Source organism: Cupressus sempervirens, chromosome 8, assembly GCF_028749045.1.
Source record: "Cupressus sempervirens isolate cs-2001-9-10 chromosome 8, ASM2874904v1, whole genome shotgun sequence".
Classification (NCBI taxonomy): Eukaryota; Viridiplantae; Streptophyta; class Pinopsida; order Cupressales; family Cupressaceae; genus Cupressus; species Cupressus sempervirens.
In genome coordinates, this window is record NC_143125.1 from 527,539,509 (window position 1) to 527,606,712 (window position 67,204).

At 33.6% G+C, this 67,204-nt stretch overlaps 1 protein-coding gene and 1 pseudogene across 1 annotated transcript; both read left to right on the forward strand.

Annotated features, from left to right (window-relative positions):
- Positions 1-36,341: 36,341 nt before the first annotated feature.
- LOC149543514 (wax ester synthase/diacylglycerol acyltransferase 11-like) lies at positions 36,342-46,337 on the forward strand (annotated as a pseudogene).
- Positions 46,338-55,262: 8,925 nt separating this feature from the next.
- Positions 55,263-60,042, forward strand: LOC149543515 (wax ester synthase/diacylglycerol acyltransferase 11-like). Its single transcript, XM_089796297.1, has 7 exons — positions 55,263-55,494; positions 56,044-56,646; positions 56,736-56,805; positions 57,011-57,084; positions 58,773-58,982; positions 59,128-59,265; positions 59,640-60,042. The coding sequence occupies exons 1-7, from the start codon at positions 55,291-55,293 to the stop codon at positions 59,769-59,771; spliced, it is 1,431 nt and encodes a 476-aa protein (XP_089652423.1). The 5' UTR covers positions 55,263-55,290; the 3' UTR covers positions 59,772-60,042.
- The last annotated feature ends 7,162 nt before the right edge of the window (positions 60,043-67,204 follow it).

Genomic DNA, 67,204 nt, shown 5'->3' on the forward strand with positions numbered 1-67,204 from the left:
CTTTAATCTTTAACATATAGGCTAGTTATGGGGGAACATGCCAATGGATTGTCATGATGTCTCACTCATAAAAAAATAGATGACTCTGAAACTTTAATCTTTCCCTCTGTAATCCCAAATTTTGCATAGTCAACTCACTCATGTCAAAGATTTTTCCCTACAAACATAATTGAAACCATTCTTGTTCTTCAAATCTAGCCAAGATCTTCCATTCATATAACCTAAAGAGCTGGGTAATTTGAGGCATATGTATCGTAGTAGTTAACTTGCATCAAGAGAGGCAACCAGGGTGTAGTATACAAAGTCGAACTAGCATAGATGGACATTGCTATCCTCCCTACAAACTGTACAATTAACCAATTTTAAAAACATCAAAAACATCATGGATTTTTCCAAAAAAATTAGCATTTGATCTTCATGATCTATATAGTTTGTAATCGAAAACAACAAAAAATTTGAAAAAAAAAAACACAGTTTTGTAAATCTAGAAAAGAAAAGTTTGACTTTATTTTATCTTTTGTGTACTTTTTTTGGAGATTAGCCTATCCCAACGTAGATGGTGCTTCCACATGCCAACCAAAAGGATCTGCTACCAGAATGCAGAGGTCAATGTGGATTTCTTGGAGGAGCTGCACACGTCAAGAGGTTTGAGCCATCTGAACTCAGTACCTTTCTTGGAGTGCTAGCTATGTAGCAACCAAAGAATATTCATGTACAATGTACAAACTCATCTAGAATGGGAGATTAAAAAATCCACAGAGTGCTCCTCCATTATCATCTTGAGAAAAATTAAGCCATCAAGGTTCTCTTAGATGGTGGGTTTAATGCCTTCATGACAGACTTCAACCTAGTGAGATACTAGAGCAGGCACATGACATACACCAGCACTCTCATTGTAGGCACATTGGGGTATGTATTCCTTGAGTACTCTAGGCTACCACCAAAGGTGATGTGTAGAACTTGGGACTAGTGCTAATGCAACTTGTAACTGGACTAAGTGTCATCAGCATGGATAATGGGCTAGAAGATGGGCTCCTTGTGTGGGTCAATTACAATCTCACTATATGAAACAACTTGGAGAAAAATCAGTAGATGTTTAAATGTTCTTTTGGTCTCTTACACTGATGGTCTTGTAGACATCATTAAAACCTTTCATTTCAATCTTCATTAGAGGAACCTAAATATAGTTGATCCATGTGTCATGGAAAGTGACACCTATAATGAGGAGTCAAGGGTGAAAGCTTGCATTCTTCTTTTCCAGTTGCATGCCCACTAACAACCACTATTATTCTTAGCTCCATTGAATGCTCTCATCCCACTTTTATCTTTTCCCTTCGGTACCACTACTCAGTTCGACTTACTAATTGCATTTGGAAGTCCACTTGCAGTAAGAAGACTCACTTTTTAAATTTGATTTTAATCAATAGTCTAGTCAATAAATTATGGTTTTTGAAAGAAATTACAAAATTTTAGAGTTCAATAATATTTTTATATTTATAATATACAAGATTTCTTATTTGAAAGAGATGGGTTAAAATTCCTATTCAATTGCAGGAAATCATGCATATTGAATGACTACCATCAAACTAATCTTAATTGTTCATTGTAGTGTGGTTTGATTGGAAGGAATATAGTTGGGTTGTCTAATGAATTGAATATGAGTTATTTATCTTGTTACTAGTTATTAATGAGGCGATGTGATAGGAGATCAAACCACTAATATAAATTTTTGGGAGACCTATGAAACTCAAATTTGAGCAAATACAAATTCTTAATCATATTGGTTTTTTTCTGTGGCCTCCTTGAAACAATTAATGACAGAGACAACTTCATAAGTGTGTGTGACCATTCAACCAATCTAAGTCATTTGTTTGTGTTGTGGCATGGATTCCTTTTACCACAAATATTTTTTTATCAACAGTGTAATGTGTCATTACCAAAAGTAGTGGCACTTATTTTTTTGAGTTGAATACATGCTTTGTCAAACACCATGCCTCCTCTCAAATTTTTTTTTGGAGATATAGTTTGGGTAAAATGTATATAATTTAAAACTAGAATAATTAGGGATGAAACAAATCAAAGGCATGAAGATGACCTGCATATCACATAATTAAATCCCTACCACATCCACCTTTTCTCATATTTTCTTTTCAAACGTAATCTTCTCATAGGCTTCTAAGGGGGATAAAATTTTCACCTATATTTATAAAAAAATAGTACAAATTATAAAATATTTTTAAGTCAAAAGGTAAAGAAAAATGAAATTCCCACTTTTAATTGTATAATTTGCACACACACGCACACTTATATTTAATTATTAAATTATTTAAATAAATAAATGATTGAAAATGAAAACAATAATTCAAATTAATAAATAATTTTAATATATTTTTTGGTTTAATATGTGAAATTGTATTTATGATTAAATATAATAAATTTTCTATAGATATGTTCATGTCATGAAATCACTATATATATGAATGTTCTATACTTTGGATCAATAAAGATTTTCCTAAATTTATATTATTCTATCTATTGAAACAAGTTAAAAATATGGAAATAAAATATAAAATATCAAGAATTCATTGACTTGTGTGTGTGTGTGTGTGTGTGTGTGTGTGTGTGTGTGAGAGAGAGAGAGAGAGAGAGAGAGAGAGAGAGAGAGAGAGAGAGAGAGAGAGAGAGAGAGAGAGAGAGAGAGAGAGAGAGAGAGAGTGTGTGTGTGTGTGTGTGTGTGAGAGAGAGAGAGAGAGATGGGCGAGGGGAGGGGAGGGGTAGTGGGAGAGGGAGATGCTCAACATTTACATCAATATAACCATTTGTAATAAATTTAAATAAATTGCAGACCTTTTCTAGAATGGGTAATATCAATTTATTAATAATATATTTAAAAAAAATCTACATTCATTTGGAAGTGTCAATAAGGCATAATTTTCTTATCTTCTTGGTTCAACAAATATTATATCTAGGTGAAAGAACACATCTATGTCACCTTTCAAGCTAACTTTCAAGATCTGGTGGGACTGAATTCGGTCAAACACCTTTTGGCTCGAACAATTCTGGTTGAATCCAAGTGGTGCTAAGTACGTCTGCCACATGGCATGTACACCTTTGCAAGGTTCTGCCTGAAATAATCAGTTTGCACTAGGTCCATCAGATCAATTTTGGCTGGAACATGAATAATTATATAATCTACAAAAAATCCAATTAGTTGCTCATTTGCATGAAAGGAGTTTGCTGGAATTGTGGAGCGAGAAGGGCTATAGGAGTAATTCAGCCAGATCATGTATGTCAACAATTTTTTCCAATATTTTATATGTTTTAAGATTTATCTTATGTTTCCTTAAGTAAAAATATGGTTTTTAATGTGTTTTTATAAATCTTTACAGTTTTAAATAGTTCAAATATTTTTTATTATTATACATCTATATTTTTAAGTAATGTATTAATTTTTAAAAAGTGTAATATTAGATAACTTAGAAAAAATATTGAAATTTAGTAAAGTGTAGACATTATTAGAAAAATTAGATTAATTGTAAAACATTATTTAGAGAAATTAGTAGAAAGTTATATAAAAAAATTAGAAACTATTAAAATAGTTAGAAAGTTTAGAAAATAGTAGAATTTTTTTATTAAATATAGAAAATTATTTAGAGAGAATATTAGAGAATTTGAACATTTTTATTTTTTTTTGTTAGAAATCATTAGAAATTGTTAGGTAAAATTTTAGAAACTACTATTTGAAATATTTGATAAAAATCAAAAAAATTAGAAAATAGTACAAAAGTTTTTCTAGCATAAGTAAAACTCTGTCATTCAAGTGCATGAATTGGTACAACTAAAAGCATTAGATTGAACTAAATTAGACACTATCTCTCACAGTGAACCTACTAATATTCTAATTGAAACCTTAACATTGAGCCTTATATATTATAGGTAGGAGCAGAACTTAACATTGAATATAATTAAACCACAACATTAAACCCAATCAAACTTACATTAACTAAAACTCTCACATTGGATCAAATCAGACTCTAACTCCTATATTGAACCTTAAATCCAAATATGTTAATCTAAACCCTAAACTTCTAACCCTTTGTCTCTCTCTAACTCCTAAAGCCTATATCTCTAAACCCTAAATCTCTCTTTAACCCCATAATCCCCAAACTTAACTTTTTTATTACTACAAATGCAAATATCATTAAATATAACAATTAAAAAAATAAAACTTAACCTTTAAAATAAAATACGTATTTTATTGTTTAAACTAGATAAAACTTTTAGGCTGCCACATGTGACCTTGTGTGGGTGACTTTTGGATCGTACTGTTCCGACCAGATCAAATTTGGCTAGATCGAATCTAGCTGAAACTATCTATGTGTCATTTCATGTGGCACTTTCTTTCATTTTTTTACAGTTCTAAAGAACTTCACACTTCATAGGCCAATTTTATTATCAAAATTAGGGTTTCAAAACAAAAAGAATATCACTGGATAGAGCTTGTAGTCAGAATTTGTTAAAAATGCTTTAGAATAATTGAGAGGAGGGGTAAATCAGTTATTTAAGGTCTAAATGTCCAAATAAAACTTTTTCATCAAGTAAAGTGTGCCCATCAAACTGTTCATTCATCCAAGCTTAAACAATCCTACTTAGCAAGTTACTGTAAATCAACATGCAAGCATAACACATAAAAGATCAACACATAACACAATGATTTACATGGAAACTCAATTTGGGAAAACCACCAGTAACATGCTACTCAATTCTCACTCTTCTAATGTGATGCCCTATGAAAGGGTAAAAGCACAAACCTGTGTCACCTTTTATGAAGAAACATGATATCAGAATGTGATAGTTCAACATTAATGACAAAAAAAATGGTATTTGTGTTTAGAATTTGAAAATGATGTAAACTGATGAAATGTGTAGAATTGGATGAAATTTATGCCTATCATTTTTTTAAAAAAAATTTGAGTAAGAATTTATTCATTTTTTTTATTTTGAAGTCCCTTTTTTAACTATTAAAAATATAGGGTGTAGTTCCCATCAAAAAATAAAATGCAAATCATCTTTTTTTGTTTTGATTTAAAAATATCTTATAGATGACATGTATATCTAGTGCACAAAAAAAGAAATAATTATTTTTTATTTATATTTTCTTTGTTATAAGTACTCAAGCTCAACCTTCTCAGAAGCCAACAGTTTTTTCCTCCCGTCAAAACTTCCCAATCAAATCTATACCTTCTTGAGAAAAAATTACATATTCATGAAGAGGACTCTCTCCTCTAGAGATAAATATAGTTTTTTTGTTTTTTTGGTACAATTTACTATTTTTTTCCCTTTTTTAAGTGAGCATCTTCTGAAATGTTGAAATATCGACTTATAATATTTTGAAATTCTAACATATTATAACTAATCAAAACACTCAAAAATTTATATAATGATGATATTGAATCTAAGATATATAAAAGGGTGTTTTTAGTTTTTGAATAAAATTGAGTTTTGATAGAGAAATGAAATTTGACCAAAACAAGTTTTGATATCACAAACGGTGACATAGATCTGTGCTTTTACCCGAAAGGCCTGCCCTGTTAAAGGCTACAACACACTGTTAAATGTGACCTAGTTAAAGGATTTAACCACCTTGTTAGAAGTGGGCCTAGTTAGAGGATTTTAAAACATTCACTTGGAATGTCACCTTGTTAAAGAATTTACAAATGGCTATTAAACCAACCTAAGTCCATAGGATTTTACCCTAAATGATACAATTTCTAGAGAGTAATAATAAGGGCTTTTGACCTGATTACAATTCATAACTTATCTTGCAAATTTCAAATCACTTTTTAGCTCTTCACAATTTGTCTAGCTTTCAGTCTTTGTAGCTCTAACAGCTTGTCCTTCTTTCAAGCTTTGTCTCCTTCAGTCTTCATGCTCGTTATACTAGTGCAATCCTCTCTTTTTTACCACTTATCGAACCAGAGTCTCTGTGCTCTGTTCTTCCTTCTCCTTGATGCCTTCCTCTTGACACCCTTCAATCACTTCACAATTTTTGCACACCAACAACTCTTTCTTCTTGGCCTATGACTCCTTAAATAGAAATCTAGAATCCTCTTTCCTGCTCGATTCTTTCCTCTTTTAATTTTGGTTCGAATGAATTAGGTAGGATTCATTGAATCCAACCCAGATTTTGTTCCTTCTAGAAACATCTTGAAGAATCCTCTTGAATTCACTAAAAAATGGTTTATCTAAAATTCTATGCCTCTAGCTCATCATCCTTATCCTCTATCTAGTTCACAAAATTTAAGTTAACAAGCTTATCGGCTAAGATATGGTGAATCTTTGAATTTTCCAATAATGCAACAGCTCAGCACTATTGAAATTCTGGTGCTAGGTACATACTATGTTACTCGACGTCAACTACATTTTACTGATACTCAACACTTACTATGGATTCACTTAGCATCCACTAAGTTTTTTGTTTGCTTAGCTCCTATATCACATAATACTTGAACTTCACTTGGCACTTGAAGTTCACTCAGCATCTAAACACACTCAGCTCCTCCTGTATCACTTGGCACACACTAGATTTTGCATTTTCTCAACACTAACTGAAAATCTGCTTGGCTCAAACTAGCTTGCTCAGGACTCACTGATGAACTTAGTTAAGCTTTACAATCAGCCTTGTTACAACTTATTCTTCCAATGTTTCTAAGTGTGACCAACCTCTGTATCTTAAAGTATACAATAAATACCACATTTTATCATTATCTTAATTGATCCTTGTACTTTATTACAAAACTATAACTCAACCTTTTCCTTAGGTACTTTTGCTACATCTTATTGATCAAATCCTCTTCATCAATCAACTAAGTGATAGTACTTGGGTCTTATAAATAGTTGTCATTCAAGCAAATAATAGGTTTGACATCAATGACAAAACAATGATTGAAAATATTCTCTCTCAACAATCTTCCTCTTTGCAATCAATTTTCTACTTACAATGATCTTTTCAATTAGATTTCCAATAGAATTATGCAAATATAAAAATTTTTATAGGTGACACAATATCGATTACAATAATGCAAGTAGGTATTTCAACATTGAAGATGATGCACATTCAGAAAAATATAAAAATTAGTAGATGGTACCAAAAAATTCTAAAATGATGAATTATTCTAGAGGAGAGAGTGATATTCAATAAAATATAATATTTTTAATGAGTAACATGGATTTGCTAGAGAAAAGATGGTGAGAACAAAAAACTATTAAATTATGAAAAGTTCAACTTAAAATAGCTATAACAGACAAAATATACAATATTTTTGAAAATTTCTTTTTGATAGTTCTAGGTACATATGTCGTCAACAACATATTTAAAATTTAGATCGAAAAACATTTATTTGTAGTTATATTTGTGGTGGTAACTATAACCCCTAATTTGCTAGATTTTTAACACTGCCAAAAAAGGTCATTAAAAATTATAAAAACATAGTTTTTTAATTTTTAATTTTAAAAAAATAAAATAAAAGACATAAAATTCATTCTTTTATATATGTTAGTAAACATATTGTTCTTTATGATTTTAACTCTTAGACTCCCTAATTCATGAACAATAACTAATTACAATTGTTGGAAAGGTTCTTCTGAAAAGACTAACTTCCCTCTAAATTATTAGATACAACTCCCTATTATAGATTTACAATAAATTTTGTTTATTTCTAAATCTAAATAGGGTATGTTCTTAACTGGAGAGCATGAGAGGTAAACCAAGCTAAACCTATACAAGGTACAACTCAGGCTAGAAATGATTTAGAAAGTTAATTAAGTTTTATGGATTCACACATCTTATGAACTCGTAAAATTTAATTATTCAATGGTGCATGCCAACTGATGCTAAACTTAACTAATTAGAAACAAAAAATGCAAAGAAACTAAGCTTAACTTGAAGGAAAAACACTTAAAGGATCTCTTTGAACCTAAGGTGACAATACTTATCATGTTTAGCTCGTTGTCTTGAAATAGGGGAATGAAGCTCTATTCACTCCTTGTTTTAATCTAGATAAAAGAGAAAGCTGACAATTAATTACTAACAAAATGGAATAGAAAATAATTGACACTGCAACATCAAGTACTTCACACCCAAAATAAGCTGACCTTTTATTAATCTTTCATTTCAATACATATAGGATTCTAAGATGACCGTTACAATGGAAGTTTAATCAGCTCATCTCCTCAAAAGAATGATAAACGACAAGGAATCAGTTTGTCATATCACAATGATTATATCAAAATGTGAATGAGGCCGAATATGAATCACTTTACCTTCTTTCCTTCTTTTTCTTTTGCTCTATAGGCCTTAGCAGCAACGATAATTGGAATTAATTCTTCATGACTTTGTACATGTACATTAGTATATCTCAAGAGCCATCTAGAATGTTCTCTAGCAAAATCTTTGATGACATTTAATCTATCTTGCAATTCCTCCATGTCCATGTGTATGCATCCACCAAATTTTTGGAGTTTGAAAACTCTATTCTAGTGCCCTAAAGATATGCTTTTCAGACTATCTATAAAATTAGAAAAAATTATCTACGTGACAGTTATCCCAATTATTCCTTTTCATTGCCTTCTATTTTGTGAATTTGTATGCAGTCCCTTGAAGAATTTGTAATCTCTATATTCATCTTTCTTTACCTTATCTTCAGTCTCCTTTAGGCCTTTTCTGCCACCAAGATCATTTTAGACTTGAACTGCATTCTTTGTAGCCACTCGAAAAAAGGCTCATCTCCTTTGGGAAGAATTTTAGCTTCAACAACCTCCTTTGGTTTCATGTGGATGATCATCTTCAATAGAGATACACAATCATCACTCTTAGTTCTCTCTTCTACTAGGGTATTTCTATTAGACGAAATGTTACCTTTCTCTCTTTCTAGTCTTAAGATGACATTTCCAATTTGCTCAATAATGGAGAGCCCTTCTAACTTAATCTTGTCACTCCATTCTTTACCAATCTAACCAAAATGTTTATCTTCTTGAAGCTGGGAGATAAGTGCTTGAACATTTGTAGCAATAGGATTACTACTCATGGGCATCCCAAAGATGCTCGCCAATGGAGTGACCCATTGTCTAATATACCTATTCAATTCTTGTATCTCCATCTTCATCCTAACCTTTGACAATTTGAGGTTCTTGAGTTGTCCTTCAATTACCTCCTTTGTCAACTTCCACAAGCCAACCTTGTTATCATGTTTGGCTTCCCCAAGATCTACTGAATGCATGGTAAAATTATCCGTAGTCATATCCTCAATCCTTCCTTATTTAGTAGGTTTCTCTATCTCCATTGTTAAATGACCTATTTCAAAGTCTTGCCTGAGGATAGACAAGGTTTTCTACTTCTTGACCTTACTCAATGTGGATCCAGAGTGAACCCCAAGAGATAAGGTATCCTTGTTGGGAACCCATTCATCCTTTCTTTTTCTCTTCTTCTCTTGAGTGTCCTCTGACCAAGAATCAATGCCTATCACCTTGGAAGCAATCTTGAGAGAATCTATGTTGAACATCTTCTTCTTGATCGGAGTAGTTGCTCTTGCTATCAAAGAGAAGGGATTCTTTAGAGTTTTTCAAACAAGCTTCGAAGAGTCTTGGCCTTTCTCTGCTTCTGTATTCTTTTTGGTTTCTTTGTCTGACTCAGTGGACTTGCTATCACTACTTCCTCCATCTCCTAAGTCCACTACCTACACATGAGGGCTGCTAGGAAAGAAAAGTGCAACACTTGCAAATGGAATTAGACTACTATGAGGTGAAGCAACTGGAGTAAAATCACTATCCTTTGGCTCATCCATCTTCTTCTCTACTTCTAGTTGGGCACCAATCACTTGGAGGGAGCTATCTTGGCAAGTCTTATCCATAGGAATGTTTTTGTCTAGAGATTGATCACCTCCATCTGATTGTTGAGCTGGTCCTTGAGTTATGGCCAAGGTTACACCTGATGTGCCACCTTGGGAGGAAGAAGGAGTTGTAGCTACTAGAAAAGTTTGAGCTGATGTGCTCTAACTTTAACTTCTTCTTGTTGTGGTCCATTCAACCCATTTTCCAATCCTTTTCATGATTTTAGCCATCATGACATCTGACTCTTCTCCAACATCTTCATAAGGCTTAGAGCTGATAAGAGTGCCTCTTAACTTTGTTAGATATATATTATTGTACATATTTTTCCTGTCATCTTCTACTCCTTCAACATCAATATTAATTTGATACAATTTCACTTGATCCACTATGAATCTAGCAAAAGCACAGTCTCGGCTCTCAAATTCATCTTTGCAATTTTCCCAATAGTCTTCAATTGTGGTGATGAGTTTGATCACACTCCCAATCTACAACAATTCCCTTGCATACCCATTCAGGTCAAACATATTTCTTAATACCTCATGCATCTCCAATTTGTATTTCATCTCGAATGCCTTCAACATGTTCTTTGCTTCAAAACAAGATTCACAACTGAAAGCTCCCATCTTCATAGGGAACTTGTATCCCTTCTTCTTTAAACTCTCACTCAGCATGTTCACTTGGATTTCTCGCCCCACGATCTTGATCAACACAATCATATCGCTTGGATACCTTGACAACTTCAAGGGTAACCCCTCAAAAGTTGCAAGATGTAAATATGAAAAATATGAGAATTGGATGAAATTGCTTCCAAACTCACTAATAGCCACCATTGCTTCTAGACTTAATCTCCTCTCTAGGAATCCTTGGAGCTCCTTACAAATTCTCATTATAAATGTGTCATTAACTCTTATATATTCTGCATAACTATTTTCCAATTGCAAACATGGGTAGACCTCATAAGACTTTACATCATCAGGAAAATTTTCTACTTTGGAGATGCCTAGCCACAACTATAGAGAAGCTAACATGTAAATGAGAAAGGATGACATATAGAATGTATTTTAGAACTTTGTAGCACAAAGGGTATTAGACAGATTATTGCTTACCTCATAGGCCCAACCAATGTATTGGGTATCAGAATAAATAACTTGCACTAGGAAGAAATATTGTTTAACAAAATTTAAAGCTTCTACCTCACCTTTCAAGTTGTACAAAAGGACCACTATGTCAACAATCTTAGGCTTGAGAATAGTACCAAATAGAGCATTAGGGACCTTACTCTTGGCTCCTTGTGGCTTTTGAAACCATGATTGCATGATCTCCTTTCTCCAAACCATCTTCTTGGTAGATAATTTAGAAGGGGCTCCTCCAACTATTAAATCTAATAACTCCTGTTCAGGAACTCTAAGGCAATTTACCATAGTTTGCCTATTAATGGAGATCAAGATTGTGTCATCTAGAAATACAATTTGTCTAGTGTTCAGGTTGTAATGATTTATGCATTCATAGATCAATTCCAAAGCTTGGACTGCCACTAGGAAACTAGCTACCTCAACTAGCCTGCATTCTTAGAGCTTTTTAGTTATGAGATGAATTGGCTCCAATTTCACTCTCTTCTAAAAACCTTGCATATCATATAAATGGAGAGAGGTGTTCGTGAAATTTTGCAACATAGACTTGATTCCATTCAACCCATCAAAACCCTCAAAGTTGGCTGCAATTCTATTTAGAGATGAATTTTGAGTATAGGATGCAAGAGGAATAGTAAATGCAAGGTTTTAATAGATATATCAGTGTCTTTTCACTATTCTATTGGTCCAACAGTAAATGTATATCCTCTCATACTTACTTTCCCATTTCCCATTAAGTTTCAGGAAGTTATGAACAGAGTACTCCATAAGGAAATATCTGCCAAATTGAATTATGCTTAATAGATATTTCCCACAATGTTTAGATTTTTTCTATTATCATCTCAAGATTTTTCACATATAGTTTGTTGGTCCCATCCGCTTACATACTTGATTTTCTTTAAAATGCAAAAAATTGTGCTCATGGGTTGAAAATCCACCGAGGAGAAGACAATTTTCATTTCTCCACTCAAGTTTTCCTTTTAACTTTTCTTTTTGACTTATTCCTTCCTTTGGGTTTGGAAATGTCCATAAGGAGTGTGAAGCTTCATTAGGGACCCACCTTTCATTTCCTTTCCTTTGGAATTTTCTTTTGTGGAAAACAAACTTCATGGGTTATAATCCCATCAAGGAGAAGTCAATTTTGAGTTTTTCACCTAGGATGATGTTGAGAGCTGTGATGAATCTTTAATACTTCCTAAGGTAGATAATAATAAAGGAAATGGAAATTTATCATAAGTTACCTCATCATCTTCTTATTGTGGCTTGTATGAATCATTTGGTTCTCTTTGCGAGAAATTGTCTTCATGGGTTGAAAACCCATCGAGGAGAAGGCAAAGTTTGGATTTCCACAAGCTTCTCTTTTCATGGAGAAAATGATAGGCCACAAGTAGATATAACTCTTGTGAATGATCTTTGCATGTTTCATGAATGTCCATCAGATTACGTACTAGACTACTAGTAACATCCCTCGACACACAAGAACAACCATCCAAGTACGAAATGTGGAGAAGGGGGAGATGAAAAATTTGATGAAGACTTCCTTCACTTAAGGAGACTTAGACTTAGACTATAATTAGGACTTCGTTAAAGCAAAAATTTCCACTTTAAAAATTAATTAGAGGGTGAAAAGTGGGGCAATTGGTGGCTTTGACTGGGGACTTGGGTAGACTATACCCAAGTAAGGAATCCAAAATCTCTAGTTTCATAAAAATAAAAGGGGGCACACGATAAAACTAAAGCGAGGAAAAACAAGGAAAAGAGGAAAGCAAGGGAAACCTAACTAGGAAAACACAAACAAGAACAAAAACATAACTATATTACAATACAAGGGTTACATGTTTTCAATTTGAAATTTGATAAAGCTTCAGATCCTGACCATTGTAGGTTAGAGGTAGCAACTCACCATCTGGGTATGCCAATTTAAACGAATTGTTTTCAAATGACTAATGAATAGTGAATGGGCCTTTCCACAAAGTATCAAATTTCTTATGCATACCTTTTGGAGCTCTTCGCTTATCCCACAGTAACACACTATCTCCTATCATGAATTTCCATGGTCTTGCCTTTTTATCAAATAGGTTCTTCACATGCATCTAATGTTGTGTGATATGATCTACGATTGCTTCCCTTTCCTCTTTGAGTATGCTTAAGTACAAAATCCTCTTCTCTAAGCCATCCTTATAGATATCATCTTCAATTGATGTTCTCAATTTATTTGTAGCTAATTCCAAGGATAATGGGAGATTAGCTTCAGTCCCATAGGCCAATTCGAAAGGAGATATGCCAATTCCCCTTTTAGGTGTCACCCTATCTGTCCATAGTGCCTCATGAATTTTCTTGTGCCAGGTCTTTTGATTATTTGACACCAATTTCTTGACAATATTCATCAAATTCTTATTGCTAGATTCTGCCTAACCATTTCCTTGCAGAAAATAGTCAGATGAGTGGCTAACTGTAATTCCATGTTCAAAATAGAACTGAGTAATCTCAACTAAAGAGAAATACATCGCATTATCCATTACCAATTTTATAGGAACACCAAATCTAACTAGTATATTTTCTTTAAGGAATTCACATACCACTTCGGAAGTAGTTTTCTTAGTTGCTTTGGCCTCCACCCACTTAGTGAAATAATCAATCACAATTATAACATATTAGTGACCAACACTGGATGCTAGGTTGATAGGCCCAATGAAATCGAGACCCCATTATTGAAGAGGACCTTTAATAATGATAAGTCTAAGAGGAAAAGTAGCTAATTGAGGTTGCTCGGTGAACATCTTAAGTTTCTTGCATTTTGCCACTCAAGAGTAGGCATCTTTAAATATTCCCAGTCAGTAGTAACATTGTCTCAGTATTTTGAAAGCTGTGACTAAAGATGAGAAATTTCTACCGCATGCTTTGTCATGAAAGGTTCTCAACAACTTTTCTTGCTATTGCTTATCAACGCATCAAAGAAAAGTACCATCTATAGCCCTTTCAATTTGTCATCCCAAATTACGTATTTAGCTACTTTCAATTTGAGATCTCTCCACTATCTTGCTATCATGCCTTCTAGACATTCTCCATATGTCAGTAAATAAGCAATCTTTTCAAACTAGGAATCTTGCATGCCTACTACTAATACTAATTGCCTTTCTCCTAATTCCTTTATTTCTTGAACAATCCTATTTTTTGCAATTGCATTGCACAAAGCATTGCCTCTCACTAGCTTAGTAGGCTTGATTTCAATGTTATACTCTTGTGCTTTCGCCATCCACATCCCTCTAGCATTGCACCCTACATCCTATTACGTCAACATGCATTTTACTGCTACATCTAGAACGTAGACCACAAAATGTGAGTGCAAGATATAGAATCTAAATTTTTTTAATGCTTTGACTACTGCAAAGGCATTTTTTCAATTTGTGAGTATTTAAACTCAATATTTTTCAAAGGTATGCTCATGAAAGCTATAGGGGCTTGTATTCCTTCTTTGCTATCTTGCATAAGTATTGTTGATAAAATGTGTTCATAGGTATAATAGTAAATGATGAAATCCCATTTATAATCCAAATGACATAATACTAGAGTGTTAGCAATGGTAGTCTTAATGTTCTAGAAAGCTTGTTTCCCAACTTCATTTCATTTAAAACTTGAATTCCCTTTCATCATATCTACAATATATTTAGTAGTTTTAGCAAAATCTAGGATGAATCTTCTGAGGAAATTTACCTGTCTGAGGAATGACTTAACTCCTATTTTGTTTACTAGTAGGCTTAACCTTTGAATGGCCTCTACCTACTCTAGATCAATTCTGATACCTTCCTAGGAAACTATATGACATAGAAGCTTTCCTTTTGTAACATAAAAAATGGACTTTCTAGGATTAAGTGAGATTTTATGTTCTCGACACCTTTGTAAAACTTTCTTCAAATCTTCAATGTGAGTTTTCCTTTTCTTTGAAAATGTAGTGAGGTCATCCTGATATATGACTATAATCCAATCCTTTAGATTTGAAAATGTTTTACTCATGCATCTTTCAAATGTAGTGCCAACATTAATGAGTCCAAAAGGCATTCTATGGTATGCAAACATACCCCATGGAGTAGTAAAGGCCAGTTTGTGTTGATCCTTCTCCTCTACTTCTATTTGATTGTACCCTAAGAAACTGTCGAGCATGGACATCATTTCAGCTCTAGCTACTATTTGCAATAGGTAATCCATATTGGGAATTGAAAATTTGTCTTTCAAAGATGCCTGGTTCAAATTTTGGAAATCAACACAGATCCTTATTTCTCAATTCTTCTTCCTAGCTAGTACTATATTGGCTACCCAAGTGGAATGATGAATGGGATAGATTATCCTTGCTTTTAACATCTTGTCTATCTCCTTGAATATAGCATTAGCTACTTTAGGATTATAATTGCTCTGTTTCTATCAAAAGGGGACTGTGTCAAGCTTTAGGGGAATTTGATGTTTTACCTTCCCACCCCTATAAATTTTCAAGTCCTCATAGCTCTAGGAAAATACATCTTGGTATTCTATGAAAAGTTGTCTAGCAGCTTCTTTCTCCTCTAGTGAACAACACTTTCCAATATTGATCATTTTAGGATTATAAACATCTCCAATATTCACTTCTTCATACTCACTAGTAGTAGGACCCTTTTCTGCCCTCTTTTTATTTATGTAGGCATCATGTATATTAAACAATTTTTCCAAAGACACAAAGTATGGGGGAATGACATTACCTCGTAATTGGACTTTAATAGTTTGATCCTCTTTTGGCTCATGATCAAAGTATCCATTATTGTCTTCGTTAGATTGATTTTTGCAAGTAGCCTTGTCATTTTCTAAGAACAACTGCAAACTCTTGTCATCTTCAAAGACTTCCCAGGATTCTGCATTGTCAAGAACATAGGCTCGATATATGATTTTGACTTGATGCTTCTTATCTTTGAATTCTAGATGAGATAACAACAAGGAAGCAAAAATGGCCAATGAATCTACTTTGGCATTCATCTCTCTTGGTATTGATTCAATAGAAAAAGCATCAAACCCTTCTATTTCATCCCAAACTCTATTTCTATAGTTTTTCAACTTGTGATTCTTTACAAAGTATTGCCCTTTAATTTGTGTTACAATAAGCTCTACATCACCTCAACCCTTTAGGATCTTTATTCCTTTCACCTTCACTACTATTATCCCCAGTAGTAGGGCCTCATACTCTAAAGTGTTATTTGTATTTTCAAACTCCAATTTGAAACTCCAAGTTCTCCCTCAGGAGGTATTAGCATCACACCTACTCCGGATCTTGACAAAGAACAACTTCCATAAAATGCCAATGTCCATATAGATGATGACTCTTTTTCCTTACTGGGGGCTTTTATTTCCAAATCTTTAGTTTCCTACTCATTCAGGGTATCTTCAGTAAATAGCATGTAATTGCCAAACTCTAGTTCTTGATAGAGAATTTGGGCCTTAGGGTCATCTAACTTCAAGATAGTAAATTTTGCCTTTTCCTCATGTTCCAACTTGACTTTCTTACTCCCTATAGTTATGACTGCTTGAGACCAATCTAACTTTATCTCAACCCCTAGATCTCTACAAAAACTTCTTCTTAAGAGCATTCCATAGCTTGCCAGAATATCTACAACCAGAATAGTCAGTAATAGTTTCTTTTCTGGATGAGAAGCTAAGGCTACTTGAGCATCTTTGATTTGTCCAAGCAAGGGGACTTATTTGGCATCCATAGAGTAACACCTTCCATTAGCTTTAGTAAGATTGACACCCAGGGCTTTAGCTACAAAATAATGCATCACATTATCTGACACACACTAATCTATTATGTAATTGCTTAATTTGCATCCATTAATATACAGTGAAATATAGAATGGGTCATGTTTTTGCCTAGGAGAAGTTGCTAGGATAGTGGAATCCTCTTGGTTAAATAGGTTAGATGTCAAAGTTTCATCCCCTTCCTCAAAGGTCACATTGTGATTCAAATTTGAAGCATTCCCTTTATAACTATCTACCAATCTTTTCAACTCAGAGGGATGAGATTTCAAATAATCTATAGGGGAAATTTGGATTTTTGACTCTTCACAGAATTGGATGAAATCAAAAGGGATTTTATCCTTACTTGTTTGAGATGTTGATGCTCCTTGATCAACATGAATATTATTTGATGAAGAATTGGGGTGATTTCCTGTAACATGACTAGAGTATGACTTCTTGAGTTTTTGACCTCGTGTTAGTACTATGTATGAGGTTCCATCAATAGTTGCATAGCATCCACCTTTAGGTTTAGAATCTGACTCATACTCCAAAAATAAATTTCTAGAGTTTCCATTTGAATATGAATTTGACTCCAAACAAGGAGTTGTAGTATTCAATTCATTGGTGGATAACAACTGCATCATTCAAGTAGTTTCCAGACAACTCTCACTACCATGATCCACTATCAAATGAAACATGCACATGTTTCCTTTCTTTGGTGCTTCTTCAATCACCAATCTTGGTTGTGACCCTGTAAGTTGTGGAAACTTTCCATCATTATTTCTTCTTAGCAGGTTTTGATAATTCCATTGGTAAGGTTGATTAAACCTAGGTAATTGTCTCTTCACTACCACCAACTCGTTTGATAGCTTCTGAATCATTTCATCAGATGATGTGGTATTAGTAGAACTTCCTTTAGTTTACAGTTCTCATTTCCATTTTCTCGCAAAAATCAAGTCATCTTCAAATTCAACTACCTTCTTTTGTGCATTTTCCAAATCTATGGGATGTTCCCTTCTTAAGTCATAATTGATATCTGGGGGCATCACACTTATGAAGAATTTTTTTAGATTACCAACAATGGGTCTGTTAGTAGTGGGGATTCTACTAGTGATCTTATTGAAAGTTGCAATGAAATCCCTCATACTCATGGTGGGTTTTTTTTTAATGGATGTCAACTATGTTAACAAGACATGTTCATCTTCCATAGTTTTGAATCTTGTCTCGAAGATTATTCTCATTGTATCCCAATTGGTGATTGAGCCATCATCTAGATGATAAAACCAATCCGTTGCACTTTCTGTCAAGGTCTTTACAAATAATCTTACAACAACATCTTCATGTGCAACCCCTAAGACATGAGTAGCTGCAAAGAAGGCCTTAATATGTTCATCTGTGGTAACCTTCTCATCACCTAAAAATCTAGAAAATTTATTCCTTGAACCAGTTGGAAGTGGGTGATAGGCTGTCAGTGCTAATGGAACTATTGCTATAGGCCAAGGAGCAGCCATAATTGTTCTAGCAAGGTATGGTGGAAAATTGACAATTGGGAAAGCAATAACTCCATGCAAGGCCAATACTTGGTAGGTAGTATGTGAAGAACATTGATTTCTAAAAGGTGAAGATGGTCTTCTTTGACTTTTCTTTTCACCTTTACTCTTAGGAAGATCTAAGATGGGGAAACCAAGTTCTGTGAGTTTATCAAAAATAGGGTCTTGCCCACCCTATTCTTTCGTACTTCTGAGAAACCTTGTTTGTTTGTTCTAGGGTGCTAGATTAATTTTATCTTTGAGCTTTACATCTTAATTTCCTTTCAACCCTTAAATTTTGTCCCCTTGGGTTAGCTCTTTCTAATGCTTCAACCATTGATTCTTCTTCTTCCAATACTTGGCTAGCATTTCTGTAGTGTTTAGTGTTCCACCTATTTATCTAAAAAAATGTATTAAGAGATGAGATTAAATGTCTTCTTGGTTGTCTTGAAAACCAAGATTAGGTTGGAGCACTAGAAAAATATTCTCATGAGGTAGTACCATTTTTCCTCATGATATAAGCTTATTAGTCAAGTGATTGTCCATCTCCCCAGTAAAGTCACCAAAAATCTATTGGTAAACAGATTGTTCTTTATGATTTTAACTCTTAGACTCCCTAATTCGTGAACTATAATTAATTACAGTAGTTGGAAAGTTGCTTTTGAAAGGACTAACTTCCCTCTGGATTATTAGGTACAACTCCCTATGGCAGATTTGCAATGAATTTTGTTTATTTCTAAATCTAAACTGGGTATGTTCTTAACTGAAGAACAAGAGAGGTAAACCAAGCTAAACCTATACAAGGTTCAACTCAGGCCAGAAATGATTTAGAAAGTTAATTAAGTTTGATGGACTCACACATCTTATGAACTCATAAAATTTAATTATTCAATGGTGCATGCCAACTAATGCTAAACTGACCTAATTAGAAACAAACAATGCAGAGAAACTAAGTTTAACTTGAAGGAAAAACACTTAAAGGATCTCTTTGAACCTAAGGTGACAATACTTATCACATTTAGCTCTCTGTCTCAAAATAGGGGAATGAAGCTATGTTCGCTTCTTGTTTTAATCTAGATAAAAGAGAAAGCTAACAATTAATTACTAATAGAATGGAACATAAAATAATTGATACAAAATACCATTCAATTGACTCTGCAACATCAAGTACTTTACACAAAAAATTAGCTAACCTTTTATTAATCTTTCATTTCAATACATATAGAATTTTGAGATGACCGTTACAATGGAAGTTTAATTGGTTCATCTCCTCAAAAGAATGACAAACAGTAAGGAATCAAATTGTCATATTACAATGATTATATCAAAATGTGAAAGAGGTAAGATATGAATCACTTCACCTTCTTTCCTTTTTCTACTTTTTCTCTACAGACCTTAGCGGCAATGATAATTGGAACTAATTCTTCATGTCTTTGTACATGCACATTAGTATATCTCAGGAGCCATCTGGAATGTTCTCTAGCCAAATCTTTGATGACATTCAATCTGTCTTGCATTCCTCCATGGCCACGTGTATGCATCCGCCAAGTTTTTGGAGTTTGGAAACTCTGTTCTAGTGCCCTGAAGATATGCTTGTTAGACTATCTATAAAATTAGAGAAACTTGTTTGCATGACATTTATCCCAATTATTCCTTTTCTTTTCCTGCTATTCTATGAATTTTTATGTAGTCCCTTCAAGAGTTCATTATCTCTGTCTTGATCTTTCTTTACCTTATCTTTAGTTTACTTTAGGCCTTTTTCTACCGCCAAGATTATTTCAAACTTGAACTGCATGCTTTGTAGCCACTCAAACAAAGGCTCATCTCCTTTGGGTAGAATTTTACCTTCAATAGCTTTCTTTGGTTTCATGTGGATAATCATCTTCAATAGAGATACATAATCATCACTCTTAGTTCTCTCTGCATCTAGGGTATTTCTATTTGACGAAATGTTATCTTTCTCTGTTTCTTGTCTTAAGATTGCATTTCCAATTCACTCAATAATGGAGATTTCTTCTAACTTAAGCTTTTCACTCCATTCTTTACAAATCTAACTAAAATTCTTATCTTCTTGAACATCCTAACCTTTGAGAATTTGAGGTTCTCTAATTGTCCTTCAATTACCTCATTTGTTGACTTCCACAAGCCAACCTTGGTATCATGTCTAGCTTCCCTAATATCTACTGAATGCATGGTGAAATCATATGTAGTCATATTCTCAATACTTCCCTCTTTAGTAGGCTTGGCTATCTCCATTGTTAAATGCCCTATTTCAGGGCCATGCCTAAGGATAGAAAAGGCTTTTTGCTTCTTGACATTACTCAATGCAGATCTTGAGTGAACCACAAGAGATAAGGTATCCTTGTTGGGAGCCCCTTCACCCTTTCTTTTTCTCTTCTTCTCCAGAGTGTCCTCCAACCAAGAATTAGTGCCTATCACCCTAGAAGTCATATTGAGAGAATCTATGCTGAACATCTTCTTCTTGATCGGAGTAGTTGCTCTCACCATCAAAGAGAAGGGATTCTTTAGAGTTTTTGAAACAAGATTTGAAGAGTCTTGGCCTTACTCTACTTTTTTATTCTTTTTGGTTGCTTCGTCTAACTCAGTAGACTCACTATCACTACTTCCTCCATCTCCTAAGTCCACTACTTGCACATGAGGGTTACTAGGTAGGAGAAGTGTAGCGCTTGTAGATGGAACTAGACTACTATGAGGTGAGGGAACTGGAGTAACAACATTTTCTTTTCGTTCATCCACCTTCTTCTCTAATTTTGGTTGGGCACCAATCACTGGGAGGGAGTCGTCTTGGCAAGTCTTATCCATAGGAATGTTTTTGTGTGGAGATTGATCACCTTCATCTGATGGTTGAATTGGTCCTTGAGTTATGGACAAGGTTACACCTGATGTGCCACCTTGGAAGGAAGAAGGAGTTGTAGCTACTGGAGAAGTTTGAGTTGATGTGCTCTTACTTTGACTTCTTATTTTTGTGGTCCATTCAACTCACTTCCCAATCCTTTTGATGATTTTGGCCATCATGACATCTAGCTCTCCTCCAGCATCTTCATAAGGCTTAAAGCTAATAGGAGTGCCTCTTAACTTTGTTAGATATGTATTACTGTATCTTCTACCCCTTCAACATCAATATTAATTTGATACAATTTCACTTGATCCACTGTGAATCTAGAAAAAGCACGGTCTTGGCTCTAAAATTCATCTTTGCAATCTGCTCAGTAATCTTCAATTTTGGTGATGTGTTTGATCATGCTCTTAATCTACAACACTTCCCTTGCATACCCATTCTGATCAAACATAGGTCTTAAGACCTCATACATCTCCAATTTGTATATCATCTCAAATGCCTTCAACATGTTCTTTGCATTAGAATGGGACTCACAATTGAAAGCTCGCACCTTCACAAGGAACTCGTATCCCTTCTTCTTCAAACTCCCACTTAGTGTGTTCACTTGGATTGCTTGCCTCACCATCTTGATCAGCACAATCATATCACTTGGCTACCTCGGCAGCTTCAAGGGGAACCTGTCAAAAGTTGCAAGACGTAAATATGAAAAAAATGAGAATTGAATGAAATAGCTTCCAAACTCACTAATAGCCACCATTACTTCTAGATTGAATCTCCTCTCTAGGCATCCTTGGAGCTCCCTACAAATTCTCATTATAAATGCATCATTAACTCTTATATATTCTGCATAACTATTTTCCAATTGCAAACATGGGTAGAACTCATAAGACTTTACATCATCAGGGAAGTTTTCTACCCTTGGGAGGCCTGGCCACAACTGTAGAGAAGCTAACACATAAATGAGAAAGGACAACATATAGAATGTGTTGTAAAACTTTACAGCACAAAGGGCATTGGATAGATTCTTGCTTACCTCATAGGCCCAATCAATGTATTGGGTATTAGAAAAAATAACTTGCACCAGGTTGAAATATTGTTCAACAAAATTCAAAGCTTCTACCTCACCTTTCAACCTATGCAAAAGGACCAATATGTCGATGATATTAGGCTTGAGATTAGTACCAAATAGAGTCTTAGGGACCTTACTCTTGGAGCCTTGTGGCTTTTGAAACCATGATTGCATGATCTCCTTTCTCTAAGTCATCTTCTTGGTGGAGAATTCAAAAATAGCTCCTCTGACTATTAAATCTAAAAACTCCTTCTGTTCAAGAACTTTGAGGCAATTGACCATAGTTTTCCTATCAATGGAGATCAAGATTATGTCATTTGGCGATACAATCTATCTGGTGTTCGGGTTGTAATGATTTATGCATTCATATATTAATTCCAAAGCTTGGACCACAATTGGGAAACCAACTACCTCAACTAGCCCACATCCTTGGCGCTTTTTAGTTATGGGATGAATTAGCTCTGATCTCACTCTCTTCTAAAAGTCTTGCATATCATAGAAATGGAGAGAGGTGTCCGTGAAATTCTACAATGCAAACTTGATTTTATTCAGCCCATCAAAACTCACAAATTTGGTTGTCATTCCGTTTAGAGATGAATTTCAAATGTAGGAAGCAAAAGGAATAACAAATGTATAAATACTAGCTTTTGAAAAAGTTGTGCAATTTTAATAGAATAATATTTCAAGAAAAAGTGGTAGTTTTTGTAACTGTTCATGTTTCCATTTATATAGGAACTTCAATTCATCTGTTAATCTGTAGAGTTTGCGCCACACGAATGAATTGAAGGAGAGATCCATTGAAATAGTAAATGCAAGGTTTTCATAGATTTTTCAGTGTCTTTTCACTATTCCATTGGTCCAGCAACAAATTTCTATTCTCTCATACTTACTTTCCCATTTCCCATTAAGTTTTGGGAAGTTATGAACAGAGTACTCCGTAAGGAAATATCCGCCAAATCAAATTTTACTTAATAGATCTTTCCTGCAATGGTTAGATTGTTTCCATTATCACCTCAAGATGTTTCACATACAATTTGTTGGTCCCATCTGCTTACATACTTGATTTTCTTTAAAATGCAAAAAATTGTCCTCGTGGGTTGAAAATCTGTCGAGGAGAAGACAATTTTCATTTCTTCGCTCAAGCTTTCCTTTTAACTTTTCTTTTTGACTTATTCCTTCCTTTGGGTTCAAAGATGTCCATAAGTAGTGTGGAGCTTCATTAGGGACCCAACTTTCCTTTCCTTTCCTTTAGGATTGCCTTTTGCGGAAAACAGACTTCATAAGTTGAAAACTTGCTAAGGAGAAGTCAATTTTGAGTTTTCCACCTAGGATGATTTTGAGAGCTATGATGGATCTTTAATACTTATTGAGGTAGATAATCATAAAGGAAATAGGTATTTATCATAAGGTACCTCATCATCTTCTTATTGTGGCTCGTATGCATCATTTGGTGCTCTTCGCGAAAAATTGCCTTCATGTGTTGAAAACCTACCGAGGAGAAGGCGACATCCGAATTTTCACAAACTTCTCTTTTCTTGGAAAAAATGATAGGTTGCAAGCAGATATGACCCTCGTGAATGATCTTTGCATGTTTTGTGAATCTCAATTGGATTAGGTACTAGACTACCCCTAACATCCCTCGACACACAAGAACAACCATCCAGCTACGAAATGTGGGGAAGGGGGAGATGAAAAATCTGATAAAGACTCCCTTCACTTAAGGGGACTTAGACTTAGACTATACCTAGGACTTCACTAAAGCACACATTTCCACTTTACAAATTAATTAGAGGGTGAAAAGTGGGGCAACAATACACATTTCATCATATTACACCAACTTAGAATTTGAAACAAAAAATTGACTTTTACATTGTTGAAATTTAACACTTTTTTTTATGTTAGTATTTTCTTTTGTAAAAGGGTGACACATGTTTATACTTTTGCCATTTTATTGACCATTGAACATTTATTATTTTGGGTAACATCTTTTTATAAAGTTGTTGAATATCATGAATATAATTATATAGTACATATCAATCATACACTACAAATTGATAATTTTTGCAAAATTAAATTTTATAGTTTAAAAAAAAATCAATCTACCAAACAACTCTTAATTTATATTCCTTTAAAAGATTAAAAAAAAACAACTCGTTTCAATCTTCAATATGATAAATATATTGATAAAGACAAAAAAGAGAAAAAAGAATAAGTAAATCAATAACAAAAATAAAAAATAATTTCCTAAATTGTTTAAGTATACATAAATATTAAAACTATAAAATTGATCATCACCTTTTTAACTATCATAATATTTGTCAACTTAAAAAATTTAATTGCATTTAAAAATATTGTCTTAATATTGTCTTGGACAAACACAAGTAAATGAAAACTCTTAAATATTTCAACTACCTTTCAAATATCTCAACTACCTAAAATGCAACATTAAAGTTTCTTTCCATTGTGCAGTTGTTTTTCTAGATCAGATTGCATAGAATGTTTTTAAACATCAACGTTTCAGATCATACTCCATGATTTATCATCAGGATGAAAGAGTGTAAGAATGCCAAAATAAATATTGATTAAATAAAAAAATTGAGAATTATACAATTGTATAATGATTTACAATTCATTAAATAAAACAAGAAACCATAATCTTAGTATGTTTCGGTGAAAAATTATTGTACCATTTAATAACATGGGTGTATAAAGATAAGGTAGAAGGATGCAACTACTGTAGGCACTGATTCTCTGACGAGGAGAATTTTAAATATCACCTACTTTAGCGAATAGGATTCCATAGAGCACGGTACTGCCAAATTCAGAACCTTATAAATTTACGACTGTAGTGTACAACTGCTTCGTTCAATCACTGCATTCCATTCAATGGCCGTTGAGCTCAGGAGAATGAAAAATGGAAATGAGGATGAGCGCGAGCATGCAGTGAGTCCAACAGGAGAGATTTTCAACACTCCTTTTGGCCTCTGCATTCATGTCGTTTTTGAGTTCGACCAACTAGTCGACATCTCCCATGCAAAGAAAGCCATCCAAGAAATCCTTCTCCTTCAAGGCCCGCGCTTCTCCTCTATTGTGGTACATTTCTTCTCCCATTCTCACATATACACATCATAAATTAGTTTATTGTATTCTCACATCTATTTGTGTATCACTAGTCGTCCATGTTCCAATGACTGTTATGTCTATCATTTTAGATCCTGTAATTATCACTTATAAAATACCCAAAAAAATGATAGCGCACACATTACTAACAGCCAATCACAATCACACATGTACTAGTCGATAATTTTTAAGCTTTCTTGGTTGTTGATGGGTTCATTTGAGCAAAAAGTACTATTTGTTTTTGGTGAGCGGCTATTGAGGAGTAATGACACTTTTAGACTCCCTCGCACTTTACGAGTTCTACAAAGAGCTCCCTAAATGCGGAAAAGCTGAAAAATTAGCTTTAAGCTCTTCACTTACCTTCAAAAAATCACCCAAAGCAAATTTTGATGTACCGGTGGCCGAAGCTAGCCTTAGCTCCTCTAGTTGTTCTCAACTAAGAATGAGAAGAATCCCATTAGTGTATCATTTAGTTGATTCTACATTTGATTGGGTATACTCATTTTTAAATATTGTTTGATTGCAGACTAAGAATGAGAGAGGGTGATGAGGAGCAATCACAATAATGATAGTCAAATAATAAATGATACAATTTAAAAAGGAACCATATGGCAGACTCCTCCTAGCACTTTTGACTCTTGAACTAGGCTTTTCTCAATCACTTGATTACACATATTTCCAATCCCAACTAACAATGGATTCACCTTCACATGTACATTGTTTAATGTCTCCAATCAGCAAATAAACCCCTTGTTTGGGTAGAATCCCTATCTTGTTTAATTCTGCACGTGCTTGGTTAGTAATATATCATACATGTTAGAATAACTCTTTCCATGAGTATCAGGCCTTCATCCTCTTGGAAAGATCTTCATTTCCTTTAAAAACCTACTGCAGCAAATAAATAATTAAAAAGAAATCTACTGGTTCTACAACAAGCGTAACAACAAACCTATAATAACATGAAACTTATCAACAAAGTACTTGGAATGATGAAGGAAACCTTATTAATGCACTTGTAGAGCCAACCAATCGGTTTGCAAACTTCAATATGGAATTTGAGTTGCAGAATATCTAAGTTTTAATATTGCTGTTCACCAGTATGTACATACCAGTCTTTCAATATTTTTCCCTCCCCTTTACATCAGAGACTCTGTCCAATTTATAAGACACCCTATAATAACTGACTCCAACCAACTATCATCGTTGAGTTGGGTATTTTAAAATTATTACAAACTAAATTTCCCTCTAAACCAGCCGTTACCTTTTTTATTTAATGTTTGAACTTGAAAAACCATACAATTGTTTTATTAAACATTAAACTATTTCCTATACCTAAACCTATCTTGAAGACCTAATATTATTTTAGCATCATGATAGGTTCCAAGACTGCCCAATTGATTTGATGACCTTGTTTATACATTCCTTCCTTCTGATTTGTTTTAAGGATTTTCGTGGTCTTTCTAATCTTCAACTGTTGCTTGAATATTTGAGGTGCTCCTGCACCATACTCCCCACCATAAAAAGAACTCTTGCCCCAAGGGTTGACCTATGATCCATTGTTCCTTGCTCCCATCTGCTGCTATTATTCCCCAAAGTGATCTGCTCCTTCATCCTAGTTCTTGCAGTCACACACCAAGATTTAGATACATAAATATTTGGATTAGACTGTCCTCTTGCTTGATAGTATTGCTGCTACACATTAGACCGATGGAAAGTCTTTATTTGTCTCTGCTCTCTTACCATATCATCTTCATCTATCTGCCCTCTTAGAGGACACTTCATTGCTCCAACCAAAACAAAAGGTTGTTCAACTAGCCCTACCACCCCTAGCTTGTCCCACCTCTTAGCCTGGCATTGCTTCCAACCAGTATCTACTTTGGCATTCATCTCTCTTGGTATTGATTCAATAGAAAAAGCATCAAACCCTTCTATTTCATCCCAAACTCTATTTCTATAGTTTTTCAACTTGTAATTCTTTACAAAATATTGCCCTTTAATTTGTGTTACAATAAGCTCTACATCACCTCAGGCCTTTAGGATCCTTATTCCTTTCTCCTTCACTACTATTATCCCCAGTAGTAGGGCCTCATACTCTGAAGTGTTATTTGTATTTTCAAACTCCAATTTGAAACTCCAAGTTCTGCGTTGGGAGGTATTAACATCACACCTACTCCAGATCTTGACAAAGAACAACTTCCATAAAATGCCAATGTCCATATAGATGATGAATCTTTTTCCTTACTGGGGCCTTTTATTTCCAAATCTTTAGTTTCCTACTCATTCAGGGTATCTTCAGTAAATAGCATGTAATTGCCAAACTCTAGTTCTTGATAGAGAATTTGGGCCTTAGGGTCATCTGACTTCAAGATAGTAAATTTTGCCTTTTCCTCATGTTCCAACTTGACTTTCTTACTCCCTATAGTTATGACTGCTTGAGACCAATCTAACTTTATCTCAACCCCTAGATCTCTACAAAAACTTCTTCTTAAGAGCATTCCATAGCTTGCCAGAATATCTACAACTAGAATAGTCAGTAATAGTTTCTTTTCTGAATGAGAAGCTAAGGCTACTTGAGCATCTTTGATTTGTCCAAGCAAGGGGACTTATTTGGCATCCATAGAGTAACACCTTCCATTAGCTTTAGTAAGATTAAGACCCAGGGCTTTAGCTATAGAATAATGCATCACATTATCTGACACACAACAATCTATTATGTAATTGCTTAATTTGCATCCATTAATATACACTGAAATATAGAATGGGTCAAGTTTTTGCCTAGGAGAAGTTGCTAGGATAGTGGAATCCTCTTGGTTAAATAGGTTAGATGTCAAAGTTTCATCCCCTTCCTCAAAGGTCACATTGTGATTCAAATTTGAAGCATTCCCTTTATAACTATCTACCAATCTTTTCAACTCAGAGGGATGAGATTTCAAATAATCTATAGGGGAAATTTGGATTTTTGACTCTTCACAGAATTGGATGAAATCAAAAGGGATTTTATCCTTACTTGTTTGAGATGTCGATGCTCCTTCATCAATATGAATATTATTTGATGAAGAATTGGGGTGATTTCTTGTAACATGACTAGAGTATGACTTCTTGAGTTTTTGACCTCGTGTTAGTACTGTGTATGAGGTTCCATCAATAGTTGCATAGCATCCACCTTTAGGTTCAGAATCTGACTCATACTCCAAAAATAAATTTCTAGAGTTGCTATTTGAGTATGAACTTGACTCCGAACAAGGAGTTGTAGTATTCAATTCATTGGTGGATAACAACTGCATCATACAAGTAGTTTCCAAACAACTCTCACTATCATGATCCACTATCAAATGAAACATGCACATGTTTCCTTTCTTTGGTGCTTCTTCAATCACCAATCTTGGTTGTGACCCTGTAAGTTGTGGAAACTTTCCATCATTATTTCTTCTTAGCAGGTTTTGATAATTCCTTTGGTAAGGTTGATTAAACCTAGGTAATTGTCTCTTCACTACCACCAACTCATTTGATAGCTTCTAAATCATTTCATCAGATGATGTGGTATTAGTAGAACTTCGTTTAGTTTAAAGTTCTCATTTCCATTTTCTCGCAAAAATCAATTCATCTTCAAATTCAACTACCTTCTTTTGTGCATTTGCCAAATCTATGGGATGTTCCCTTCTTAAGTCATAATTGATATCTGGGGGCATCACACTTATGAAGAATTTTTTTAGATTACCAACAATGGGTTTGTTTGTAGTGGGGATTCTACTAGTGATCTTATTGAAAGTTGCAATGAAATCCCTCATACTCATGGTGGGTTGTTTTTTAATGGATGTCAACTATGTTAACAAGACATGTTCATCTTCCATAGTTTTGAATCTTGTCTCGAAGATTATTCTCATTGTATCCCAATTGGTGATTGAGCCATCATCTAGATGATAAAACCAATCCGTTGCACTTTCTGTCAAGGTCTTTACAAATAATCTTACAACAACATCTTCATGTGCAACCCCTAAGACATGAGTAGCTGCAAAGAAGGCCTTAATATGTTCATCTGTGGTAACCTTCTCATCACCTAAAAATCTAGAAAAATTATTCCTTGAAATAGTTGGAAGTGGGTGATAGGTTGTCGGTGCTAATGGAACTATTGCTATAGCCCAACGAGCAGCCATAATTGTTCTAGCAAGGTACGGTGGAAAATTGACAATTGGGAGAGCAATAACTCCATGCAAGGCCAATACTTGGTAGGTAGTATGTGAAGACCATTGATTTCTAAAAGGTGAAAATGGTCTTCTTTAACTTTTCTTTTCACCTTTATGCTTAGGAAGATCTAAGATGGGGAAACCAAGTTCTGTGAGTTTATCAAAAATAGGGTCTTGCCCACCCTATTCTTTCGTACTTCTGAGAAACCTTGTTTGTTTGTTCTAGGGTGCTAGATTAATTTTATCTTTGAGCTTTACATCTTAATTTCCTTTCAACCCTTAAATTTTGTCCCCTTGGGTTAGCTCTTTCTAATGCTTCAACCCTTGATTCTTCTTCTTCCAATACTTGGCTAGCATTTATGTAGTGTTTAGTGTTCCACCTATTTCTCTGAAAAAATGTATTAAGAGACGAGATTAAATTTCTTCTTGGTTGTCTTGAAAACCAAGATTAGGTTGGAGCACTAGAAAAATATTCTCATGAGGTAGTGCCATTTTTCCTCATGATATAAGCTTATTAGTCAAGTGATTGTTCATCTCCCCAGTAAAGTCACCAAAAATCTATTGGTAAACAGATTGTTCTTTATGATTTTAACTCTTAGACTCCCTAATTCGTGAACTATAACTAATTACAGTAGTTGGAAAGTTACTTTTGAAAGGAATAACTTCCCTCTGGATTATTAGGTACAACTCCCTATGGTAGATTTGCAATGAATTTTGTTTATTTCTAAATCTAAACTGGGTATGTTCTTAACTGAATAAGAAGAGAGGTAAACCAAGCTAAACCTATACAAGGTTCAACTCAGGGCAGAAATGATTTAGAAAGTTAATTAAGTTTGATGGACTCACACATCTTATGAACTCATAAAATTTAATTATTCAATGGTGCATGCCAACTAATCCTAAACTGACCTAATTAGAAACAAACAATGCAGAGAAACTAAGCTTAACTTGAAGGAAAAACACTTAAAGGATCTCTTTGAACCTAAGGTGACAATACTTATCACATTTAGCTCTTTGTCTCAAAATAGGGGAATGAAGCTATGTTCGCTTCTTGTTTTAATCTAGATAAAAGAGAAAGCTAACAATTAATTACTAATAGAATGGAACATAAAATAATTGATACAAAATACCATTCAATTGACTCTGCAACATCAAGTACTTTACACCAAAAATTAGTTGACCTTTTATTAATCTTTCATTTCAATAAATATAGAATTCTGAGATGACCGTTACAATGGAAGTTTAATTGGTTCATCTCCTCAAAAGAATGAAAAATAGTAAGGAATCAACTTGTCATATTACAATGATTATATCAAAATGTGAAAGAGGTAGAATATGAATCACTTTACCTTCTTTCCTTTTTCTACTTTTTCTCTACAGACCTTAGCGGAAATGATAATTGGAATTAATTCTACATGTCTTTGTACATGCACATTAGTATATCTCAGGAGCCATCTGGAATGTTCTCTAGCCAAATCTTTGATGACATTCAATCTGTCTTGCAATTCCTCCATGGCCACGTGTATGCATCCGCCAAGTTTTTGGAGTTTGGAAACTCTGTTCTAGTGCCCTGAAGATATGCTTGTTAGACTATCTATAAAATTAGAGAAACTTGTTTGCATGACAGTTATCCCAATTATTCCTTTTCTTTTCCTGCTATTCTATGAATTTGTATGTAGTCCCTTCAAGAGTTCATTATCTCTGTCTTGATCTTTCTTTACCTTATCTTTAGTTTCCTTTAGGCCTTTTTCTACCGCCAAGATCATTTCAGACTTGAACTGCATGCTTTGTAGCCACTCAAACAAAGGCTCATCTCCTTTGGGTAGAATTTTACCTTCAATAGCTTTCTTTGGTTTCATGTGGATAATCATCTTCAATAGAGATACATAATCATCACTCTTAGTTCTCTTCGCGGCTAGGGTATTTCTATTAGATGAAATGTTATCTTTCTCTGTTTCTAGTCTTAAGATAGCATTTCCAATTCACTCAATAATGGAGATTTCTTGTAACTTAAGCTTGTCACTCCATTCTTTACAAATCTAACCAAAATTCTTATCTTCTTGAACATCCTAACCTTTGAGAACTAGAGGTTCTCTAATTGTCCTTCAATTACCTCATTTGTTGACTTCCACAAGCCAACCTTGGTATCATGTCTAGCTTCCCTGATATCTACTGAATGCATGGTGAAATCATATGTAGTCATATCCTCAATACTTTCCTCTTTAGTAGGCTTGGCTATCTCCATTGTTAAATGCCCTATTTCAGGGCCATGCCTAAGGATAGAAAAGGCTTTTTGCTTCTTGACATTACTCAATGTAGATCCAGAGTGAACCACAAGAGATAAGGTATCCTTTTTGGGAGCCCCTTCATCCTTTCTTTTTCTCTTCTTCTCCAGAGTGTCCTCCAACCAAGAATCAGTGCCTATCACCCTAGAAGTCATCTTGAGAGAATCTATGCTAAACATCTTCTTCTTGATCGGAGTAGTTGCTCTCGCCATCAAAGAGAAGGGATTCTTTAGAGTTTTTGAAACAAGGTTTGAAGAGTCTTGGCCTTTCTCTACTTTTGTATTCTTTTTGGTTGCTTTGTCTAACTCAGTAGACTCACTATCACTACTTCCTCCATCTCCTAAGTCCACTACTTGCACATGAGGGTTACTAGGCAGGAGAAGTGTAGCACTTGTAGATGGAACTGGACTACTATGAGGTGAGGGAACTGGAGTAACAACATTTTCTTTTCGTTCATCCACCTTCTTCTCTACTTTTGGTTGGGCACCAATCATTGGGAGGGAGTCATCTTGGCAAGTCTTATCCATAGGAATGTTTTTGTGTGGAGATTGATCACCTTCATCTGATGGTTGAGTTGGTCCTTGAGTTATGGCCAAGGTTACACTTGATGTGCCACCTTGGAAGGAAGAAGGAGTTGTAGCTGCTGGAGAAGTTTTAGTTGATGTACTCTTACTTTGACTTCTTATTTTTGTTGTCCATTCGACTCACTTCCCAATCCTTTAGATGATTTTGGCCATCATGACATCTAGCTCTCCTCCAGCATCTTCATAAGGCTTAAAGCTGATAGGAGTGCCTCTTAACTTTGTTAGATATGTATTACTGTATCTTCTACCCCTTCAACATCAATATTAATTTGATACAATTTCACTTGATCCACTGTGAATCTAGAAAAAGCACAGTCTTGGCTCTCAAATTCATCTTTGCAATCTGCTCAATAATCTTCAATTGTGGTGATGTGTTTGATCATGCTCTTAATCTACAACACTTCCCTTGCATACCCATTCTAATCAAACATAGATCTTAAGACCTCATACATCTCCAATTTTTATATCATCTCAAATGCCTTCAACATGTTCTTTGCATTAGAATGGGACTCACAATTGAAAGCTCGCACCTTCACAAGGAACTCATATCCCTTCTTCTTCAAACTCCCACTTAGTGTGTTCACTTGGATTGCTTGCCTCACCATCTTGATCAGCACAATCATATCACTTGGCTACCTCGGCAGCTTCAAGGGGAACCTGTCAAAAGTTGCAAGACGTAAATATGAAAAAAATGAGAATTGAATGAAATAGCTTCCAAACTCACTAATAGCCACCATTACTTCTAGATTGAATCTCCTCTCTGGGCATCCTTGGAGCTCCCTACAAATTCTCATTATAAATGCATCATTAACTCTTATATATTCTGCATAACTATTTTCCAATTGCAAACATGGGTAGAACTCATAAGACTTTACATCATCAGGGAAGTTTTCTACCCTTGGGAGGCCTGGCCACAACTGTAGAGAAGCTAACACATAAATGAGAAAGGACAACATATAGAATGTGTTGTAAAACTTTACAGCACAAAGGGCATTGGATAGATTCTTGCTTACCTCATAGGCCCAATCAATGTATTGGGTATTAGAAAAAATAACTTGCACCAGGTTGAAATATTGTTCAACAAAATTCAAAGCTTCTACATCACCTTTCAACCTATGCAAAAGGACCAATATGTCGATGATATTAGGCTTGAGATTAGTACCAAATATAGTCTTAGGGACCTTACTCTTGGAGCCTTGTGGCTTTTGAAACCATGATTGCATGATCTCCTTTCTCTAAGTCATCTTCTTGGTGGAGAATTCAAAAATAGCTCCTCTGACTATTAAATCTAAAAACTCCTTCTGTTCAAGAACTCTGAGGCAATTGACCATAGTTTGCCTATCAATGGAGATCAAGATTGTGTCATTTGGCGATACAATCTATCTGGTGTTCGGGTTGTAATGATTTATGCATTCGTATATTAATTCCAAAGCTTGGACCACAACTGGGAAACCAGCTACCTCAACTAGCCCGCATCCTTAGCGCTTTTTAGTTATGGGATGAATTAACTCTGATCTCACTCTCTTCTAAAAGTCTTGCATATCATAGAAATGGAGAGAGGTGTCTGTAAAATTCTACAATGCAAACTTGATTTTATTCAGCCCATCAAAACTCACAAATTTGGTTGTCATTCTGTTTAGAGATGAATTTCAAATGTAGGAAGCAAAAGGAATAACAAATGTATAAATACTAGCTTTTGAAAAAGTTGTGCAATTTTAATAGAATAATAGTTTAAGAAAAAGTGGTAGTTTTTGTAACTGTTCATGTTTCCATTTATATAGGAACTTCAATTCATCTGTTAATCTATAGAGTTTGCGCCACACGAATGAATTGAAGGAGAGATCCATTGAAATAGTAAATGCAAGGTTTTCATAGATTTTTCAATGTCTTTTCACTATTCCATTGGTCCAGCAACAAATTTCTATTCTCTCATACTTACTTTCCCATTTCCCATTAAGTTTTGGGAAGTTATGAACAGAGTACTCCGTAAGGAAATATCTGCCAAATCAAATTCTACTTAATAGATCTTTCCTGCAATGGTTAGATTGTTTCCATTATCACCTCAAGATGTTTCACATACAATTTGTTGGTCCCATCTCCTTACATACTTGATTTTTTTTAAAATGCAAAAAATTGTCCTCATGGGTTGAAAATTTGTCGAGGAGAAGACAATTTTCATTTCTTCGCTCAAGCTTCCCTTTTAACTTTTCTTTTTGACTTATTCCTTCCTTTGGGTTCAAAGATGTCCATAAGTAGTGTGGAGCTTCATTTGGGACCCAACTTTCCTTTCCTTTCCTTTAGGATTGCCTTTTGCAGAAAACAGACTTCATGGGTTGAAAACCTGCTAAGGAGAAGTCAATTTTGAGTTCTCCACCTAGGATGATTTTGAGAGCTATGATGGATCTTTAATACTTATTGAGGTAGATAATCATAAAGGAAATAGGTATTTATCATAAGGTACCTCATCATCTTCTTATTGTGGCTCGTATGCATCATTTGGTGCCCTTCGCGAGAAATCACCTTCATGTGTTAAAAACCTGCCGAGGAGAAGGTGACGTCCAAATTTTCACAAGCTTCTCTTTTTTTGGAAAAAATGATAGGCCGCAAGCAGATATGACTCTCGTGAATGATCTTTGCATGTTTCATGAATCTCAATCAGATTAGGTACTAGACTACCCCTAACATCCCTCGACACACAAGAACAACCATCCAACTACGAAATGTGGAGAAGGAGGAGATGAAAAATTCGATAAAGACTCCCTTCACTTAAGGGGACTTGACTTAGACTATACCTAGGACTTCACTAAAGCACACATTTCCACTTTACAAATTAATTAGAGGGTGAAAAGTGGGGCAACAATACACATTTCATCATATTACACCAACTTAGAATTTGAAACAAAAAAATGACTTTTACATTGTTGAAATTTAACACTTTTTTTAATGTTAGTATTTTCTTTTGTAAAAGGGTGACACATGTTTATACTTTTACCATTTTATTGACTATTGAACATTTATTATTTTGGGTAACATCTTTTTATAAAGTTGTTGAATATCATGAATATAATTATATAATACATATCAATCATACACTACAAATTGATAATTTTTGCAAAATTAAATTTTATAGTTTTAAAAAAAATCAATCTACCAAACAACTCTTAATTTATATTCCTTTAAAAGATTAAAAAAAAACAACTCGTTTCAATCTTCAATATGATAAATATATTGATAAAGACAAAAAAGAGAAAAAAGAATAAGTAAATCAATAACAAAAATAAAAAATAATTTCCTAAATTGTTTAAGTATACATAAATATTAAAACTATAAAATTGATCATCACCTTTTTTAACTATCATAATATTTGTCAACTTAAAAAATTTAATTGCATTTAAAAATATTGTCTTAATATTGTCTTGGACAAACACAAGTAAATGAAAACTCTTAAATATTTCAACTACCTTTCAAATATCTCAACTACCTAAAATGCAACATTAAAGTTTCTTTCCATTGTGCAGTTGTTTTTCTAGATCAGATTGCATAGAATGTTTTTAAACATCAACGTTTCAGATCATACTCCATGATTTATCATCAGGATGAAAGAGTGTAAGAATGCCAAAATAAATATTGATTAAATAAAAAAATTGAGAATTATACAATTGTATAATGATTTACAATTCATTAAATAAAACAAGAAACCATAATCTTAGTATGTTTCGGTGAAAAATTATTGTACCATTTAATAACATGGGTGTATAAAGATAAGGTAGAAGGATGCAACTACTGTAGGCACTGATTCTCTGACGAGGAGAATTTTAAATATCACCTACTTTAGCGAATAGGATTCCATAGAGCACGGTACTGCCAAATTCAGAACCTTATAAATTTACGACTGTAGTGTACAACTGCTTCGTTCAATCACTGCATTCCATTCAATGGCCGTTGAGCTCAGGAGAATGAAAAATGGAAATGAGGATGAGCGCGAGCATGCAGTGAGTCCAACAGGAGAGATTTTCAACACTCCTTTTGGCCTCTGCATTCATGTCGTTTTTGAGTTCGACCAACTAGTCGACATCTCCCATGCAAAGAAAGCCATCCAAGAAATCCTTCTCCTTCAAGGCCCGCGCTTCTCCTCTATTGTGGTACATTTCTTCTCCCATTCTCACATATACACATCATAAATTAGTTTATTGTATTCTCACATCTATTTGTGTATCACTAGTCGTCCATGTTCCAATGACTGTTATGTCTATCATTTTAGATCCTATAATTATCACTTATAAAATACCCAAAAAAATGATAGCGCACACATTACTAACAGCCAATCACAATCACACATGTACTAGTCGATAATTTCTAAGCTTTCTTGGTTGCTGATGGGTTCATTTGAGCAAAAAGTACTATTTGTTTTTGGTGAGCAGCTATTGGGGAGTAATGACACTTTTAGACTCCCTCGCACTCTACGAGTTCTACAGAGAGCTCCCTAAATGCGAAAAAGCTGAAAAATTAGCTTTAAGCTCTTCACTTACCTACAAAAAATCACCCAAAGCAAATTTTGATGTACCAATGGCCGAAGCTAGCCTTAGCTCCTCTAGTTGTCCTCAACTAAGAATGAGAAGAATCCCATTAGTGTATCATTTAGTTGATTCTACATTTGATTGGGTATACTCATTTTTAAATATTGTTTGATTGCAGACTAAGAATGAGAGAGGGTGATGAGGAGCAATCACAATAATGATAGTCAAATAATAAATGATACAATTTAAAAAGGAACCATATGGCAGACTCCTCCTAGCACTTTTGACTCTTGAACTAGGCTTTTCTCAATCACTTGATTACACACATTTCCAATCCCAAATAACAATGGATTCACCTTCACATGTACATTGTTTAATGTCTCCAATCAACAAATAAACCCCTTGTTTGGGTAGAATCCCTATCTTGTTTAATTCTGCACGTGCTTGGTTAGTAATATATCATACATGTTAGAATAACTCTTTCCATGAGTATCAGGCCTTCATCCTCTTGGAAAGATCTTCATTTCCTTTAAAAACCTACTGCAGCAAATAAATAATTAAAAAGAAATCTACTGGTTCTACAACAAGCGTAACAGAAAACCTATAATAAAATGAAACTTATCAACAAAGTACTTGGAATGATGATGGAAACCTTATTAATGCACTTGTAGAGCCAACCAATCAGTTTGCAAACCTCAATATGGAATTTGAGTTGGAGAATATCTAAGTTTTAATATTGCTATTCACCAATCTGTACATACCAGTCTTTCAATATTTTTCCCTCCCCTTTACATCAGAGACTCTGTCCAATTTATAAGACACCCTATAATAATTGACTCCAACCAACTATCATCGTTGAGTTGGGTATTTTAAAATTATTACAAACTAAACTTCCCTCTAAACCAGCCGTTACCTTTTTTATTTAATGTTTGAACTTGAAAAATCATAAAATTGTTTTATTAAACATTAAACTCTTTCCTCTACCTAAACCTATCTTGAAGACCTAATATTATTTTAGCATCATGATAGGTTCCAAGACTGCCCAATTGATTTGATGACCTTGTTTATACATTCCTTCCTTCTGATTTGTTTTAAGGATTTCCGCGGTCTTTCTAATCTTCAACTGTTGCTTGAATATTTGAGGTGCTCCTGCACCATACTCCCCACCATAAAAAGAACTCTTGCCCCAAGAGTTGACCTGTGATCCATTGTTCCTTGCTCCCATCTGCTGCTGTTAAGGGGTGAAATTATTCCCGAAAGTGATCTGCTCCTTCATCCTAGTTCTTGCTGTCACACACCAAGATTTAGATACATAAATATTTGGATTAGACTGTCCTCTTGCTTGATAGTATTGCTGCTACACATTAGACTACTGGAAAGTCTTTATTTGTCTCTGCTCTCTCACCATATCATCTTCATCTATCTTCCCTCTTAGAGGACACTTCATTGCTCCAACCAAAATAAAAGGTTGTTCAACTAGCCCTACCACCCCTAGATTGTCCTGCCTCTTAGCCTGGCATTGCTTCCAACCAGCATCATAATGTGGAGTACCCTGATCCTGCACTGAAATATCTCTACCAAAACACATCAGTATAGTTTCCTTATGACACCTCACCAATGGATACAACTTATACTTCACCTTTCCTTGTTGAACTAAATATGTATTTTCATAGCAATTATGCATGACTCTCCTTGAACATTGCCAGGATCTTCCCAAAATGAGATGCCCACAAGTCATGTGCATGACATCACATAGTACCTTGTCTCTATAACTCCCAACTGAAAACTCAACCATCACTTGATCTTTAACCAACAAATTCTAATTCTCATTGACCCAAGTAGCACAATAAGGAGTAGCATGTGCAAAAGTTTTCAAATTCAATTTCTTAACAACTTCATAAGATAACATATTATTACTTGCCCCTGAATCAATTATAACCTTGCATACCTTGCCTTGAATGAGACAATTTGATCTTAATATACTTGGATCTTTTGGTATTTGATTTCTTCTTCCCATTAGTAAGCACTCTCCTTCTTCTGGAAGAAGTTCAATGGGTTCATTATGCTCATCCTTTCTTGGCTCTTCATCAACCAAGTTTACTCTTCTCTCTCTCCCTTTGTCTTCCTACCATTTAGGACACCGAAAGGACTGATGGCCTACTTCATTACAAGTGAAGCATCTTTCCGTGAACACTGCACTTCCTCTTCCTCCACTTCTTCCACCTCTATAACCCCCTCTTAATTCTAAAATTTTTTTGTCCTTATCCTTATCATTGCTGCTCTGAAAATCAGTAGTACCTCTTCCCCCTCTTCCTCTCATGGAAGATCCACCTCTATTGTTGCTCTACTTTTCTTGTCTCCTTCTTATCTTCTCTTCAGCCCTCAAGGCTAACTGATAACATTCATCAACTGACCTCAGGGTAGCAAGACTAAGTCCATCCTGGATATTGAACTTTAGTCCCCCCATATACCTTGCAATCTTTTCTTCCATCTCTTCATCATGATCCACCCTAATATCAAGCTTGTGAAATTCCTTAGTGTACTTCTGTACATCCATCTCTTTTTGCCTGAAATCTCTCATTTTCTTATACAACTGTACTCTATAATCCTTCCGCAAAAATTTTGCCTTCATTTTGTCCACCATAGTATACCAAGATGTGATCTTGGGTCTACCATTCTTCCATCTGTCTGCCTGGATGCAATCCCACAACAACAAAGCATGTCCCTTCAACCTGGACTTTGCTATCTTCACTTTTTCCTTCTCTTCTATCCCTTCACACTCAAAGCAATTTTCCATTGCATCGAAACAATCTATTAATTCTTCATCATCCATCTTTCCTCCATACACAGGTAAGTCTGTCCTTACCCTTTTATCTTCATTTCTTATGGCTTTTGCAAACTTAGCCATTCTTACTTCCTCAGGGTCCTTTTCTTCTTCTTTGGGTTCTTCTTCCTATTCTTCATCTCTAATTTCTTCATCCAATCTAATGCTCTTATCTTTCTTCTCTAGTGCTGATAGCCTCTCCATCATGGACTTTATCAATCTATCTTTTTCAGCATTCTCTTTGTCCCTTTGTTCTAATGATGCCCTTAAATTTTTGTTATCTGCCACTTGTTCTTTCACTATCTTTGCCAACTCCATATTTGTCAACCTTGTAGGAATCTCTTCTTCTCCTTCAGACATGGTTACTTGATCAACTTTTTACAAGAATCTACTATAGGGTTACTCCTCTTAGGATAATTCAACTATAAGGGCTCACTAAGGGATTCAAGAACCAACTTCACAAGACCAATTACGTTTCCACAAGACCTTTCCCTTTCTCTGATACCAATATGATGAGGAGCAATCACAATAATGATAGTCAAATAATAAACGATACAATTTAAAAAGGAACCATATGGCAGACTCCTCCTAGCACTTCTTACTCTTGAACTAGGCTTTTGTCAATCACTTGATTACACACATTTCCAATCCCAGCTAACAATGGATTCACCTTCACATGTACATTGTTTAATGTCTCCAATCAGCAAATAAACCGCTTGTTTGGGTAGAATACCTATCTTGTTTAATTCTGCATGTGCTTGGTTAGTAATATATCATACATGTTAGAATAACTCTTTCCATGAGTATCAGGCCTTCATCCTCATGGAAAGATCTTCATTTCCTTTAAAAACCTACTGTAGCAAATAAATAATTAAAAAGAAATCTACTGGTTCTGCAACAAGTGTAATAACAAACCTATAATAACATGAAACTTATCAACAAAGTACTTGGAATGTGAAGGAAACCTTATTAATGCACTTGTAGAGCCAACCAATCGGTTTGCAAACCTCAATATGGAGTTTGAGTTGCAGAATATCTAAGTTTTAATATTGTTGTTCACCAGTCTATACATATTTTTCCCTCCCTTTTACATCAGAGACTCTGTCCAATTTATAAGACACCCTATAATAACTGACTCCAGCCAACTATCATCGTTGAGTTGAGTATTTTAAAATTATTACAAACTAAACTTCCCTCTAAACCAGCCGTTACCTTTTTTATTTAATGTTTGAACTTGAAAAATCATACAATTGTTTTATTAAATATTAAACTCTTTCCTATACCTAAACCTATCTTGAAGACCTAATATTATTTTAGCATCATGATAGGTTCCAAGACTGCCCAATTGATTTGATGACCTTGTTTATACATTCCTTACTTCTGATTTGTTTTAAGGATTTTCGTGGTCTTTCTAATCTTCAACTGTTGCTTGAATATTTGAGGTGCTCCTGCACCAAAGGGAAGCTTCAATGGAAGCCAACAGAGGTGAATATTGAGAACCATGTATTTGTTCCACATTTTCCTGCTGGTCACATGTTTTATGACAAGTTTGTGGAGGACTATGTTTCTGATATCCATTCAAGAAAGCTTCCCCTCTCTCGCCCTCTTTGGGAGTTCCACTTCCTTAACTACAAAACCACAACGGAAGAATCTACACTCGTTATAAATTTACATCATATGCTTGGAGATGGTGTTTCTCTTATGTCTCTAGCAATAACCTGCTCTACCAAGGCTGATAATCCCACCATTCCACCAAGCTTTCCTCTTGATTCATCCCAACAGAAAAATCTTCCTACACAAATTCATGAAAGTCCATACACTGGTTTTCAGTTTCTTTTCAGGATATGGAGTCTTTTTTTCACAGTTATGGTTGTGATGTTTTGCAATTTACAAGACCTTATTGCTAGTTTTCTACGTTTGACTTGGATGGAGGATAGCAATTTTCCTATCAGAGGTCCTCCTGGTGTAGAGATGTTGCCCAAAATTATGGCGTCCGCCACTTTTTCGCTACAAGATGTTGCGAAAATAAAGAATTATTTTGGAGTGGTAAGTTATTGCATCTTACTAGCCTTGTCTCTACTTATACTATGTTTTTAGTTACACTTATTTGGTAGTGATTTTTATTTTGTGAACAGAGCGTTAATGATGTGATAATGGGTATGGTATTCTGTGGCTTTCGACTGTACTGCGAGATGGTTCTTTCTGGTCTAGCTCCTAACTCAATAATGGTCGATTTAAATATCATATATTAACACTAATTTTTACTTATTTTTCTAAAGTTAATTTCTTCCTTAATAAATGTGTGATGTTTAAGAGTGACCACTCAATAACTCTCCTCATTTTGTTTTTCATATTTTTTTTCTTTTTTCGACTTTCATTTGATCTCATTCAAAATGTGTTGCTTCAATGAATGCAGACTCAAAGCAAACAGAGGAATTGAGAGTAACAGCTCTTGCTCTGATGAACTCACGATCACAGCCTGGCTTAAAGGCTTTGTACACATTGTTCTTTTTCATTTCTCACGATTGGCATTACAGTGAGGTTTAAGGAGCTTATCGTATCACCTATACTTTTCATAGTTTACTATACTTTGTTCTCTCCTTGCAATATTGCTTCCCTTGGAAAGGGTTTACTTAAAAGAATGTCTTTGTGACAGTTTTTTCAATGAAAGAGATTTAATGTTTACGTAAAAGAATGTCTTTGTCGGATAGTTCTTGAAGACAGTCTTTTTTAATGAAAGAGATTTAATGTTTACTTAAAAGAATGTCTTTGTCATAGTCCTTGAAGACAGTAGTTTTTGAAGACAGTTTTTTTAATTAAAGAGATTTAAAGCCTGTATTCATATGCTAAGCTATGATTTTTGTGTTGGATGTGAAGTCCAACTGTCATGACTATTCATTTCATATTCCTCTTATTTGTCTTTTCGTCTTCTGTTGAAGACTGTAGCATAAATATAAGGGCAAAGCCCTGTGTATGTAAGTTGTAAGCTGTAATGACTGAATATATATTTGCTTTGCTCTCGGTGTGGACGTAGCCACAATTGTGGTGAACCACGATAAATCCTGTCTCTTATTCTATTTTGTGTATTCTCAATTTATCTTTTAGATTTAACAATTGGTATTAGAGCGTGTAAGATTTTGGAGAGCAGAGCAAAAGCCAAAGAAGTCTGTTGAAAGAAGAAAGAACAATGGTCTATTGAGGCCCACGATAAGAAGCAGCAAGTGGAGCTTTGAAACCCCTGCAAGGAAAAGTGAGAGTCGTGTTTCCTCAATACAAATAGACACACACTTGTCGGCATTTACCAAGTTTCACTCAGTACCTCATGCGATTCGCAATGGTAGAGACGTTTCTTTGGAGAAAGAGAAGCAGGCGCTGGGGCTTGCGACCGGGGGGCACATGGTGTTGCTAGGGTTAGGGCTAGGAGTGTGGATGATGGTGGGCTTAGTAGAGCCAGCATGGGCATTTAGACTAGAAGGTCACCTTGTTGAAGAATTCTACTAGAACCACTGAGAAGACAAGGTAAAATAAAAAATGTTTTTTCAACCAGTAAATCTTTTTAGCCTTGTATAAGGAGACAGTTAAGGGAGTCTTCTCAAAATTTTCTTGGGAGATGTCAGTTTTTATTATGCTTGTCCAGATTATGGAGAAATTGCAGCTTCAGTGTGATATTTGGTATCATTTTTATTATTTTTTGATACCACGAAAAGTTCACTATCATCGTGCAGTGGGAGTTTTTAAAAATAAAAAATAAAAATTGTTCTCATGAGATGTTTTCCTCCATGTGATTGGAGATGCATTTTCATGGTGAGCTCTTCATTCTAGATTAGAGTGTTGACATGATACAAGTTCTCATGGCAGGTTATGCTCTTTAGAGCATGAGGTTCTAATTTGTGGAGATCAAGTTGTCATGTTCTAGTCTGTAGTTATGCAGACGTGCAGTGGGAGTTTTGACAATTGATCTAGGTTAGTGCTCTTGGTATCGGGTACTTTGGCGGATTGACCATGGAGGTGCTCTTGAAAACTAAGAGGCTTGGGTGAGGCTACAGTTCTCTTGGCTTAGAGAACATTTGTTGAAACAGTTTCTCTTTTGAGGTTTCAACATGAAGTCTGAACAGCCTACACTTGTGGATGGGCGCAAGTTCATTATAGACCTAGTGGTGATTGTTCTCAGAGAAGAGTCATTGAGACTTGGTGTATCCTAGAGGAACATTCTCACTCCCCACACTTGGTCTATTCGGCAGATTTATCTCCTTGTGCATTTAGGAGATGGTTGATATTATTCATAATTTTTGGAATGTTTGGAGTTTGATATTCTTGTTTATAGGAGCTTTCATTCATGGTGTTTGGGTGTTGTCAATGCTCTCATATGGGTAGGTAAAGGAGATCATACTTGACACAGCTAGGCACTTGATGGTGTTGGTAGAAGGATGAGTTATGATTTGTGTTAGTATTCCTTCCAAGAGTTTTTTGCGGTCATCTATTGTTGTTGTACTTCATTTCTTTTTAACAAAAATACGTGGTCTTTTCATGAGGACTTGGAAGATGTCATTTTGTAGCAGGTTGGTTGCGATTCGCAGATCATCTCAAGTTAACGCCATGCCTTCTATGTGTTGATTGGTAAATTGAGTCAACTTATAGTTGACATTGCTCATGCAATTTAAATTTCTCTATAATGGTCTTCTAGTTTTTTGCATATCAATGGTTTTTTGGTGTGTTTTGTTGGAAGATGGTATATTTGGTGAGTTATTGTATGGGCTGGTTATGTGGTTATAAATCTACTAATGTTGTATGGATAGTTGGATGTGTTTAGTGATAAGCTGTGGTTGCTATTCCAGCTATGAAGATTGTCTTTTGACAATTTCTTACCATGGGATTTGGTAAGGGAAAACAGAGTTTAAGTGGGAGGATATTCAGATACGAGGTTGTAGCATGAGTTGAACTTCAAGTGGGAGATTGTTGGATGTGAAGTCCAACTGTCATGATTGTTCATTTCATATTCCTCTTATTTGTCTCTTCGTCTTCTATTGAAGACTGTTGCATAAATATAAGGGCAAAGCCCTATGTATGTAAGTAGTAAGCTACAATGACTGAATATATATTTGTTTTGCTCTTGATGTGGACGTAGCCACAATTGTGGTGAACCACGATAAATCCTGTCTCTTATTCTATTTTGTGTATTCTCAATTTATCTTTTAGATTTAACATTTTGGGTAAAAGTGTTAAATAGTTGATTTATTTTTTCCAAACTTAATTTTTCCTTAGTGTGTGATTTTTTAGGGTGACAGTATTTAAAGAAGTTAAAAAGTAACTTTTGAGTCAGTTGTTCTAAATAAATTGATTGAATTTGTTTTTAATTTGAATTTAGATATAATTGTTGATTGACAGATATGAGAAATGAATCAAAGCTATAAGATTTCCACAATCCATCTAAATTTGATATATAGCTTCTAGATTTGATTGTGTAAAATCCATGATGTAAGAAGTACTACACAATCAAATCCAAATATTACATATCAAATAAATAGCGTTGATGTAAAAACTACTACACTTGCCTTGATGTAAAAACTTCTACACAATCAAATGGAGAAACTATATATCAAATTTAGATGGATTGTGGAAATCTTATAGATTGTAAATGTATCCTATGAAGAAAATAGTTATGATCAATCATCAAGATATAATAAAGTAATAATTTTAGTTTTGTTGATATTTGAATATGCACTATAATTAATCAAATATTTTTAAAAATAGTTTTCAAGATTTTGTAAATCTAGAGAACTTTAGTACCACTTAATTATTAGTTTTTTATGCAATAATGCATTAATATATTTGAAATTAAAGAACTATTGATTTATGAATGCAATTTAAGATAAAGCTAAAAAGTAGTTCAAGAAAAATAAATTAATTTTGTTACTTTATCAAAATAAATATATATATATATATATATATATATATATATATATATATATATATATATATATATATATATATATACACACACGTGTTTCTTTCCTGCAACTTTTTAAAATTTCATTTCTAGTCATGTCATCATTGCAGTTATGTTTCTGTTTCTCGTTTCTTGTAACATAGACGAAAAATATTTTTATTGTAACACTTATTCTTCTCAGACGAAAAACATGTCATACTGAGTGCCACTTCCGTGGATTGGTAGCACATAAAATACTCTTCTTTAAAATGCTCTATGTTATTCTATGTTTTGCATCCTAAATTTATTGATGTCTGTCCAATTTTATTTTTTTTAAATTTAAGGTTGTGGCTTTAATTGTAGCTGTTAGTTTTTGCCGAATGACAATTTAGTTCTGATATTTCTAACTCATATAAAACAATGGTGTAGAATCTGGAGGAAATGACAAAACCCTTAACAAAAGTTCCATGGGGCAACCGTGCGGCTTATTTGCAGCTAGTAGTGCCCATCTTTGGAGTATGTTCTCAGAGGAAAGAGAATGATAGATAAGAGGAAAATGTCTTTGGCAGTCGCTATAACAAACAAAGTGATAAGCTACATTACATGATCTAAAGGTCTCAAGGTAGTTGTTCTACTATCATCATTCTTAAACATCACACACTAAGAAGAAAACTAAGATCGAAAAAATTAAGTCAACTTTGACTATTCAACACTTTTAAATTTGGTGTATCCCTTCTAATACTACTACTAGTAGTTTTACTAGACACCTCATAAATACACAACTACTATCCGATATGGGGCCACACGTGCCTGAAACCTCTTCGGCTAAGAGCCAAGGACTGAGGAGCATCCACGCTGCCAAATTCACCCGGGGCACGATCCCGACCTCATCGCTTTTTGATGTCTTTGGACCTTGCACTCAGCAAGACTTGATCTCTAGTGGGCTCTTTGTGAGCCATTCAACTTCACCAGCACACCAAGGGCCCTTTGACCAATCAATCTTTTTAGATGGAACTCTATTATTAAAAAATTAATATTATTTATTACTAAAATTTATTCAATTTATTCACAAAAAAATTAATACAATGGTGTCTTTTGTCTACCCAGACTATTCTTGTTACATGTATGAGGTTTGCAAACAACATGAGAATGCAAGTGATCATGACCCAGGGTTACGTGGATGCAAACAAGCTATCTAAATGCTTTGAGGAAGCATTTTTGGAGATGAGGGATGTGTGATATAAGAAAAATTTGTGGGCAATTGCATTGACTTAAAATTAGAGACATTGCATTTCCATAATTTGGAATAATTACTAAGTTTATTTTTGATATGACTGTTTTATATCATAGTTATCAGGTTTGGTTTTCTATTTACTTAGGTACAACTTGTGAGCCTTAATAATCTATTAATTATCATGAAGACAAAACATTTTAGGGTCTAGTTTGATTATTTATTGATTGTATCACTTATTGATGCATAATATGAGTCAAATATCATTTTATCGCTTATATAGTGTGTTGTGATATTGGGAAATGCTAGAGTTTGAATGTTATTTAAATGATATTAAATTTATTCATATTTGCTTGTTGAATAGATAATAATAAATTTTGTATTCATATCATTTTAATTGCTCTTATAATAAGTGTTTGTATGATCTTTAGAGAAATGTTGGATTTTAAATACTACTGAAATGATGACAAATTAGTTGTGTGATATGTTATCTCAAGCTTTGGAATGAGAAGTACAAAAGAGGTGAATATATACAATAGGAGAAGAGAAACTTAAAAATTCACTATATATCCTTAATGCATAATATTTGTATTTTATATTAGAATTAAATAGATTTTATATGAACCAAAAATTTGAGTTTAAACAAAATAAATAGCCATCAAGTCAATAATGTCAAATGGGTAAACCATTCCATAACCACACAAGACCTAGATGGTATATCTTTGTTACTAGGTATGGTTTTTTGAATTAACTAGATAACCAACTTCTTTCTATCCATGGATCACATTATCCAGATTATTATCAAGATGCCAAAAAATGTGCTAAAATTTGCTTTGATGTTTTATATTTTAGCTATTATGTTTGGTTTTCTATTTAATTGTGAACAACTCTATGAGTGCCAATGGATCACATTTTATTAATTATCATCAACACAAATAGTGTTAAAATTTTGCTTGATCATTTATTGATTGTTTTATTTATTGATGCATACTGCGAGCCATGTATATCATTTCATTGTCTAAATAGTATGTTCTGATCTTGTGAGAAATGCTAGATTTTGAATGATGACAAATGCATTCATATTTGTTTGTTGAATAGATAATGATAAAATTTGTATCTGTATCATATCAATTGTTCTTATAATAAGTTTTTTAATAATATTTAGAGAAATGCTAAATTTTGAATATTACTAAAATAATGATAAATTGATATTTTTATTTATTCATTAAATAGATTATGAAAGTTATATTCATATTTCTTTTATAGATTTTTATTTATGTTATAGTGAAAGTATATATTTATATGAGTTATGCTTTTGTCCAAGTTTCAATCTTATGTCTTACTTATGTGTATGATATGTCATCTCAAGTTTTAGAATGAAAAGAGAAAAAAAAATTTAGTATATACAAAAAGAAAAAAGAAACTTAAGAATTTACTATTTATCCTTAATACATAATATTTGTATTTTATATAAGAGGAAAATAGATTTTATAGAAACCAAAAACTTGCATTTAAACATTTAAATAAATAGTCACCCAATTAAATTTCACAAAAACAAAAACAAAACACAGGGGAACAAAAACCTCTAAACAAACTATGTAGAGTCTTAACTAATTCTTTATTTTTCCTAATGATTTCAGCATCGATATCCTTGACCTTCCTAACAATATTTTCCAAAGGGATAGCACCCTTTCCTACTTAATCTCAGAGCATATTCTGACACGTAAGAGTCAGCCACAGATGTGATGTTCATATTCCACTCCTTATCCAAAGTCATAATATTTTTCTTCATTCAAAGCCATGATATTTTTCTTCATTCACTAGTGTCTTGCGAATTTGATTTACTCCATACGCAAACCTTTTTAGTGTGTTTTGAATACCCAAAAACAATTTCTTCTAATTTAGTAAATTTCTCCTCATGGTATTTCTTTAAATCATTAATCCCCTTTTCTAAATTAAGATTACTAGCGAGGATAATGTCCAACTTCTAATAAAAAGGGATGTACTCTTCAAGATATTAATCTACAAAATAAACCAATCTAATATGGCCTCTCGACTCTATGAAAAAATATTAACATTAGCAATGATATGGGAGATCTTCTAAATAGAGGAACCTTTCTCACTTGGGGTACCCTTCACCAAATCTAAGGGAAAATCAAAATTAATCTCTTTATCTTTTTCAATAGTTACCCCTTCATCAGGGATTGCCTGGATGGAGTGAGCATCTTTAAACATGATACACTACGGATCAAATTAAGTTTGGGAAAAAAGTCAGCTTTGACTATTTAACACCTTTAACTTAGCGATTAGTCATTAGTGTGTAATTTTTAAGCCAACCAGATGGAGGAGGAGTAGATTTATTCCAAATAGTGGAATTAAAATCCTTAAAATAAGAAATTGGGTGATTTGGATGATATTTCATATTAACCCTACTAGATTTTGAACTCGCTTTGCTCTTTCCCTAATTGGGTTAAAAATGATAGTGCTCAAGATTTGCAAGGACATGTAATAGGGCAAAAGCTCAAATATGTGTCACCCTTTGTAAAAGAAAAGACTAACAAAAGTATAATTTTTCACCTTCAATGACATAAATCTGGTATTATTATTTAGAATTTGAAAATGAAGTAAACTAATAAAATGTGTAGAAATGGATGAAGTTTAGGATTATAATTTTAATAATTATTTGGAATAAGAATTGATATATTTTCCTAATTTTTATAGATGATTTTTTAGTTGCTAAAAAATACTAAAAATTAGGGGTTTAGTTCCTAGCACAAAACTATACGGAAATAAACTTATTTCCATTTGAACTCAGACTATGTTATGGATAGCATATATAGCTAGAACAATCAAAAATAAAAATTGATTTTAGACATATATTTTCTCTTTTATTATGATTCAAATTTCATCTCACCTAAAATCGATAGTTTTCATCTCCCACCACATTTTTCAAAACAAATCTATTCTAACCAGAAGAAAAATTATAGATTCTGGAAGAGGAATCACTCCTATAGAACATCATATAATTTTTATTTTTTTTGATATGATTTAATATTTTTTTCTTTCTCAAAATCAACATCTTTCCAAGTGTTAAAATATGTGCTTATAGAATTTTTTAATTACAATAAACTATATCTAATTAAAACACTATAAACTCTATATGAGATCATTCTTGACTTTGAGCTCTACAAAATGGTGTTTATATGTTAAAACAATATCATAAAAAATAGTAATAGTAAAAGTTATTGAAACATCATTTTTCTGAAATAATTCTATTTCGTTAGTAATTGGATACAAACTAGTATAAAACGTGCATTTAATAAACTTCGTTCTCAATATGTCGTGGGGTGCTTTCTTTTCCACAAAGGGAAGGACACTCTAACCTTTGTTCATTGGATTTGAACTTTATTTCTACGCAGCATCTAGAATGTTGTAATTAAATAAAAAATATAAAGTAGGTATTTTAAATTTGAAAAAACAAGGATTACAATATTTTTTAATAAAATTAATCAGTACAATGCATCAAATATTCTAGTTGTTGCATAGACAATGGTTGAAATTTATGTATTTTAGTATTATATTTTGAAATTTATGTATTTTAGCATTATATTTTGTTTTAAGTAAAAAAGTTTGATGTAGATAGAATTTATCTTAATAGAGGTGTATGTATAAGGTGGAAAAAAAAAAAAGTTAAGAAATAGTCTTAACAATAGAGAATATATAGACAGCATGTAAGTAGGGTTATAACGGGATTGAATAGATTACAAAATAATACATGAAGGATTTAAGCCCACCAACAGAGTGACCCATTGTCTAATATACCCGTTAAATTCTTGTATCTCCACCTTCATCCTAACCTTTGACAATTTGAGGTTCTCTAGTTGTCCTTCAATTACCTTGTTTTTTGACTTCCACAAGCCAACCTTGGTTTCATGTTAAATCATCCGTAGTCATATCCTCAATCCTTCCTTCTTTAGTAGGTTTGGATATCTTCATTGTTAAATACCTTGTTTCAGGGTCTTGCCCGAGGATAGACAAGGCTTTCTGCTTCTTGACGTTACTCAATGCAAATCCAGAGAAAACCACAAGAGATAAGGTATTCTTGTTGGGAGCCCCTTCATCCTTTCTTTTTCTCTTCTTCTCCAGAGTATCCTCCAACCAAGAATTAGTGCCTATCATCTTGGAAGCCATCCTAAGAGAATCTATGTTGAAAATTTTTTCTTGATAAGAGTAGCTGCTCTTGCCATCAAAGAGAAGGGATTCTTCAGTGTTTTTGAGACAAGCTTCAAAGAGTCTTGGCCTTTCTTTTCTTCTATATTCTTTTTGGTTGCTTCGTCTGACTCAGTGGACTTACTATCACTACTTCCTCCATCTCCTAAGTCCACTACCTGCACATTAGGGCTACTGGGTAGGAAAAGTGCAATGCTTGTAGATGGAACTAAACTACTATGAGGTGAGGAAACTAGAGTAACAACACTATATTTTGGTTCATCCACCTTCTTCTCTGCTTTTGGTTGGGCACCAATCACTGGGAGGGAGCCATCTTGGCAAGTCTTATCCATAGGAATGTTTTTGTCTAGAGCTTGATCACCTCCTCTGATGGTTGAGGTGTTCCTTGAGTTATGACCAAGGTTGTAGCTTATGGAGAAGCTTGAGCTGATGTGCTCTTACTTCGACTTCTTCTTGTTGTGGTCCATTCGACCCACTTCCTAGTCCTTTTGATGATTCTGGCCATTATGATGTCTAACTCTTCTCCAACATCTTCATAAGGCTCAGAGCTGGTAGGAGTGCCTCTTAACTTTGTTAGATATGTAAAACTGTACATATTTTTCCTGTCATCTTCTACCCCTTCAACATCAATATTAATTTGATACAATTTCACTTTATCCACTATGAATCTGGCAAAAGCACGATCTCGAGTCTCAAATTCATCTTTGCAATCTGCCCAGTAGCCATCAACCATGGTGATGTGTTTGATCACGCTCCCAATCTACAACACTTCCCTTGCATACCCATTTGGGTCAAACATAGGTCTTAAGACCTCATACATCTCCAATTTATATTTCATCTCAAACACCTTCAGCATGTTCTTTGCATCAGAACAGGACTTGCAACTGAAAGCTCCCACCTTCATAAGGAACTCGTATCCCTTCTTTTTGAAACTTCCACTCAGCACGTTCACTTGGATTGCTTGCCTTATGATCTCGATCAGCACAATCATATTGCTTGGATACCTCAGTAGCTTCAAGGGGAACCCGTCAAAAGCTGCAAGACACAAATATGAAAAATATGATAATTGGATGAAATAGCTTCTAAACTGACTAATAGCTGCCATTGCTTCTAGACAAAATCTCCTCTCTAGGCATCCTTGGAGCTCCTTACAAATTCTCATTGTAAATGCATCATTAACTCTTATATATTCTACATAACTATTTTCCAATTGCAAACACAGGTAGAACTCATAAGACTTTACATCATTAGGGAAATTTTCTACCCTTGGGAGGCCTGGCCACAACTGTAGAGAAGCTAACATGTAAATGAGAAAGGAGGGCATATAGAATGTGTTGTAGAACTTTGCAGTACGAAGGGCATTGGACAAATTCTCGCTTACCTTATAGGCCCATCAATGTATTGGGTATCAAAACAAATAACTTGCTCTAGGAAGAAATATTATTCAACAAAATTCAAAGCTTCTACCTCACCTTTCAACCTATGGAAAAGGACCAATATGTCGACGATCTTAGGCTTGAGATTAGTACCAAATAGAGTCTTAGGGGCCTTGCTCCTGGTGCCTCATGGCTTTTGAAACCATGATTGCATGATCTCCTTTCTCCAAGTCATCTTCTTGGCAGAGAATTCAAAAACGATTCCTTCGACTATTAAATCTAAAAACTCCTCCCATTCAAGAACTCTGAGGCAATTTACCACAATTTGTCTATCAATGGAGATCAAGACTATGTCATTTGGCAATACAATCTTTTTGGTGTCCAGGTTGTAATGATTTATGCATTTGTAGATCAATTTCAGAGCTTGGACCGCCACTGGGAAGCCAGCTGCCTCACCTAACCCGCATCCTCAGAGCTTTTCAATAATGGGATGAATTGGCTCCGATCTCACTCTCTTCTAAAAGTCTTGCATATCATAGAAACAGAGAGAGGTGTCTGTGAAATTTTGCAATGTAGACTTGATTCCATTCAGCCCATCAAAACTTGCAAATCTAGTTGCCATTATGTTTAGAGATGAATTTTGAATGTAGGAAGCAAAAGGAATAGCAAATGCACAAATACTGGCTTTTGAAAAACTTGTACAATTTTAACAGAATAATAGTTCAAGAAAAAGCAGTAGTTTTTTTAATGGTTCATGTTTCCATCTATATAGGAACTTCAATTCATTCAATGATCTCCAGAATTCACACCACACGAATGAATTGAATGAGAGATCCGTTGAAATAGTAAATGCAAGGTTTTAATGAATATCTCGGTTTCTTTTCACTATTCCATTGGTCCAACGGTAACTTTCTATCCTCTCATACTTACTTTCTCGTTTCCCATTAAGTTTCAGGAAGTTATGAATAGAGTACTCTGTAAGGAAATATCCACCAAATTGGATTCTACTTAATAGATCTTTCTTGCAATGGTTAGATTGTTTCCATTATCATCTCAAGATGTTTCACGTACAATTTGTTGGTCCCATTCACTTACACACTAGATTTTCTTTATAATGTGAAAAATTGTCCTCATGGGTTGAAAATCCGCCGAGGAGAAGACAATTTTCATTTCTCCACTTAGGCTTTCCTTTTAACTTTTCTTTTTGACTTATTCTTGCCTTTGGGTTTGGAGATGTCCATAAGGAGTGTTGAGCTTCATTAGGGACCCACCTTTCCTTTCCTTTCCTTTAGAATTGCCTTTTACTGAAAATAGACTTCATGGGTTGAAAACCCGTCGAGGAGAATTCAATTTTGATTTTTTCGCCTAGGATGATTTTGAGAGCTATGGTGAATCTTTAATACTTCTTGAGGTAGATAATCATAAAGGAAACAAGAATTTATCATAAGGTACCTCATCATCTTCTAATTGGGGCTCATATGCATCATTTGGTGCTCTTTGTGAGAAATCGCCTTCATGGGTTGAAAACTTGTCGAGGCAAAGGCAAAGTCCAGATTTCCACAAGCTTCTCTTTTCATGGAGAAAACAATGGACCGCAAGTAGATATAACTCTTGTGAATGATCTTTGCATGTTTCGTGAATCTCCATTAGATTAGGTACTAGAATACTCATAACATCCCTCGACACATAGGAACAACCATCCAGCTACAAAATGTGGGGAAGAGGGAGATGAAAAATCTGATGAAGACTGCCTTCACTTAAGGGGACTTAGACTTAGACTATACCTAGGACTTCGCTAAAGCACTTGTTCCACTTTACAAATTAATTAGAGGGTGAAAAGTGGGGCAACAATACACATTTCACATTACACCTACTTAGAATTTGAAACAAAAATGTGACTTTTACATTGTTGAGATTTAACACTTTTTTTGATGTTAGTCTTTTCTTTTGTAAAAGGGTGACACACGTGTGTACTTTTATCCCTTTATTGACCATTGAACATTTATGATTTTGGATAACATCTTTTTATAAAGTGGTTGAATATCATGAATATAATTATATAATACATATCAACCATACATTACACATAGATAATTTTTAGCAAAATTAGGTTTTATAGTTAAAAAAAAAAATCAATCTACCAAACAACTCTTAATTTATATTCCTTTAAAAGATAAAAAACAAACATCTCATTTCAATCTTCAATATGATAAATAAATTGATAAAGATAGAAAAGAGAAAAAAGAATAAGTAAATCTATAACAAAAATAAAAAAATAATTTTCTAAATCGTTTAAGTATACATAAATATTGGTCAATTTTTTTATTGTCATAATAATTGTCGACTGTAAAAATTTAATTGCATTCAAAAATATCGTCTTGGACAAACACTAGTAAATGAAAATTCTTTAATATTTCAACTACCACTCGAATATCTCAACTACCCAAAATGCAACAGTGAAGTTTCTTTCCATTGATTATAAAATATTGAGAATTATACAATTGTATACTGATCTACAATTCATTAAATAAAACAAGAAACCTTAATCTTAGTATGTTTGGGTGAAAACTCATTGTACCATTTAATAGCATGGGTGTATAAAGATAAGGTAGACGGATCCAACAACTATATGCACTTATTCTCGACAAGGAGAACTTTAAAAAATCACCTACTTCAGTGAATAGGATTCCATAGAGCACGGTACTGCCAAATTCAGAACCTTATAAATTTACGACTGTAAAAGTGTACAGCTGCTTCGTTCAATCACTGCAGTCCATTCAATGGCTGTTGAGCTCAACAGAATGAAAAATGGAAATGAGGATGAGCATGCAGTGAGTCCAACAGGAGAGATCTTCAACACTCCTTCATTTGGCCTCTGCGTTCATGTCGTGTTTGAGTTCGACCAAGCAATCGACATCTCCCATGCAAAGAAAGCCATCCAAGAAATCCTTCTCCCTCAAGGTCCACGCTTCTCCTCTATTGTGGTACATTTCTTCTCCCATTCTCACATATACCCATCATAGATTAGTTTATTGTATTTTAACATCTATTTGTGTATCATTTAGGGAAATGATTCAGTGGTCGTCCACGTATTATAGATCCTGTAATTATCGCTTATAAAAAACTCAAAAAAATGATAGCATATACAGTACTAATAGTCGATCACAATTACACGTGTACTAGTTGATATTTTTAAAGCTTTCTTGGTTGCTGATGGGTTTATTTGTGCAAAAAGTACTATTTGTTTTTGGCAAGCAGCTATTAGGAGGTAATGACACTTTTAGACCCCCTCGCACTCTACGAGTTGTACAGAGAGCTCCCTAAATGTGGAAAAGCTGAAAAATTAGCTTTAAGCTCTTCACTTACCTTAAAAAAAATCACCCAAAGCAAATTTTGATGTTCCGATGGCCGAATCTAGCCTTAGCTCTTCTAATTGTTCTCAACTAAGAATGAGAAGAATCTCATTAGTGTATCATTTAGTTGATTCTATATTTGATTGGGTATACTTATTTTTAAATAATGTTTGATTGCAGACTAAGAATGAGAAAGGGAAGCTGCAGTGGAAGCCAACAAAGGTGAATATTGAGGACCATGTATTTGTTCCACATATTCCTGCTGGTCACATGTTTTATGATAAGTTTGTGGAGGACTATGTTTCTGATATGCATTCAAGAAAGCTTCCCCTCTCTCGACCTCTTTGGGAGTTCCACTTCCTTAATTACAAAACCACAACGGCAGAATCTACACTCATTATAAATTTACATCATATGCTTGGAGATGGTGTTTCTCTTATGTCTCTAGCAATTGCCTGCTCTACCAAGGCTGATAATCCCACCATTCCACCAAGCTTTCCTCTTGATTCATCCCAACAGAAAAATCTTCCTACACAAATTCATGAAAGTCCATACATTGGTTTTCAGTTTCTTTTCAGGATATGGAGTCTTTTTTTCACAGTTATGGTTGTGATGTTTTGCACTTTACAAGACCTTATTGCTAGTTTTCTACGTTTGACTTGGATGGAGGATAGCAATATTTCTATCAGAGGTCCTCCTGGTGTAGAGATGTTGCCCAAAGTTATGGCGTCCGCCACCTTTTCGCTACAAGATGTTGCCCAAGTAAAGAATTATGTTGGAGGGGTAAGTTATTGCATCTTACTAGCCTTGTCTCTACTTATACTATGTTTTTAGTTACACTTATTTGGTAGTGATTTTTATTTTGTGAACAGAGCGTTAATGATGTGATAATGGGTGTGGTATTCTGTGGTTTTCGACGGTACTGCGAGATGGTTCTTTCTGGTCTAGCTCCTAACTCAATAATGGTCGATTTAAATATCACATATTAAGACTAATTTTGACTTATTTTTTCAAAGTTAATTTTTTTCTTAGTAAATGTGTGATGTTTAAGAGTGACCACTCAATAACTTTCCTCGTATTTATTTATTTTATTTTTTTTTGACTTTCATTTGATCTTATTCAAAATGTGTTGCTTCAATGAATGCAGACTCAAAGCAAATAGAGAAATTGAGAGTAACAGCTCTTGCTCTGATGAACTCACGATCACAGCCTGGCTTAAAGGTTTTTAACACATTTTTCTTTTTCATTTCTCACGATTGCCATTACAGTGAGGTTTAAGGAGCTTTTCGTATCAGCTATACTTTTCATAGTTTACTATACTTTGTTCTCTCCCTGCAATATTGCTTCCCTTGGAAAGAGTTTACTTAAAAGAATGTCTTTGTCCGATAGTTCTTGAAGACAGTTTTTTCAGTGAAAGAGATTTAAAGAATATCTTTGTCGGATAGTTCTTGAAGACAGGTTTTTTAATGAAAGAGATTTAATGTTTACTTAAAAGAATGTCTTTGTTATAGTTCTTGAAGACAGTTTTTTTAATTAAAGAGATTTAATGTCCTTATTCATATGTTAAGCTATGATTTTTGGATAAAAGTGTTAAATAGTTGATTTATTTTTTCCAAATTTAATTTTTCCTTGGTGTGTGATGTTTAAGGGTGACGGTATTTAAAGGAGTTAAAAAGCAACTTCTTTCGACTCAGTTGTTCTAAATAGATTGATTGAATTTGTTTTTAATTTGAATTTAGATATAATTGTTGATTGTCAGATATGAGAAATGAATCAAAGCTATAAGATTTCCACAATCCATCTAAATTTGATATATAGTTTCTGGATTTGATTGTGTAAAATCCATTATGTAAAAAATACTACACAATCAACTCCAAATACTATATATCAAATAAATAGCGGTGATGTAAAAACTACTACACTTAGCCTTGATGTAAAAACTTCTACACAGTCAAATGGAGAAACTCTATATCAAATTTAGATGGATTGTGGAAATCTTATAGATTGTAAATGTATTCTATGAGGAAAATAGATATGATCAATCATCAAGATATAATGAATGAAGAAGAAAATAAATAGACACAAACAATTTTTATCAATATTTCTTGTCCCACAACCCCTATCCCTATATTTCTAAGGCTAAGGGAAGGGCTCCCACCCACCCCTACTATTCGACGGATGCCGGGAAATGGAAAGAATTGCATGGATGAAAATATTATTAATATGTTTTAAAGGGTGAAAAATATTAATGTATTTTAAAAGGTTTGGCGGGAATGTATCATGCCTACCAGTTTTAGTTTTGTTAATGAAGTATCAGTTTTAGTAATTTTGTTAATGAAGTAATAGTTTTAGTTTTGTTGATATTTAGATATGCACTATAATTAATCAAATATTTTTCAAGATTTTGTAAATCTAGAGAACTTTAGTACCACTTAACTATTAGTTTTTTATGCAATTATGCATTAATATATTTGAAATTTAAAAACCACTGATTTATGAATACAATTTAAGATAAAGCTAAGAATTAATTCAACAGAAATCAATTATTTTTGTTACTTTATGAAGACACACACATTCTTTAACCCAACTTTTAAAAACTTAGTTTCTCGTTTCTTGTAACATAGACTAAAAATATTTTTATTGTAACCAAAAAGCTTGCCTCAAAAGTTAACACTTATTCCTCTCAGACGAAAAACATGTCATAGTCTTCTTTAATTGGATTGGCAGCAGATCAAATACTCTTCTTTAAAATGCTCTCTGTTATTCTATGTTTTGAATCCTAAATTTATTGATGTCTGTCCAATTATTGTTTTTTTAGTTTAAGGTTGTGGCTTTAACTGTAGCTGTTAGTAAATGCGGAATGACAATTGAGTTCTGATATTTCTACCTTATATAAAACAATGGTGTAGAATCTGGAGGAAATGACAAAATCCAGAACAAAAGTTCCATGGGGCAACCATTGGGCTTTTTTGCAGCTGGCAGTGCCCATGGAAAGTATTGAGAAGCCTTTGGAGTATGTTCTCAGAGCAAAGAGAATGATAGATAAGAAGAAAATGTCTTTGGCAGTCGCTGTAACAAACAAAGTGATAAGCTTCATTACACGATTCAGAGGCCCTAAGGTAGTTGTTCTACTACCAGTCACTTGAAAAAATTAAGTCAACTTCTACTATTCAACATTTTTAAATTTAGTATCATCCCTTCTAGTTCTAGTAGACACCTCATAAATACAAAACTACTATGTATTCCATGATTTTATTTTGGCAGGTTACAGGTAAAGCTCTGTACAATACTCTGGCCAATACTACATTTGCTGTGACGAATATGAATGGACCTGCAGAGAAGTTAAAGTTGGCGGGATACGGAGTTAGAAGTTGGTATTTTTCAGTGTCAGGCGTTCCTCAGGTGAAGTAATTGTTATACGATTAAGCTATACTGGACTTTATTTTTAATTTTCGAATTATTTTCCCTGCTATTTTGCTCTCCTAGTCTTAGTCTTGTAGATATCATTAAAATTATTAATAGGTTTCTGAATAGATCGTTTTACAGTTGTTTCAATCAATCTTTTTAGATGGAACTCTACTAATAGATTATTCAAAATATTGATAAATCTGATGATAGATTGAAGAGTTGGAGTCTAAATGTTAATAAAAAATACCAACACCCACAAATCTGTTAATAATCTTTATAGATTATAAAAAATTAATATTATTTATTACTAAAATTTATTCAATTTATTTACAGAGAAATTAATACAATGGTGTCTTTTGTCTGCCCAGACTATTCTTGTTACATGTATGAGGTATGCAAACAACATAAGAATGCAAGTGATCACGACCCAGGGTTACGTGGATGCAAACAAGCTATCTAAATGCTTTGAGGAAGCATTTTTGGAGATGAGGGATGCGTGATATAAGAAAAATTTGTGGGCAATTGCACTGACTTAAAATTAGAGACATTACATTTCCATAAATTGGAATGATTATTAAGTTTATTTTTGCTGTGGCTGTTTTATATCACAGTTATTAGATTTGGTTTTCTATTTACTTGGGTACAACTTGTGAGCCTCAATGGATCACACTTCATTAATTATCATGAAGACAAAACATTTTAGGGTTTGGTTTGATTATTTATTGATTGTATCATTTATTGATTCATAATGTGAGTCAAATATCATTTTATCTTATATAGTGTGTTGTGATATGGGGAAATGCTAGAATTTGAATGTTATTTAATGATATTGAATTTATTCATATCTGTTTGTTGAATAGATAATAATAAATTTTGTATTCATATCATTTCAATTGTTCTTATAATAAGTGCTCGTATGATCTTTAGAGAAATGTTGGATTTTAAATACTACTGAAATGATGACAAATTAGTTGTGTGATATGTTATCTCAAGCTTTGGAATGAGAAGTGCAAAAGAGGTGAATATATACAATAAGAGAAGAGAAAATTAAAAATTCACTATATATTCTTAATGCATAATATTTGTATTTTATATTAGAATTAAATAGATTTTATATGAACTAAAAATTTGAGTTTAAACAAAATAAATAGCCATCAAGTCAATAATGTCAAATGGGTAAACCATTCCATAACCACACAAGACCTAGATGGTATATCTTTGTTACTAGGTATGGTTTTTTGAATTAATTGGATAACCAACTTTTTTCTATCCATGTCACATTAACAGATTATTATCAAGATGCAAAAAAATGTGCTAACATTTGCTTTGATTGTTTTTTATCGTAGCTATTATGTTTGGTTTTCTATTTAATTGTATACAACTCTATGAACGCCATTGGATCACACTTTATTAATTATCATCAAGACAAACTGTGTTAGGATTTTGCTCAACCATTTATTGAGTGTTTTATTTACTGATGCATACTGTGAGCCATTTATATCATTTTATTGTCTAAATAGTATGTTGTGATCTTGTGAGAAATGCTAGATTTTGAAAGATGATAAATGCATTCATATTTGTTTGTTGAATAGATAATGATAAAATTTGTATTTGTATCATATCAGTTGTTCTTATAATAAGTGTTTTATTAATATTTAGAGAAATGTTAAATTTTGAATATTACTGAAATAATGATAAATTGATATTTTTATTTATTCGTTAAATAGATTATGAAAGTTATATTCATATTGCTTTTATAGATATTTATTTATGTTATAGTAAAAGTATATATTTATACGAGTTATGCTTTTCTCCAAGTTTCAATATTATGTCTTATTTATGTGTATGATATGTCATCTCAAGTTTTAGAATGGGAAGAGAAAAAAAGGTAAGTATATACAAAAAGAAAAAAGAAACTTAAGAATTTACTATTTATCCTTAATACATAATATTTGTATTTTATATAAGAAGAAAATAGATTTTATAAGAACCAAAAACTTGCATTTAAACATTTAAATAAATAGTCACCCAATTAAATTTCTCAAAAACATAAACAAAACACAGGGGAACAAAAACCTCTAAACAAACTATGTAGAGTCTTAACTAATTCTTTATTTTTCCTAATGATTTCAGCATCGATATCCTTGACCTTCCTAACAATATTTTCCAAAGGGATAGCACCCTTTCCTACTTAATCTCAGAGCATATCCTGACACGTAAGAGTCAGTCACAGATGTGATGTTCATATTCCACTCCTTATTCAAAGTCATAATATTTTTCTTCATTCAAAGCCATGATATTTTTCTTCATTCACGTATTCTCTGTATCACACTAAATGATTCTAGAACTAGTGGTTTGAGAGTTTCCTTTGGATTAACAATGAACAACTTCATCTTGTTCATTAAGATTTCACAAGTCCTCACTAGTGTCTTGCGAATTTGATTTACTCCATACGCAAACCTTTTTAGTGTGTTTTGAATACCAAAAAACAGTTTCTTCTAATTTAGTAAATTTCTCCTCATGGTATTTCTTTAAATCATTAATCCCCTTTTCTAAATTAAGATTACTAGCGAGGATAATGTCCAACTTCTAATAAAAAGGGATGTATTCTTCAAGATATTGATCTACAAAATAAACCAATCTAATATGGCCTCTCGACTCTATGAAAAAATATTAACATTAGCAATGATATGGGAGATCTTCTAAATAGAGGAACCTTTCTCACTTGGGGGTACCCTTCACCAAATCTAAGGGAAAATCAAAATTAATCTCTTTATCTTTTTCAATAGTTACCCCCTCATCAGGGATTGCCTGGATGGAGTGAGCATCCTTAAACATGATACATTACGGATCAAATTAAGCTTGGGAAAAAAGTCAGCTTTGACTTTTTAACACCTTTAACTTAGCAATTAGTCATTAGTGTTAATTTTTAAGCCAACCGGATGGAGGAGGAGTAGATTTATTCCAAATAGTGGAATTAAAATCCTTAGAATAAGAAATTGGGTGATTTGGATGATATTTCATATTAACTCTACTAGATTTTGAACTCGCTTTGCTCTTTCCCTAATTGGGTTAAAAATGATAGTGCTCAAGATTTGCAAGGACATGTAATAGGGCAAAAGCTCAAATATGTGTCACCCTTTGTAAAGGAAAAGACTAACAAAAGTATAATTTTTCACCTTCAATGACATAAATTTGGTATTATTATTTAGAATTTGAAAATGAAGTAAACTAATAAAATGTGTAGAAATGGATGAAGTTTAGGATTATAATTTTTAATAATTATTTGGAATAAGAATTGATATATTTTCCTAATTTTTATAGATGATTTTTTAGTTGCTAAAAAATACTAAAAATGAGGGGTTTAGTTCCTAGCACAAAACTATATGGAAATAAACTTATTTCCATTTGAACTCAGACTATGTTATGGATAACATATATAGCTAGAACAATCAAAAAAAAAAAATGATTTTAGACATATATTTTCTCTTTTATTATGATTCAAATTTCATCTCACCTAAAATCGATAGTTTTCATCTCCCACCACATTTTTCAAAACAAATCTATTATAACCAGAAGAAAAATTATAGATTCTGGAAGAGGAATCACTCCTATAGAACATCATATAATTTTTATTTTTTTTGATATGATTTAATATATTTTTCTTTCTCAAAATCAACATCTTTCCTAGTGTTAAAATATGTGCTTATAGAATTTTTTAATTACAATATACTATATCTAATTAAAACGCTATAAACTCTATATGAGATCATTCTTGACTTTGAGCTCTACAAAATGGTGGTTATATGTTAAAAGAATATCATAAAAAATAGTAATAGTAAAAGTTATTGAAACATCATTTTTCTGAAATAATTCTATTTCGTTAGTAATTGGATACAAACTAGTATAAAATGTGCATTTAATAAACTTTTCCAATTGGAAAAGTGTGAGACCATATATAAATTAGCTAGAATGAAGTATCTAGATCATATGTTTGAACAAAATTAATTTTTGGATAGAAGTACTCGAATTTAGTCATTTTGATAAGTTAGCCTAAAAGGTGACACAACTTTGGACTTTTACCCAATTTGGAACCTCCTCATCCAAGGAATTAATTATCTTCTGCTGAGATGAGGAAGGGATAGAGATAACATGATGCATGAAAGCCTTTTGTTTGCTTTTGAATATATGATACACTTAATCCCCATTAGAATCAACACCCCCATGATCAAAATTAGAAGTGACATAATGAACCCTATATTTTTCTTAAACTCAATCTCAAACTTTGGACTTGGGGAATTTTTTTATTTGGAGGTCTTTAGTGTATTCCATGATATAAGTAGAACAAATTCCTCATGTAAAATGGGAGAAGAGTGTTTCTTCTTATGAGGAAGCACATTTTTATTAAAGAAATAAAATAGATTAAATAGTATCAAAATATTCTTATCAAGGAAAAAATTATTCAAAATAATGAAATAATAGCTAAAAAGATTGTCAAACTTCCCATCAAGAGTCACATACCACATAATAACCTCAATAGTCTCTCTTTCTCTCTCTCCACCTCAAGGATGACTTCTTCTCCCTATAGAATTTGGAACCATCACTTTGTGTATTGGACACCTACAAACCCAACTCCATCACATAAGCCTAAAGAACACCATCCTTCCAACCCTCAATGAAAACCTTTGTGATTAGAGAATCTACACCATGGAGTTTCCCTATATAAGGGGTTAAACCACCTATAGATATAAGGGATTCATTTTCTTTTCCACCCATACATAATAGGCTCCATCTTGTCTATATCTCCATCAACAATATGCATAGAAAATCCATACAAAACTAGATTGAGAAAAATAAGTGCATAATCAATAACTTTCATTCATTAGGAAAATAAAAAAAGCATGCCAATCATTTCATATTATTTGTTGTTGTAGTCATTGTGTTGGGTAGTGTCCAATTTTGGTAGTTTGGATATGTCATTTATTACAATAAAGATCCATTGGTGTTATTTTATTAGGGATCTTGAGATGCCCATATTTGATTATTGTCAACTTAAAGAGTTTCTCATGATTGTATGAGTGATTTTTGGTCATGATTTTTGTCATTAGTGCTAGTGTTTGACATGTGTATAGAGGTTGAGTATTTGGTTTGGTATGAATTAGATTTTGTGATCTCTAGAGAGGTTGTGATGTTGGTATTATCAATATGCCTTATCTTTTTGTTTGTAGTTGAAATTTTTCATGATTTTGAATGCAACAAGTTATATTTCAATTTGACTGAGTTTGGTAGTTTAGTGTTTTGATGTTTGGTGCTAAAGATGAGTTTAGATCTAATGTTGGAGATGTTGTGAAAGTTTTTATTGTATTCATGTGTTGATTATTTTGGTTCTTACATTGTATGATGTCATTTTAGTGATACACATTGATTGAGGAAATCAAAATTTCTATTTTGACACTGTGTGGGTTTTCTTTCATTTATGTCCTAAATGATTTGATGAAGTAACATGTTCTGATCCTTTGCGTTGCATCGATGATGGTATAAAATGTTCATGGTTGATGATTTTGATCCTATCTAAGTCCTAATTAACTTATTTTAGGTCAAACTTGTGATTGAGCATATGTATTATATCTTTTATTATGCTAGATCAACTACTACACATAGTAAATGTTTATTCCTTGTAATGATTATAAATGATATTTTGAGCATATAAGAGGAGTAAGGGATATGAGAGTATGTGATGATGATATGAGTATATATTTTGTACTTCATTGGAACTGTATAGGTATGCAATATGTTATTTTAAAGTTTGGGCAGACTTCTTGTCCATCTTGATCTAGAACTATATAATGTGACGATGAACCTAACTAAGGGCTAGATTCGAGATTTTAATGTGAGCAGAGATTCTTAGTGATTCGATTGTCAATGTTTGGGGTGTATGTGCACCTTTTATTCTCTATTTTCATTCTCTTAATTGAGCAATACTTTTACTAGAGCCCATCATCTTGTGGGTTAGATTCTCATCAAGGTTTTTCCTCACAAGTTTTCTTGAGAAAAAAAATGGTTCTTATGTGTTGAGGATATTTCATTTATTGTTTACCATTCAAATATATTTATGTTTGAGATTTTTTGTGATGATAATTGATGCAACTAATTTATAACCCCATGTTGTTCTCACCTTCTTTGGGTTTAATAATTTTTTTCATAGCTAAGTCCTTTTGGAGGAGCTAAACAACTTGAAGGACATCTAACATGGAAAGTTTGTGGAAAGAGAGTTTTAAGTTTGATGGTAAAAACTATCTAATCTAGAAGGATCAAATTATAACCTAACTTATATGCACGAGAGAAGAATATTGTGTTGGAATCCTTTAGAACAACTGAGAAGGGGGTGTGAATCAGTTATGCAAGGTCCAAATGCATATAAATGTTGACTTGACATCCATTTGATAAAATTTGAAACCTTTGCATGGAGAGTAAGGAAGCAGAGTTCTTACTCCTTCCAATCTTGCAACAAGGGAAAATGTTTCTCCATAGTCTATTCCTTCTTCGTGTGCATACCCTTTGCAAACTAATCTTGCCTTATTCCTTGTGACTTCACCATTTTCATCTACCTTATTTATGTACACCCACTTGGTTCCAATCACATTCTTGTCCTCTAGTCTAGGAACTAGAGTCCATGCATTGTTCTTCTGAATTTGCTCAATCTCTTCTTTCATGGGTTTACTCCAGTCCTCATTTTCTAAGGCATCTTTCACTATCTTAGGCTCATGCATTCTCAACAAACATGTACACCACTTCTCTACCTAGTTCTTTTCATTGATCTAGCATCTTTATCTCCATTAATTTGTTCAGTAGGGTGATGTCTTTTGACATACTTTGACAATCTTGGTTCTGCTCTACTTTCCTCATTAGATCTATCAACTTTAGAATCACTATGTACTTCTTTATCAAGTAATTCAACATCTCTTTCATGTAGACTTATCTCAAAATTATAATGTGCCTCAACTTTTTTCTGCAACTCAACTCCTGACTGTAGCTTGGTTCCTGAATGCAATTCAACATTCATTGTATGTGACTCGATAGTGACTAAAACTTGTTGTTGATTTGAAACTTGATTTACAACATCTTCATTAGCAGGCATACCATCATAAAAGCATACAAAAGATTTTTACTCTTCTGGCTCCTTCATAGGTTCATCATCATGTACCTTTTTATATTCATCATACTTCACATTTGCACTTTCCACAACTTTTTTAGTGTTAGTATTTAAACACTTATAAGCTTTACTTCTTGTGGAATAGCCAAGGAATTTACCTTCTTCACTTTTAGCATCTAATTTACCATGCCTGAATCCTTAAGAATGTAGAACTTTCTTCCAAATACCTTAAAATATATTATATTGGCTAAGTATCCATACCATAATTCAAATAGTGTTGAATGAGTACCTTTCTTGACTTCCACGTGCTTCAAGGTATAGACATTTATACTTACAGCCTCTCTCCAGTATTTCAAACCAACATTCTTCCCCATCATGAGTGTCCTAGTACAATCCATTACTAATATGTCCCTCCTTTCAGCAATCACATTTTGTGGAGGGTCCTAGGTGAAAATGTATGTCTTTTGATTCCTCTGTCATTACAGAACATCTCAAACTCATTCGATATAAATTCTCCACCTTTGTCAAATCTTAGACATTTCACGATTTTTCCTATCTCCATTTCAAGTCTAGCTAAGTACCACTTAAACTTTTGGAAAGCATATGATTTCTATTTTAGAAACATAACTGTCATCATCCTAGAATAATCATTAACAAAAAGGATAATGTACTTGTCATCCTTGTAGCTTTGCACATTAATTGGTCCACACAATTCAATATGAGCAATCTCAAGAATTTATTTAAAGGTGTGAGTCTTACTTTTAAAACTAGATTTTTTCA

Excerpts from the sequence above, each read along its gene's own strand:
- LOC149543515 (XM_089796297.1), top strand. The coding sequence starts at position 55,291 with ATGGCTGTTGAGCTCAACAGAATGAAAAATGGAAATGAGGATGAGCAT. Across the intron at positions 55,495-56,043 it reads CACGCTTCTCCTCTATTGTG|ACTAAGAATGAGAAAGGGAA; the intron begins GTACATTTCTTC and ends GTTTGATTGCAG. Across the intron at positions 57,085-58,772 it reads GATCACAGCCTGGCTTAAAG|AATCTGGAGGAAATGACAAA; the intron begins GTTTTTAACACA and ends ACAATGGTGTAG.